This window comes from Magnolia sinica, chromosome 6 (genome assembly GCF_029962835.1).
Source record: "Magnolia sinica isolate HGM2019 chromosome 6, MsV1, whole genome shotgun sequence".
Taxonomy (NCBI): domain Eukaryota; kingdom Viridiplantae; phylum Streptophyta; class Magnoliopsida; order Magnoliales; family Magnoliaceae; genus Magnolia; species Magnolia sinica.
Genome location: NC_080578.1, coordinates 8,019,070 through 8,091,158, shown reverse-complemented (window position 1 = coordinate 8,091,158; position 72,089 = coordinate 8,019,070). Strand labels below are relative to the sequence as shown.

At 39.5% G+C, this 72,089-nt stretch overlaps 1 protein-coding gene and 2 long non-coding RNA genes across 4 annotated transcripts; all 3 read right to left on the bottom strand.

Annotated features, from left to right (window-relative positions):
• Positions 1-24,044: 24,044 nt before the first annotated feature.
• On the bottom strand, positions 24,045-26,588 carry LOC131248158 (uncharacterized). The gene is made up of 2 exons (XR_009172158.1): positions 25,932-26,588; positions 24,045-25,851 (listed from the first exon to the last, which is right to left on the bottom strand). It is a non-coding gene; the product is annotated as an uncharacterized LOC131248158 (long non-coding RNA).
• A 2,824-nt stretch (positions 26,589-29,412) lies between these two features.
• Positions 29,413-35,458, bottom strand: LOC131248157 (uncharacterized). The gene is made up of 2 exons (XR_009172157.1): positions 35,190-35,458; positions 29,413-29,907 (listed from the first exon to the last, which is right to left on the bottom strand). It is a non-coding gene; the product is annotated as an uncharacterized LOC131248157 (long non-coding RNA).
• Positions 35,459-52,489: 17,031 nt separating this feature from the next.
• LOC131248156 (serine/threonine-protein kinase BSK2) lies at positions 52,490-68,118 on the bottom strand. Of its 2 annotated transcripts, none has more exons than XM_058248244.1 (10): positions 67,973-68,118; positions 67,407-67,894; positions 67,178-67,313; positions 65,585-65,718; positions 63,245-63,350; positions 58,669-58,754; positions 55,585-55,773; positions 55,310-55,468; positions 54,371-54,484; positions 52,490-52,972 (listed from the first exon to the last, which is right to left on the bottom strand). In XM_058248244.1, exons 2-10 carry the CDS (start codon positions 67,770-67,772, stop codon positions 52,721-52,723), a joined length of 1,542 nt encoding a protein of 513 aa, XP_058104227.1. In that variant the 5' UTR covers positions 67,773-67,894; positions 67,973-68,118; the 3' UTR covers positions 52,490-52,720. The 2 variants fall into 2 exon arrangements, with proteins under 2 accessions (XP_058104227.1, XP_058104229.1); XM_058248246.1 differs by having other exon boundaries at positions 67,407-67,630; positions 67,694-68,061.
• Positions 68,119-72,089: the final 3,971 nt, after the last annotated feature.

Below are 72,089 nucleotides of genomic sequence, written 5' to 3'. Positions count from 1 at the left end.
AGCATTTGAAGCTAAGATCAAGGTATTGTCTTAATCGGGTAAATCCTAAGGTCAATGTGATTGAATTCTTGCACAATTGGAAAGCTTTGACAATGTTCAAAAAACATACAGTAGTATATGCCTTCAAACCATTTTCAATACCATGCAACTATATGGACATTTTTCATTAGGGGTGTACATCAAGTCGAATCGAGTCGAACTGGCCTCAGCTCACCTCAGCTCGGCCACTAGCTGACCTCAGCTTGAACTCAGCTCGGCTTGGTCCTCGAGCCTGATTGGCCGGCTCGGCCCGGTTTGGTCAGCAGCTCGGGCCAGTTCAAGCCGAGTTCGAGCCAAGATCGAGCCGAGTTCGCCATTGAGTATTTCCACAAACACCTGGACTGTACCTTCGAAATCCCACTATTTATAAAACAGAAGCAATGGTTTTACAAATATTTTATCAAACACCTTCTAAGCAACATAAAAAACAAGAAAAAAAAACAGGGTATTTGTTTCATGTATATACCTACCTTGCCACCAGCCACATTTCGTTGAGTCATTTCATCAAACACTTGGTGAGCAACATCAATAGCAAAGTAACCGAGTCACCGAACTGGTTCGATTCGAGCCGGATTCGATTTGAGTCAAGTCGAGTTGGGGCCAGCTCAAACTCATTTTTGAGCTAAAAAAACCAGCTCAACTCGGCTCGAACTCGGCTACGAACCGAGTCAAATAGAGCTTTTTCAAGTTGAGTCGAGCGAGCTAACCGAGCTAGCTCGGTTCGTGTACACCCCTATTTTTCATATTTTATTTTCTACAAATATGTGGTGGCTTGGCTGACTTAGACCAAGCCATGACTCACTTAAGCTCAAATGGTTTAGTCAGCCACGAGTCTTGAATACCTGGTTGCAACCTTGAGCTAAAGGATTTATTCTTTGGCCAAGGAAGAAGATGAATCCAAAGTGTAGCTAAGGAATGCAAGGGAACTATGATCATTTGATGACTTGGCCCATGATCATGTGGTCTATTGTTGCAGATTTTTATTTTTTTTACCTTCTTTGAATTGACCATCTAGTCACTAAAAGAATTCAATTTACTAGTATTCATGAGCGCTTGACACTTCTAATAAATTAATAGAAAAAGTAGGTAATTATTGAAATAAAAATAAGTCAATATAAAAGCAATTACAAGGACAGCAGACAATAATGCTAATCTACCCTCAAGCAATAAAGAACATGTCATCTTGTACATCCCACAGCTGACTTTTGCAGTAGTAGGTGATTGTTATGGTTGGTCCTTTACCCACACTATATGTTTGGACTAAAGGATTTTGGTTGCATGAAACCCGAAGTTACATGAATCCCTTGTGATCCTTATTTTTGTAGGGCTAGTTGAAATTTCTATGTTATATCCTCTCTATCTATACATTTCACTAACCCATGTTAGTGCCTGATCTAAAAATCAGGAAAATTCAAAACTCAAGTAGGCTTCACCACAAGAAATAGTAGGGATTGAATGCCCACCACTGAAACCTTTTTGGGGCCATATAAGTTTTCGAAGAGGCTGATATTTGTGTTGTCGCTTCACCCTCATGAGATCCACCTTATGAATGGAGTCTATGGCATACAAACATCACAATGGGCTCTGAGAAGGTTTCATTAGTAGGCATTTCCATCCCCACTCATGTCCAAAAATGAACTAACAGAGAGTGGAGTGAAAGTGGGCCCACAAAGCTTACGGTTAAGAGGGAATTCTTAGGGTTACAGGCAAATCAAGCCTGCTCTTTTAGTACCAAGGACACGTTTTAAGAATTATGGTACACTTGTCTCAGGTTGTACAGGCGGGGTGGATGGTGTAGCACTGTAGCCATCCAAGCCATTGACATGATGGGACTGGCTTTGGTCAGATCAGATCATGTCCCCAATAATTTCCTTTAAAGGAACCTGTAAACAGGCAACTAAGAAAGGACATAGGGTTCAAACACGTACATCGAAAGTCGACAGAGTGCATGGCAGTGAGGGTGCGTTTCCACATTGATGTTTAGGTTCGACCCCAGCTTACCTATGATAAAGCAAATACATAAAGAAAAACATACAAGAATGGTTCATATTCAACTAAAAATGGCCAAACATAGTATCAGTAAAATCTTCTGTTCTGGGTCTGTTTTTGGACATGTCCTGTCAATGTTGGGCCTGTCAAATCAACTATTAGGGTCGGCAACTTGGAACTTCCTGCCGTGGGAAGCTCGGTGGGGCCCAAAATTCTGCATAACTGAAAACAATGAGGATCGAACAACTACCCTTGAAATATTCACGGGCCACAAAGTTTCACATCAAGCTAATATTTGTATTTTTCAATTCATCCTTCCTAACGAATATTATGGATGACATATAAACATCTCCTTGGACAAAGGAAGGTTTCAATAGTAGGCATTTTCTATCCACCTTATCCTGTCAGGCTGCCCACCTGAGTTTTGGGTCTTCCTCATTAATTTTATGTAGAACTGTACATGAGTTAAGTTAGCTCGGCCAGCTTACTTGGCTCAACTCAGAAAAGATCGACTTGCCTCAGTTCGAAGTTGGATTCGAACTGAGTCGAGCTGGTTCTTGGAGCTCGAAAAAATTTCAAGCTGAGTTCGAGCTTGCCCAAGCTTGACTCGACTTGGATAGAACCTCAACTCGAATCGACTCGGATCAAATCAGCTCGGTGACTCAGTTATTTTGATATAGATGTTGTTCGCCGGAGTGTTTGATAAAATGACTCAATGAAGTGTTATTTCAGGGTGCATATATTATCCACGGGATCAGTTGGTGGCGAGGAAGAAATGGGTACAAAACAAATCATTACAAAAAAGAAAAAATACATCATAAAACTACCCTCATCTTGATTTTGATTCTGCTCACCTAAGTGTTTGATGAAATACTTGTAAAGAGTTATTATTGTTTTGCACTATGTGAGAAATCGAAGTTGTATTATATGTGTTTGAGAAAATGTCACACAAGCTCGAACTCAACTCGAACTAGCCCAAGCTGCTCACCAAACCAAGCCGAGTTGGAGCTGGGGTTAGCTACTAGCCGGGACGAGCTGAGCTGTGCCAAGCTCAACTCAGTTCAACGCATGCACAGCTTGAATTTTAAGTCCCATTTCCAAACATTACATGGAAAAATGGATGAACGGGTGGATATTTCACAAACATCACGGTGGGCACCACCTAGCTTCCCATCGCAGGAGTCTTTGCCAAAGGCTCTCAGAGGCAATCCACATCCGGTTACCCTAGGTGCCCCACCCAAATTTCTCAATGCTCAACCCTAAACAGATATAACCCAACCCAAATCCATGTGATTATTCCCAATCTGATCTGAACCGACCTGAATTTGTTGAATCCATGGACGGGCTGATTCTTGCACAGGCTAGTTGTCGTAATCGGGTCCTTTAGCCACGCTACCTGTTTGGATTTGTAACAAGCACCCAAAAGGGAATAGTATTTCTTAGGAAATCTTATTTTCAAAAATTGCTAAAAAGTAAATATAGTTTTCCCTGTTTTCACAATAATTTTTTAAAAAAAATTGGACCTATTTTTAAATTTTTTGTTTGGCAAAAGAAATTCCTAATAGTTATTTTAACATGTCACCTTAGTACTTCTAACACTAAGGGAATGCTACAAAAGGAATAGCTACATATATGTCACACCCAACATATGTGGGACACTTGAAAATAAATAATAGCACGTGTTACATGTGAGGTGCTTGAAGTTGTAGGTGATACATTTGACATAAGAGATATATTTGCACATTTGATATGTAGGCACTTAAAGTTAGAGGGTAGTACTTGGAATTTTCGTGTTATATCCTCTTTGTCCATCCGTTTCACCAACCCATGTTAGTGCATGATATAAAAAATTAGGCTAGTTCAAAACTCAAGTGGACCATTTTAAGATGTGGAGCCACATCTGGGACCGTTCTCGACCGGTCGTAGGGTCCGGCTCGATTCAAAGTCCAGCGAGCACTGTTTTTTGATCCCGAGGTATTTGACCGGTCGTGGCCCATTCACGACCGGTCGTGGGGTCCTCTTGACCGGGTTACGCAGATTCATTCCGCAATTTTGCGCCGATTTCGTGTCGCAAGTTCTTTCGCAACTGGGATGCAGAAAGGGGAGTTTCCAAAACTATAAACAGGAATTCCTAGGGTTTTTCATACAGAGAAAAAAGCAAGGAAAAATTATTCTAAGGTGTGGGCAAATGGTTTTTTATGTACTTCTAAGGGAGAGGTTAGTATATTGCTTTATAATTTTCGTTCTTCATAGTGGAAGTTTACATCCATAGTTTTTTATCCTAGTTTGGAGTTTTTCCACGTATATCTTGTTTTGTGGCTTGTTTTGAATGCTTTGATCTATTTCTAGTTTATATTTATTCCTGTTTATTATTTGTGGGTGAGGCCTAAGATTGGATCTAAGCTCATTGCGTTGTTGGCGTGCTGCGCAATAGACCACACCATAAGGTTCAATAGAGATTAAATGGCCACCATTAAAACCTTCTTAAAGCCATATAAGTTTTTGATCTGTCGGATATTTATGTTGTCTCTTCATACCCATGAGAACCATCTTATGAAAGGGACTTTATGGCATACAAACATCATAGTGGCCTAGTGGGCCCTCAGAAGATTGCAATGGTGGGTGTTTCCATCCCCATTATTTCATATGATGTGGTCTACTTGAGTTTTGGATCTGCCTTATGTTGGGGCTCATGTCTTAAAACTAGAGGGAGGAATGGATGGGCAGAGTAGATATGACATAGACATCAAAGTGGGTTCCACAGAGAATAGGGCAGGCAGGTCAGGTCCGCTCTATTTTACCAAGGACAAGTAAGAATATGTTTATAGTACACTTGTGTCCTCAGTTTGTGCAGGGTGTATTGTGTAGAACTGTAGCAATCCAAACCATTGACATGATTAGACCCTTCTTTGGCCAGATCAGATCATGTCCCCAATATAGTCTCCTTGAAAGTAACCTGTAAACAGACAATGAAGAAAGGACAGGGCTCGACCCGTGCCTTAACAGTCGACAGAGTGCATGCCAGTCAGTGTATGTTTCTACCTACCTATAAAAAAACAAATATATAAAGGATGGAAATACAAGAATGGTCCACATTCAACTAAAAATGACCAAATATCAGATAAATAAAATCTTCCAATCGGTGTCAGATTTTGGCCATATGACCTATCAGTGTTGGGCCTGTCAAATCAACCGTTTGGATATTTAAACCATGGCCCCCCCACCCCTAAATAACCAAATACAAACATGTGGAGAATACGAACCCAATTTGGACTCCATGTGCTAGCGGTGCAACTAAGGTGGGTTGGGTTGGGTTCGAGTCCTTACCTCAATGGTAGACTCGGAGGAGTTTCAACACGAAGTCTTGGGTTTTGATACCCATAGGTGGTGAAATCGGACTACGGCGTTCGTGGGTGTGTGTCCAGTGATTGCGTAAAAATAATTTATTTATTTATTTTTAATTTTTTTAAAAGGTGGGTTTGGTTGGGTTGGGTTGAGGATCAATCGAAGCCCAACCCAACCCTCAATTGGACCTGACTCTAATTCCAACCCATGGTGCCTAACTCTAATTCAATTTCAATTCTTCTATACTCAACTTAAAGAGATCCAACTCAACCTAAACCAAATACATGTGAATATTTCCAACCTGACCTAACCTTAACTTGAATTTGCTCAACTTGAGTCTGACTCAATTTCAAACTGGGTTAGAGATTTCCAACCCCAACCCAACTAGATCTGAACTGGGATTGGGTCAGTCAGGTCTAGGTTAACCTGAAACCAAGTTGCAGCCTTAGAAAAAGCCCACTGAGAATGATGTCTTTTACATTTCCAATAAATGAGTAAAGGAAGATACGGTGAGCTTAAAAGTCCTGCTTAAAATAAAATGGAGCACTATGTAGTTTGAGAAGTGGCCCAACTATCTTTGAAGGCCGAGGCACTTTTTTTTTTTTTTTGTCAGCGTCAATGTCTCCACATTAATCAGATAGGATTTTGCTAGCGCATGTCATTGAAATTTAGTGGAATGCTCAAACAAGAGACAGGAATGACAACCCACCAAACTCATGGGACATTTGATTTAATGCCTCCCACATATCTTCTCCTCTTAAAGCCTTCACAACCATACAAAGAATGTTTAATTTTATTTATTTTTTTATTTTTATTTTTATTTTGACATCAGGGTGATTGCCTGCCGAATGCTCGTGGAAAGACTAGATCATGCGCAAATGTGCCAGCTTGGATTCCATGTTGGCTGTAAAATTTTAATGTAGGATGTGGATAGGATCCTACCGTAGATCCAACCTCGATGTATGCATTGTATATCCATGGTGTCCATCTATTTTGCCAAATTATTTTAGGGTGTTGTCCCAAAAATGAAGCACATACAAATTTCAGGTGGACCATATCATAGGAAATTATTAACTATTAAATACCTTTTGTGGGCCATAAAAGTTTTGGATCATGCTGATATTTATTTATTTTTTCCTTACATTGAAGTCTATGTGACCTTACCAACAGGTTATATTGCCAATAAACATTACACATGATGGTCGAACCTAGTAAGTATTTAATGGTAGGCCTTGAATGACCAGTGTATGTTGTGTTGTGTGGTTCACATGACCATTGTCTATCCTGTGGTTCACCTGATAGTGGCATGGATATACAATGCATACATCAAGGTGGGTCCTATAGTCAGGGTCCCACCCACGTAGTTGTTCAGATGGCATCGATATACAATGCATACATCAAGGTGGGTCCTACGATCGGGTCCCACCCACATCACTGTTTCAGATTTCAACAACGTGGCACTCTTTGTTGACACACATATGCCGAATGATCCAATCTAACTATGGATATCCAAAGCTCAAGTGGACCACACCACAAGAAAATTAGGGATAATAATGTGCATTGTTGGAACCTTCCAAGAAGGCATTCAATTCCTTCACGGGCACTCAATCTCTCTGAGACATCACAGAACCTGTCTGCCACTGAGCAATAAAGCGGGAACCACTTTGGTTTTTAAACTGTGGATATGCTTTTATTTTGATACCATGCTCCAAGATGAGCTGAAAAAGTTTATAAACCACGTTGATAAGGCATATATATTACAGTGGGCCCTACAGAATTTGCTCAGGCATGTATTGTGCATGCCCTGCACCTTGATAAGTTATAACTCTTCTAGTTGCATTGGGTCACTTGGAGTAGTCTAAATTCAACCACGCGGGTGTAGTACATATTTCATGGACCACCATGCAAAAATCACAACAATTGAATTATCAATACATCCATAAGTTGTTTTTCTTTTACAACCATCGAAGCCATCCATTATCCAAGTTATGGATGGGATGGTTAAGATTGCATGATAAAAGTGATTCTTGAGAAAAATAAGCAAACGTGAGGGCTATCAATAGAGCTGGGCATCGGTCCGAGTCGGATCGAATTGGGTCGAACTCGATCCGATCCAAAATCTCAATGGCCTGACCCAAACTCTATCCGATCCGGGATCGAGTCTGGGTCACCTAACTTGAACCGATCTGAAATGTACATGGCCTGATCCGATTTGAGTCCGACTCGATCAAGAAAACCGAGTCGGATCAGATTGGGCACGATTCGGATCGGTCCAGATTTAAATTTTTTCCTAGTGATCATTGTTGTGAGACCAATCGTTTCAACGGATTGGATGATGTATATAGATGACATGTTGGCTATTTGTAGTCAATGGAGGGTAGCTTTACCATCCATTGAGATGGATATGAGAAATCCTCAAATCTAATCTACCTCAAAAGGCAAGTAACCTCTACCCAAACTATCCTCACCTTTACATCTCTCCCACATGCATGCACGGGCCATCACATGGAAGGGTAAAAGAGTCATTATATCCAACCGACATGCCACACCAGCGGTCATAAAATTGTCACACCTCCACATGTTAGCGTCTCGCGGACATGTGACTGGCCCTTTATTTAATACTTTGATAGAGCATCGCACATCATACTCATGCCCAGATATAAATGCACCTAAACTCGGTCCAGATCGGATCGGTTCAGATTGGTATGGATCCGAACTCGATCCGAAAAGCTTTCGAATTTGGATTGCCCTATTCGACCCGCATCGATTCAGGCCGTCGGATCAGTTCGGATCTGGTCGGATCGGGTCAGGATTCCCCAGCTCTAGCTACCAACATGGACCAAATTGTTGATTGGACCTACTTTTATATGAATAATCTTAACCACACATCTACTAGCTATTTATTGGTTGGTTATAATCTCCCTTTGATGTCATTTTTTGGTGGTGACATATGAATTAATGTGTGCTAGATCCAATGGATAGAAACTGATTGTTTGATTGGACGGTCCTACTTGTATCTGGACACTTGAATGGTCCAGGTGATGGATGGGGACTGTCCATTGGTTCCAGCTCACATTTCACGGGATGCCATGCAATGATCACATTATATGATGATTGGATCTATCTACACATTTTTCTTCCAATGGTATTTTGTTTTCAAAGGTATGGATGTGATGGTTAGGATTACCTCTTTTTTTTTTCTTCTTTTTTTAAAAAAATGATATTTAAAATCATAAACCAACCATGGTAGAAATGGCTTATATGACGTGGTATACACATGTTTTTAATTTCGAAAAGTGGGGCCCATGATTTAGTGATCCAAACCATTTGTCCTTTGTATCCGAGTGCAGATGAATTAGACCTTGATAATTTGTTTGATAGGATAATCTTAACCGTTCGATTTGTGGCCTAAGATAGTTGTTTGAAAAAGAGAATCACAACCATGGTTCACATTAATCTGAAAAACTTCTCTATATTAGTCATTGGGATCTTCCATTGTTTGGTGATCCAGACAAATGGGCTTGTGGGTCCCATCTTGGATTGACCATGACAAATGGGTCTCATGCAAACAGACATCTGAGAAGAAAAACACCAAAAATGCACATCCAACGAATAAATGCCAAAGATTGGACGCCTAGGATCTTTCAACTTGGAAGAGAATAGGGGCATGAGCCATCAACGACGGGGCCTTCATATCAATGACTTAGACGACTTAACCATGGGCTTCACACGAACAGAAGTTCATGGCAGATGCGAGAGTTCCCAATTAGTTACTAGGAAGCGGATTGCGTGGTGTGCGACACACCACCGACCTGGGTAGTGTGTTGACGACACCAAGTTCTGTGGGCCCAGCATGATGTATGTGCTATATCCACACCATCCATCCATTTCTCAAGGGTATTTTAGATTATGAACGCAAAAATGAGGTACATCTAAATTTCAATTAGACCACACCACATAAAGAAGTGGGGATTGAATGTGTATCATTGAAGCCCACGAAAATTTTGAATCAAGCTGGTATTTGTGTTTTCCTTTCATCCAGGTCTGTGTGACCTTATAAATAGGTTGGAGGGCAAATAAACATTACGGTAGGCCCTAGAAAGGTTTCAACAGTAGGTATCATTGTCCCTGCGGATTCCTGTGTTGTGGTCCACTTGAGCTTTGGATCTGCTTCAATTTTTTGGACCATGCCCTGGAATGATCTCGCGAAATGGATGGACAGTGGATATAACACTTGCATCATGATACAAAACTTGGTTACATCGGCACACCACCGAGGTGGATGGTGCATGTCTCTCTTTTTACACACATACACACATGCGCATGCACATGCATGGTCTTGGTGATGCATCTGTCTCTTTTTCCACACATGCGCACATCCACATGCACATGCGTGTGTTGGGGTTATGCACCTCTGTGCACGTGCACATGCTTATGGTGGGGCCGTGCACCACATATTGGCTAAGAAGAGCCAAAATACTCTCCTCAATTAGAAAATGCCAAATATTCAAGAGTTAGGATCTTCTGATTTAGGAGGAATCAGATAATGGCTTGGATGAAGCATGCATGACCTGACATGCAGAACCTATTTATTAAATGTTAGTTGCACATAGGAAACTGAACATTTTACAAAAAACTACCTACTTAATATAAAAGTTTTATTATGGTAGCTTTTAAAAGAAGATTTACATTAAGCTACATCATTAATCTAAGTAATTATGATTAGAGTAGCTTTTACCTGATTTATTAACCCATTTTGGTGAATGCTAGCAAAGGGGTTGCCAGCTTGTGTGGACCAACTCTAATGCTTGTGTGAAATCCACCTTGACCATCAAGTGAGTCACCCCATGTTAGGCCCAAGGCTCAAAAATCAGCCCTATTCATGATTCAAGTGGATCACATAATTGAAAGTAGTATCAAGAGCAATGATCACTCTCCAATCTTTTTTCCTTTGTGTGGCCCACCTGAGTCACAGATGGACTTGATTTTTTGGCCATGGGCTTAAATTTTGGTGTGGTATCTAATTATTCAATTGGATTATATATAATAATCATGGTGAGCCAGTAAAAGTTACGTGCGCATGTCTCTCTCTACATGTTTTTTCATTTGGTGTGGCCCATCTGAATTATGGGTCAACCTTATTGTTTTAGGCCTATCCTAACTTGGGACTACACATCTAATGGTCGGAGTGGATCTCACAAATACATATGATGGCTCCACCAACAATCAAAGTTGTGCGTACCGTAAGATCCCTTTTTAAAAAATATATATATACTTGGTTTTCTCCTACACCTGGGAGAAAGATGGGGCCCTTATTTTTTACATGGTCCACCATATGCGTATGTGCAATCCACTCCAATCATCAGGTGTTTTATCCCATGTTAGGTACAGGCCCAAAAAAATAACCTGACCCATTATTCAGGTGTACCACACCAAAGGAGACAATTAAGAGAGAGAGATGTGAATGCTTGATTTTTATAGGACCACCATGATTATGATATGAAATCCACTCCAACCATTACATGCCATACCAAAATTTAGTCATAGGGCCCAAAAATTAGGCCCATAATTGATTTGAATGGGCCACAACAAGGGAAATTGTTTGGAGGGTTAGCATTGTTCTGTTCACTATTTTCATTCGCTGTGATCCACCTGAATTATATGTGAAATTTCTCAATTAAGTTATAGTAATTACTAATCAGTAATAATTAGTACTTTTAGTACACAAAACATTGTTAAAAAATAAAAGAAAAAATAATAATATTATGATTGCCCCACAATATTGCGGGAGAAGCTTGTTCTACAAGAGTTTATTTATTTATTTTATTTTATGCACCCACTCACAGACACCCCTCACACCACATGGTAATTGATCCTATTATCTCAGTGTTGATACAGAGTCTATCTCGGATTCTTATCTTGGATGGCATACACTTACAAATACTTCAGCAAAGTATGTTAGGTTGATGGTCGACCCACGACACTAATTCATGATGATGGCCATATCATAATTCTAAAACTGACTGGCTTGAATCAAAACTCAGCCGAGTAACTCAACTCAGGGAGAACGCCTTCGATGGCCACAACCTCATCAAGTGAAATGTGCAAGCCCTCCCCCAGCGACCCACAAACACCAATGTGTTGCTGTTTGTCTATCTAGTCTATAAATTATAATGATTTAACATATTCATTATCATTTAAAAATATTTTGTCATTTATATGAAATAATATTGAGTCAAGTCAACCTAAGACCGGGTTCTTACTCATGCCTTAGTGGTAGACTCTCAAGATTTTCAACACGAGTTCATGGGTTCGAGTACCCATTGTGGTAGAAAAGAAAAAGACCAACTTAATGTATAAGTGCATGGGTTCATGTGTAAAAAAAATAAAAGGTACCATCAACCTTCTACCCCACTGGTACCCCATAAGTTAATGAGTACATGTGTGGATGTGGATACGGAATTTAGGGCCAAGTATAAATAGTAGTGAGGTGCAATATTCATTAGAACAGGGGTTCGATCGATCGATCGATCGACCAACCTGATCGATTAATCAAGCCAACCCTGAATTATACATATTGGTCTCTTGATAATTTTGGGCATCCTTGATCGATCGAACTGTCGATTTGATTGATCGATAGAAATTCAGAAATGCCTCTAAACTTTTTGAACACTTTTGGGCATGTTTGATCGCTCGAACACGCTAGGATGAGTGTTATTAGATATATTAAATATGTACATAAAACAGGGGTTCGATCGATCGACCACACTAATCGATCAATTGAGCGAACCCTGAATTATACATATTAGTCTCTTAACAATTTTGGGCATTCTCGATCGATCGAATTGTCGATTCAATTGATCGATAGAAATTAAGAAATGCTTCTAAACTCTTTGAACACTTTCGAACACGCTGGCTCAAGCAATCAAGGGTTGCTCGGTCAGTTTTAATTGACAGCACACGATTTTGTAGAATTACACAGTTTGTTTCCTATTCCGAGTGTGACACTATATATATGACAGTGTAATGTGAGATTAGGGTATCCTAACATAGGCGAATTAAGGGCTAAACGTTTATTAGGTTTGAAGATGTGAAAACGAGGGTTTTTCGAGCTTTGTAAGTGATTCACACTCTTGTACATTTTCTTTCATAGTGATTTGTTGTTGCTTTGTGCCATGGTTTTTTCCCGTAAGAATTTTTCATGTAAAATTTATATGTGCTTGTGATTGCTTTGTTTACGTTTGCTTAATCTTGTGTAATCTAAATTTGAAGTTTGCTTCCATGGATTCCCAAAAGTGGTATCAGACCGAACGCTGTGATTTGAGTTTGAATTGGCATCATGACGAGGGATCAAACGTGAAGTATGAAATAGAGAAGTTCACTAGAAAAAACAACTTTGAACTTTGGAAGGTGAATATGAGAGGCCTTCTAGTTCAACGATGGTTGTAAGATGCACTCTTTGGTGTTGAGAAGTGTCTAATGTCTATAAGCAACGAAGAATGAGAAGAGTTGGATTCAAGAGTGAAAACCTCAGTCCGACTATGTTTGACGGATAATGTCCTTTACATTGTCCTCAATCAAAAGACCATTGTGAGACTTTGAAAGAAGTTAGATAACTTCTTCATGACGAGATCGTTGTCAAATCGTTTGTACCTGAAAAAGCAATTTTATAATATGAAGATAGTGGAATGGTCAGATCTTAATGAACATATGAACGCATTCAATCAGATTCTTTGCAAATTGACGAGCATGGAAGTGAATATGGGCAACTAAAATCAATCCATAATTCTCTTAAACTCTATTCCAAAGTCTTACAATAGCTTTGTAGACACTATATGGCATGGTAAAGACACCATTAATGTTGAGACCATCATCTCAACCCTTCAGTCGAGGGTATTGAGAAAGAAGGATAGCGATGCAAGTTTCTCTACTGATACATTGGTAGCTAAGGGAAGGAATTCAAAGCGGGAGAATGGATATTCATCCCGTTTACGGTCCAAGTCTAAGGGCAAGGAAAATATAAATTATTGAAATTGTGGAAGACGGGCATATGAAGAATGATTATTGGAATTCAAAAACCTAGAAATTAAAGAAATTAGATGATTCACCTAGGGAAGTAAATTCCATGGAATCTGATGTAGGTACAAGTGGTTGTGATATGTTGACAATGTTCAAGGTTGGTCACTTATACGATGAACATAAGAATGAGCAGATTTTGGACATGGGAACATTATATCACATGTGTCCTCTTTCGAGTTGGTTCACCAATTATAGTAAGTATGATGGTGGCCAGGTGTTTATGGGCAATAACATTGTCTGTAATACTGTTTATGTCGAATCAGTGCGCATCAAGATGTTTGATGAGATGGAGTGTATGTTGAGGGATGTGAGACATGTTTCTTATATGAAGAAAAATCCGATATCCTTGGGAGCTCTTGAGGCAATTGGGTGTAAGTTCACTTGGTTTGATCGTATCTTAAGGGTTTTAAAGGAAGCACTCATAGTAATGAAGGCACAACGGAACGGTAACCTGTATAGGTTAATCAGGAATACCGTATCGGGTAGAGTTGCAACATCTGTAATAGAGTTTACGTCGATGCATTTGTGACATGCACACCTAGGCCATATGAGTGAGCATGGTAAGAATGTACTCATAGATTATGGTTTAATTCTTGTTTACATTTTTTTTTATTTAGATGATGTAAGCATTGTATGTATGATAAACAATTAAAATTGTCACTTAAAACTGAAAAACATAGTTGTAAGGGGCCGTTGGATTATGTGCATTCTGATGTATTAGGGCCGCCGCTCATAGTTTCTGGAGGGGGTCATTATTCTTTGTATGATTCATAAATAACTACTTTATAAAGGTTTTGGTGTGCTTTATGAAATAAAAATCGGATGTTTTTGCCACCTTCAAAGTGTAGAAGGTAATGGTAAAGAAACAGTCAGGGTGAAAGTTGAAATTTTGAGGACAGATAATGGTGGTAAATTCACTTTAAATGAATTTAACCAATTTTATAAAGACAAATGGATCGTACAACATAGCATAATCAAGCATACACCATAGTACAATGGTGTAGTAAAACGGATAAATCAAACTCTCTTCGAGAGAGACTAAAGCATGTTTAATAACGTTGGGTTAGGCAATGAGATATGGATTGAGGCCGTTAATATAGTTTGTTACTTAGTGAACCAATCCCCGTTTACATCGATTGGGTGTTAAATTCTAGAAGAAGTATGGAATGGTCATTATTTTGACTATTTGGGGCTGCGAGTATTTAGTTGTGATAGTTACTCTCATGTATTACTAATCGAGAGAGATAAACTAGACTAAATGACTAAAAAGTATATTTTTGTTGGCTATGGTGATAATGTAAAGAGATGCAGGTTGTATGACTTGGTTATATGGAAGATCGTGATTAGTCGTGACGTCAAGTATAATAAAAATTCTTTATTTCGTAATGAAGAACACAAGGAATCAAAAAAATATGATGAACGTTGAAATTGACAAGGGTGAAACGCACGTTAAAGCTAAGCAACAATAAGAATTACATGAGCAGGTGATGTAGTCACATCTCAAGAGAAATCTAACGCGAGATTGTAGGTTACCAGCGAGATACAGAGATTACTTGAATTGCATTCACCCTTATTACATATTAGAGTGATACGCTTAGCTTCTAGAAAGCACTTAATAACCCAGATACTGATAAGTGGATGATAACAATGTAAGATGAGATGGACTTTCTGTATAAAAATGAGACGTAGAAGCTGGTGGAGCTTCTCGTTAGGCGTAAAGTGATCGGATCTAAGTGAATTTATAAGAATAAATAAGATAGGTATAAGGCAAGATTGGTTGTGAAAGAATATATACAGAAGGATGGTGTCGACTTTAGTGAGACTTTTGCTCCTGTGGTGATCAAGCAGTTATTTATAAGGTTCGTGTTGGCGTTGGTTGCTCAATACAACCTTGAGCTACACCAAATGGATACGAAGGCTGCTTTCCTACATAGGGAGTTGGAAGAGCAGATTTACATGAAGTAACCAGAATGTTTGAAATACAATGGGACAGAGAATAAGGTTTGCATATTAAGGAGTTCATTATACGGCCTAAAACAGTTACCTAGGCAGTGGTATAACAAGTTTGATACTTTCATAATGAGTCAGCAATTTACTAGGCATAAATATGATTATTGTGTTTACATTAAGACATTAAGTGATAAAGGATTCATTGTATTTGTATTATATGTTGATGACATACTTATCGTCAGTTAAAGCATGTCTGAGATCGATATATTGAAGATTCAATTTTCAAGAATATTTGAAAAGAAAGATTTAGGAGATGCAAAGAAGATTCTCGGCATAGACATACACAGAGATAATGGGATGAGTATATTACAGTTATAACAAACAGAATATCTTGAGAATGTGTTAGTGAAGTTTGAAATGGACAAGGCTAAGCCAGTTCACATAACTCATGCTACTCACTTTAAGCTTTCTTCAAAGATATATCACATTACAGATGAAGAAAAGCAGGTTACGTCTCGTGTGCCCTTTTCGAGTGCGGTTGATAGTTTGTTTGATGTATGTAATGGTCTCTACGAGATAGGATATTTCACATGCAGTCAGTGTTGTAAGCAGATATATATATCAAACCTGACAAGAAGTATTGGGAGGCAATAAAATGGCTACTTTGGTATCTACGAGGTATAGCGGACTTCGTCATGACATTTCAGAAATTAGAGAGAAAGTTGGTATATATGCTACATGGATTCATATTACGTAGTGAAGGTGGACGACATGAGGTCGACTTACAAGTACTCGTTTGTATTAGTGGATGGAGTAGTCAGTTGGATGTCGAAATCATAATCTGTAGTTACTTTTTCCATAACCTAAGCTGAATATATAGCTGTGATAGAATTATTCAAGGAATGTGTTTGGTTACGAGGAATTATGAACGAACTCAGGCTTTAGTAAGAAGTCGTACCAATTAATTGTGACAGTGAAGCGCAATTAATTTGGCGAAGAATTCGGTTTACTATTCTGGTACTAAATATATTGATGTTCGTCATCATTTTATCCAACAGGTGCTTGAGGAAGGCGTTGTGACTATTGAGAAGATCCATATGAGCGTGAATCCAGCGGACATGCTGACAAAGGTGGTTCTAGTAGAGAAGTTTCGATTCTTTCGAATTCCTTGGGTCTGACGAAAGGTTAATGAAAATAAAGTGTGGACGAAAAACGACAATGATTATGAAGCTATGATGGAGGCAATTAGAAATGAACGATGAAGCTTGGAGTTGTGCCCTATGAATGAAGATTGAAGCCATGGTAGAGATTATTGTGAGATGTTTTAAATATGTACATCGAACAAGGGTTCGATCGATCAACCTCAATCGAGCCAGCCTTAAATTATATAGATTGGTATCTGGACAATTTTGGACATTTTTTATCAATTGAACTGTCAGGTTGATCAATCAACAGAAATTTGCAAATATCTCTAAACTTTTTGGACACTTTTGGGCATGTTTGATCGCTCGAACATGCTAGCTTAATCGATCGTGGATTGGTCGATCGGTTTCGATCGACGACGTGCATCATTTTGTGAAATTGTATGGTTTGTTTCCTATTCCAGGTGCAACACTATATATATATATATATATATATATATATATATATATATATATATATATATATATATATATATGAATGAAAGTGTAATGTGTGATTAAGGTATCCTAACATAGGATTATCAAGGGCTAAACGTTTCTAAGGTTTGTAGATGTGAAAGTGAGGATTTTTCGAGCTTTGCAAATGATTTCATCTCTCATACTTTTACTTGCATGGTGATTCATTGTCGCTTTATGTGGTGATTTTTTTTCTGTAAAATTTTTCTACATAAAATTCATGTATACTTGTGATTGCTTTGTTTACATTTGTTTAATCTCATGTGATTCGAATTTGGGATTTGCTTCTGCAGATTCCCAATAGGGTAGACCGAGTAAGCCTATGTTAATTTGAAATCCCAAAACTATATGAATGATCAAAACACAAATCTGTGCACCATTGATTGGCCACCAATAAAAAGATTTCTTTTAATGGACCATCCTAACCATCTTATAAATGAGCTTCCACCTACAGGTGACTTATCTTTTAGCATCTATTCCTATGTCACATATTACAGTGAGAGGATCATCCAAATAGTATGATTCTTGGGCTATGGCTCATTTATTATTCTACCTGCTAAATGGACAGTTTCAATAATACTACTATGCCAGGTGTGCAGCAATGACATGCTACCCGTCATGTTCAGAAGAAAAAAAAAAAAAAACCTGAAAGGTGCATACGAGTTGACCTAATTTGTACATCACTTATCTAAGTATCCTGTGGAGAGATGGCTCCACCTTATCACGGATCTTCCAGTTCACTATATTATCTAATTCATTTCCTTGAATTAGAGGGCCTTCCTTGAACCTTTCTTTTAAAGGGTGGGACCCTTCATTTCGGACTATAGGGAATCCGCCGCCGACCTAATTGGTAGAACCAACAATGCACACAGTAAAGAATAATGGCTAGAAAAGGACACCACGCGGAGAAACAATGGGCTTAAAGATGTCCCAAATGGAAGGATTCACTAGAAAATTTAAGGGTTTTAGACCGGTAGAACCATGGAACCGGACCAGAACCATTGGATCGGTCCGGTTTGGTCCGGTTCTAGATAGCACCGGTTCCAGTTCCAAAATTTGGAGAACCATTGAATACGAATCGGTTTTGGTTTAAGGCCCTATAGAACCGAACCAAACCGTAAACCGAACTGTAGACCCGAACCGTATATCTGAACTGTTACCCGAACCGTAGATCCAAACATTTTTCACATTTGCCATTTAAGACATCATGTCTACTTATGCTTTGACTAAGCAGTACAAAATCATGGTGTCTCAGGGAATAGAGACTGAAGCAATTCTATGTCTGTCTTTGTATAGCTTCTTGATGATATAGTTTTAGGTATCTGCCCCCTTTTTTGAGCAATATGGGCTTGAGCACACAATAGTATTGTGACATTTGGACTATAAATGTAGGACATGAAGCTGCATGCTAATGTTGGACTAACCTATATAAACCTTGAATGACATTTATTTTATTTTATTTTATGTTTATTTTTCAGTTTTTGAACAGTGATAAACCTTGAAATGGTTTCATTGTTTCATCTTTTAGACAAACTGATGGCCATTTAGTGTTCTGTTGATAGTTTCATCGGGATTAAACAGTTGGTGTTTGGTGGATCGGAATTTGAGAACTGGAAGGAGAGCTTGAGGTCAGAGGATGCTGGTTACAGTGTTCACAAAATATAAATTTGGCATTGGAGGACTTTTGATGTAAGAAAAGTCATTCTTGTTATTTCTTTAACGGCGGATTCCTGAACATCTGAAAAATTAAAACAACCTGATTTTTAAGCCAGAACTGTAGACCCGATTCAGAACTGAACCGTTTTTCACAGTCCGGTTCCAGTTCGGTTCTAGGGTACTAACGGTCTAGTTCCAGTTCCCAAAATCATGGAACCGTTAGGAACGGTTTGGTTCCGGTTTCACCCCAGAACCAGACCGAACCGACCCGTGTGCGCCCCTACTCACACTCACATTTGCATAGGAGGTTTTTTTTTTTTTTTTTTTTTTAAATAAATCTTATTACTTCTATTAAAAAACAATGCCTGGGGCTCTCTACATGAGCCTATTTATTAGCGCTTATCAAATTTTTTCCTCTTCTTGAAATATAGAGGAGCCCTATTATATGCTCTCTACCAATCAAAATCCTTTTGTACGATCTTAAAGACCAATGAAAAAAGAGATTTAAACCACTAAAATGCTAAGAAATAACTACTAAAAAGTTACGAAAATCATCGAATGGGTATCCATGTATAAGTTGGCGCGATCTATAGATACAAAATTTCAGTCAACATCCACAGTAGAAACATGTTTCGTGGACGTGGAAAAACTATTTTTATGTCCCAAATAAAAATAAGCAAAAATTATTCCACTTTTCAGCAAATTTAATTACCCCACGTGTGCCTGTCCTGCATGTTTCGGTTTAACCACTAGGCACGAAAAATCATTTATGCGTCACAGCAAAGTCTCCAAAAAGTGAGAAAGTACCATTTCTGTGTTCTAGCAATGCGATCATTTCACATCATGAGCCTTCTTCTAGGCTTGTACAATCTTATCCTTCTCTAAATTTGGAGCCATCTTATAGCTTGTAATCATATGTGGGAAGAATTTTCAACCTTCCAAGTCCAATGATGTGGTGGAGGAAGGTAAACCACAGGTTGATCTTATTTTTCAGTTGGCTATTGTTGTTGAATTGGCTACAGTGATGGACCTGTCTTGGATTAGGTCAGTTTCATTGATTGTCGACAACCCAAATGCCCACATCACTCAGAATCCTTGCATGAATCCAATTTTCAAGGGACCAGTCACTTTTTCTCCTTAAATATGTATTATTTACATATGCTTCCCTGATCCATGAAGATTGCAGGAGCATATCCACCATTCCTTTATTTTATATTTGAGAAATGATTCGGTATTGTGTATGAAAACATTTCCATAGGCCTAGTTTCATTTGGACTCACCGGCATCCACATCTTCTACATAAATCGTCCGTTAGATAAGTCGACTCTTCATGGGTTGGCGTTGAAAAATCATACTGATATTGATGATTCAAATCACAAAGTCAGCTGCATGAAAAAAAATGAGTGGACAAGATCATTTGCATAAGATGTGTACAATCATAGATGTTCACGAGTGCAAGTTGTTATGATTTTTGCATGATATTGGATGAAGAGTAGACTGAACCCAGCTGATTGATCTAGATAGGTGATGTGTGTGCCAATGAGTCCAAATGCAACCATTCATTTGCAATTATCAAACATCATTGAATCAATGGCTACGATCATTTGAACAGTATAAGTTTTACTATAGTGCATGCAAGGCAAAGCCCAAAAAAATAAAGGATTTTCGACATATAGTACTCTTTTTTTTATTTTTTTTGCAATGAGTCAAATAATCTATTTCCTTTTCAGCGTCATAAATAATTTCTTCCATTTTTCATACACGGTCCTAAAACATCACGTGCTTTATTAGATTTTATCGTTAAAAGAGATTGTTGTCGATTAAATTTTACTATTCACTACATAAAATAATGCTTTTGCCTTAAACTTTGTATAAATAAGAAAAAAGATTGTTGTCCATTAAATTTTACTATTGACTATATAAAATAATGCTTTTGCCTTTAACTTTGTATAAATAAGAAAAAAAATCATTTACTCCTGTTCAAACATAAAAATGTCATCCGCAAGATTTTGATGATTTTTGATCCACTATTTAGACGGTCTAGATCAAATGCCATGGAGGGACCACAATTGGATAATTTAAATCATAGGGTCATATCTTATGTAACCAAAGCTGTTTGGATTTCATTTAAAATAAAAATTCCTCTCATTTTTATAAAACAAAAATATTATTTTATATGGTCAATAATTAAATTTAATGGTTTTTTTTAAAAAATAAAAATAAAATTGAATGGTAATACATTTTCACCCCATGTGGAAAAATTCGTCTTTGGCATACCCGCATCTTTGCATTCATCCAACGTGGGTACCTTTTAATGGGACGCGGATTAGGTAGTACCCCTCTTCCGAGCTCGGCACAGGTTGAGGATCTGAGAGGCCACTTTGATATATGGCTTTTATCCCTCCATCCATTTTTCCATATCATTTTCGGTTTTTATTACAAAGGACAGATCTGACGATCAAGTGGACACCACCATATTAAGCAGCGGTGCTAATGACATCCACCATTGAAACCTTCTTAAGGCTCGCAATATTGTCTATTTGTGATCCAACCTGTTCATAAGTTCATATAGACCTGGATGAGGAGAAAATATAAATATTAGATTGATCCAAAAACTTATGTAGTTCCTGAAGACTTTTCAAGTGTAGGAATTTAATCTCCACTGTATAGCCCACTTAATCTTTGGATCTTCTTTATTTTTGGGCTCATCATCTAAAATGATGCAGAAAAACTAGTTGGACGGTGTGGATAAAAGCTATACATGACGGAGGCCCGTCAGAGCCCCAGCCTGTCCGGAGCCAGGAAGAGGCGGGGATACTACCGAATCCGTGTACCCTTTAACGGTACTTGAGTCATGCATGGAATCAGCCCACCATGTGTTGCCCTGTCGCCCACAAATCAGTATATTCAAATAATGAAGTTGCACGCATATGCCCAAAAACGAGAAAGGAAGCGGATCGCTGGTGTATTGACGTCAGCAAGTTATGTAGGTCGTTATATCCAAATCATCCGTACATTTAACGAGGTCGTCGTAAGGATTGATCCAAAAAAATAAGAAAGATCCAAAGATCAAGTGAACCACACTGCAAAAAAGCTGTAGGGGATTGGACGTCTACCATTGAAATCCTTTTGAGGGTCACCGAAGTTTTGTATCAATATGATATTTGTTTTACCTTTTCATCTAGATCCCTGTGACCTTACGAACAGATATTGGATGGAAAATAAACGTTATGGTGGGCCTACAAATGTTTTAGTGGTGATAATCATTATCCCACTGCTATATGTGGTGTGGTGTGGTGCACTCATTTTTATGTTAAGGCTGGATTTTCATCTACAACTACTGTAGATTACGCTAACCTCTGGGTTTTTTTTTTTTTTTTTTCACCTAGTGGAGAATTTCACCACCTATGGGTAGTCGAACCCTTGGCCCGGTAGTGAAACTCCTTATAGTCTACCACCCGAGTAAGATTAGGCTAACCTACTTGTTCATATTAATGTGAAACATATTCATGTCTGTAAGACTTGTATGTTTGAATAGTTATAGGATACTTGCGCTTGATACACAGGCACTGAAAAATTGTACACGTGGCATATATTAACTCAAATAAAACCAGGAGCGGATCAGGTGTTACCCGGGCAACCCTGTGGTGGGTGTTTCCCTAACCATGGGCCCACCTTGATGTATGTGTTCTATATCCACACCGTCCATCAGTTTTTCCAGCTCATTTTACAACATGATCCAAAAAATGAAGCAGATCCATATCTAAATTGGGCCACACCACAGGAAACAGTGTTCATCGAGCACCCACCATTAAAAACTTCCTAGGGCCCACCATTATGTTTATTTGCCATACAAGCTGCCAATAAGATCACAAGGACCTGGATGAAGGGAAAACACAAATATCAGCTTGATCCAAGACTTCTGTTGCCCATAAAAAGTTTTTAACAGTCAATGATCATTGTTTCCTGTGGTGTGGCCCACTTGAGATTTGGATCTGCTTCATTTTAGGGATCATGCCCTCATTTGATGAAAGGTGTGGATATGCAACACATATATCAAGGTGGGCCCCACCCCTCCCCCCAAAAAAAAACTGACCAGATTGTGCAGCCGACTTACTCGCACACCGATCCCATGACCTCATGTTGAAACTCTTGTAAGTCTACCATAGGGTCACAGACTCACAGGCCACTTTGGACAAGTTACAATGCCAAGATTATAGTAATTCAACAATCATAAAATCTGATTTGTGTGGAAATAGGACCGTTGGATATATTTCATTTTTAACCGTCCAAAATACATCTGCACCGGGTACCTTAATTTGGATAGTTCAATTTGATTAGAGTTCTATGCCATGTGTGCAATTTCTTAGTGCCTGCGGATCATCCATCACACTCTGCCATAGTATCCAAGTTTTTCTCTATTCATTTTGCCGTTCTGGGTGGTTGCCATTGTTTCCTATGGTGTGGCCCACCTGATTATTGAATAGGGCTGAATTTCGGGCATGCCATTTGCAGGGGCAACCCTGCCGGGTAGATCAGATGCCATGCCATACAAACTTGGACTCGGTAGTGACCCTCGATCTCAGTACTGGTCGGTGTTGTAGGCCCCACCATGATGTATGTGTCTTATCCACTCCATCCATCCATCTTACCAGCTCATTTTAGGTAATGAGCCCAAAAATGAGGCAGATATAAATCTCAGGTGACCACAACACAGAAAACAGTGGTGATTGAATGCTTACCATTATAACTTCCTAGGGCCTACTGTAATGTTTATTTGCCATCCAACCAGTTGATTAGGTCGCACAGACATGGATGAAGGGAAAACACAAATATCGGTTTGATCCAACACTTGTGGCCCCAAGAAGTTTTTAATGGTGGGCGGTGATGATGTTTCCCGTGGTGTGGTCCACCTGAGATTTGGATCTGCCTGATTTCTTTCCCCATGCCCTAAGATGAGCTGGGAAAATGGATGGTACGGAGTGGATAAAACACGTACATCATGGTAGGGCTCACAGAGCTTTTCCAGCACCGGAGGGGTCACTGCCGAATCCGAATCCCATGCATAAACTGTGGTGGGTCCCACACGCTAGGAACCAGCCTATTTTAAATTCTTCCAACTCATCATTTTGATTCACATATTTAAAACCATTGCATTCCAAAACTAGATTAGCCAAAAAAGGTCTCCCGTTCCAAATCAATCCCAGCCCTTGATCTCCCAACCCCATCTCACAAGCATTGCACGTGCCAAACAACAAATAGGTTCTAATGTATCATACAGACCAAGAACACAAGGATTTCCATATCTTGGATTTCCCTACCAAAAAATGAATTGGAAGTGCCTAACTACTTTTTATCAAGAATAGCACTCACCTCCAACAAGAGGAAAAGCCACCACTAGCTCTCCAACCACTATCAAAACCATGCAAGAAAAACTCTGATACTCTGCCAGACTTTGATGGTTGATACACAGCCACTAAAGAATTTCACAAGCACAATAGAATATGTGGGTCCCAACTTAGATGGCCCGTAAACTACATATGACTTGACAGGACGAAATGAAAACCAAGTCCTAATTCCACACACACACACCAAAGGCACATTAATGAAAGGTAATGGTATTTCGATCATTGGGTCCTAAAATTGGACGGTTTGGTTTAAGAAGTCTACAATTTGTGAGCATGTGCATCAACATCAGACTGCCAGAGCATCAAATGTCTCCCTGAAGCCAACATAAGAAACAGAAAAGATGTATAGCACTAGATACATAGCTCCAGTACATGCTGCTCTGTTCTTTGCAAACTTACGCGGAATCTAGAAGGATTTCGATGGGGCCCGAAAGAAGAAGAGCATGAGTTAAATAACTGTGACCAAGAGCCATTGTGATGGGGCCCACAAGCAAGCTAATTATCAGCAAGCATGCCCTTTGGATGAGGTAATCTATGACCATTTGATTGACACTTGGACCTAACACCAAAGAGCAAGACCAAAGAATCTGAGCCGGTGGTGAGATTGAAAGCCAAATCTCGCACATTCAGTATGAGAATCCAATGGATGTGAACCACTAAGTGAACTATTAGGGAGTGGGGGCCAGTCTGTTCATGAGGTGGGCCGCTCATGTCTTAAAAGAAATTAACAGTAGTCGAGATTAACAAACCAATCAAGTTAGATGACTGTCCCGCACCTGATGAGAGGCTTGGATGATCTCACATGTGCTCCAGAAGGTGCAAGTGTTGAACAAACACATTTGTTGACAATGCTCCGAGATCTGCAATGTGCTTTCAACCTTCACGCTGGTAAGGGATGATAATAACCAAGATATACCTGAAAGTTAAGGAGATTGAAGCTTTGTCTGGAGAAATCTGTAATCTAATAGCTCAAACAGAAGGGTGACAAAACAACATTTATATGCATTGGTTGCAAACAGAAAATAAGGTACTGGAAGAATAAAATAGACATGGCCCACCAAAGATCACTCTCCTTTGATAGACCACGCATCAATGAAGTTAAAATTAGCTAATGATGTGGGTCTCTAAAACATTCTGTGATTGAACATAAAAGGCCATCAGCCAATCTCATTATTTTGGCATTAGGAATCAGTCTCTATCCAGTAGATAGTGAAGGTTAGCCAATGCAAGACCTAATTTCAATCTCCCACTTTCTGTACTGTACATATGGCATATATGCATGATGATCCAAACCGTTCATTCATTAGTGACAAACACGAATGGGTCATGTTAAAAAAGACCGCAGTGATAGGAGAATCATAACCATTTAAGAAAAGGGAGTACAAAAATCATGGAAATCAAGTCATTGATATTCGTTCAACATCTTTTTGAAATGGTTATGATTGTGCAATGACCAAGAACATTAATTTATGGTCCACTCGTAGAGTCTAAAGATGAACAAACAGTTTTTGGACTTGATAGTGAGAAATTGATTGATGATGTGATGACATGAGATTTACAAGTTAGTTGTGAGTGGAAGATGACTAAGAGAATTGGAGGCCAAATGCCCATGGCAACAAGTTAGTTCACTTCCACTTCCACTCATATCAAGCGAAACTGGAAGACAGTGGAGATCCAACACCAAAGCTAGAGATCGACGAGTCAGACCCGATTATAAAGTACACACGCTGAAACAAGCCATCTAAAGTCAGCGAAACAAAAACAGCAAGGCCCAGTTCGACACTTGAGATTGTTCTTAGTAACACACCTTTGTTTGTTCCAAAAGTCATACCAAAGAAATGAGAATGATGTGTCATGCACTCAGAACCCAACATGCCTGCCTGAAGGTCCACGCATGTCGCTTTCATATCCTAATTGAATTGCTAAAATGTCATATATTTTCTAGTGCACTTAGAAGTCCACGGATTGCAGGACACAGCTAGATGGACATACAGGAAAAAGGGGGGAAAACACAATCTAGATTGAAACACTCATCACAGACTTCCATTATAGGTGAAAGGTCAGTTGGTTACCACTTGATCTCACTTTCTTCAAGGCGGTACAATTACGTGGGGCCCCAACTTTAAAAACCACCATTGAGTGCAGCTCAATCCCCGTAGCAATTTTATCTTGATAAGATTCCCACAGAAAGTTGTAGTCTTTTGCACCAGTTCATTCCTAGGTAATAAAAAATGTCAATATCAGTTATACCTGGTGTTTAAATAACTCCGCTGCTATGTAGTGTATAGCTTATGCTAAGTAGCTTAGTGTAGCTTAGCCTTAACGCTATGTAGCTCATGAAACTAGTTTAAGTCACATGTAGCCTATGCTACATGAAAATTTGCATACACACACACTACACACACTACATAGACTATGCTATACGCTACATGGCTCACATTATAAGTTTTTTCCACCACAACATTAAAATCAACAAACATTTCCATGATTCGTTATTTTATTTTATTTTATTTTTTCAATAAAAATTAGTTAATCTTTTCAATGCTTTTAGTAAAATAATAGAAGTAATAATATTAATCAGTTTTAGTACTTTTTCTTTATCTTTATACTTAATCATTGACCTTTTCCAGTATTTTAAGTTGCGTTCCATTGCACCAAATATCATGCAATTTTCTTAAATTTCATTATTAATCAATCTAATTTTGTGCAAAATATCATGAATTGGTGCAACCAAGCACAATCTTGGTTAAAAATCTAGGAGTGTGTGGCTTATGCTAGATGTTATATAGCTTACACCTCACACTTCAAAGGATGAACGCAATGCTACATGCTATTCACTATTTAAAACACTCAGTATACCATGTATGACATGGCACATGGTGCACTTTCTTTTATTTAATATTTCTTCACGTCAAAATCTCTCAAAGACCAAACAGATGATGAGAGGTCTGCTATATGTTCTCCAACTATCCAACACATGCATTGAAAGCCCTAGAAATGTTTGTAATACATCCCATAACCCTAACCAGCAAAACCTCAAAGCCAGTATGCCACAAACATCTAGGCACCATGGACTTCATCGCTTCAAACTAGTACTTGAAAAGAAATGCGAAGAAATAATCAGCAGGAGAACAAAACTGAACAAAAACAAACAAAGGGCAGCACTTGAGAGAGCCACCCATAAGAAAATTCCATGATATAGAAGGCCCAACACAAAAATCATAGCTCCATGGATGGGTGAAAGGATGCACCAGTTTTCTCACATCTACAATGGCACACAAAAGACCCAAGAGATGTCATGGGCATAGTTCCAAAACTTGCTGACAAGACTCGAAACCCAGCCAAGTCAACTCAACCCAGTAGATTCCAAACCAAATTACTGGCAAACCCAGTACTGGGCCTGACTTCTGATTTGGCCTGGACTCAGAGAGACTCGTCAAATCAACTTGAAAACAACTTGGAGTAACTCAAACTGAGTCACTCACCTTTGAGGTGAAAGAGAGTAGGGAGTGACATTCAAAACCCCAACCTCAACCAAAAGGAAGGAACTCACTTGACCAATGAGGTACCTGTGCAATTGTTGATTTGAATTACACATTATATTACTTATATAAATTTAACTATTTTAAATATCTATTTACATTCCTAATATTTTTCAATTTACAATGATCAAATATCGAATCAAGTTGGTTCAAGCCTTCAAGTGAACCCAACCGGGCTGAACATCGAGTTGACTAGAGTTTTGGGGTTTTTGAACTATGGTCAAAGTTGATAAGACAAACAAGAGATTACCACATGATAAGTGTTTGATTCCCCCTGCCAAAGCCTGTTTTTCTTAGAATGCATGCATCCAAACATTTAGGCATCTTCCAAGCAAAGCTTATGAAGATTGCTAAATGAAACCATGGGAAAATGGAATTATGCATTAGTTCTAGAATAATGAAAATTGGCTCACTCCATAAGGTAAGTATGAGCAAGCTTACCCTCCCACCACAACCTGTTGCTTATGTAGACTTCCATACATGGTTCTGAATGATGGTATCAGCTGCCGTATTGGCCTAACCGAAAAAAATGATATGATACGGCATCACGTATCGGAATCTAGACTGTATCATTCCATATCGGTCATAAATTTTTTTATTGAAGCAAAAAAAATATGGTGTATGCCAGAGAAGATTGACGTTTTGCTTCCAGCGTGGCACATAGTGCAAATTGGAAAATCCAAGACTAAGCTTTGGAGAATGGCGTTTCTAGCGGTTTGGTGGTTCGTGTGGGAAGAGCGAAAGAATCGCTGCTTTCGGGACATGGCAAATTCTGCTGATTTTATTCGGTCTAAGGCCAAAAATGCAATCATTGAGTGGGCTGCCAATGTTGCCTCCTTACTAGATAGCGATTTTCCATTTCTAGGTTTCTAGCTCCCGATCTGCTATCTCAGCGGATCGTTTTGTTTTTGTATTCTGCTTTTTTCCTTTTTAATGAAATCGTCATCTTTCAAATATATATATATATATATATATATATATATATATATATATATATATATATATATATATATATATATCAGAAAAATAGGAAAAATGAGATATTCACAAATCTCTCTTTTGTGTGTTTTGACCATGCATTCAATGGTGTATCAGACCAATTTTTTTATGAGAATGTTGTCTGTCAATTTGACTTGTTGAAGGTCAACTAAATGGGCCTTAATTGAACACAAATTAAACATGATTTGGTAAAGAATGGCCCATTACATTGGAAATACAACAAAAAGAATATGAAAATATAAAAAAGAAAGTGAATGTTTACCCTTCTTTCCAATTTTTCACATAATGGTCCATTTCACTTCGATTCATCGAATCCCATTCAAATAATTTGTTTTGATCCCAAATAGGTCTAGATCTAGCATAAAATGAGTTTTTAAGATTTTTCTATGGTTTAAATGAAAAAAGAAGAAATGGATACATGAGCGAATTTTTGAAAAAAAAAAAGCAAAAAACAAATTTGAAGTTTTATAGGTGTACCGACCTGTATCAGCACCAGATATAGTCCAACTGATTCTGATATGATTGATACAGCCCCTTATCACGTATCGTATCGAGCCGATACAGACACGATACACCCATATCGGCCGATACGATACCAATTTTCAGAACTATGCTTCTATAGGAAGAGTTTATACACAATCAAGCACGAATATGCAGTTACGGATTCATGTGGTGTACAATGAATTCACACCAGTAACATTCAAGTTCTAAATAACTGTTAAATGGGGAAAAGGGAGAAAAGTAAAATGGCATCTGAAGCGATGGTGGATTAAATTCATTGTTCAAAGATCCTTCCATTGGACCTAAAATATGTACATATCAGGGTATCTTTTATTGGCACATCACACGTATAACAACCCAACAGTATAAAGCATTACCCAAACATGTAGCGTGGCCCATTTACTAGAGTTCCAAAATACAAACCATGAGTGTATTACAACAATCTCCAATGAGCCATAAGCTGCTTTTGTGGCTAATGGTTGAGATTTCCAGGTGAAGCTGGGAAGGTTTCCTTATCTGGGGACTGCGTGTACGAAATGGAGATCAGCTTGGATCTATAATCTTCGGCCCCATCACTATCTTTTGGTTGAGCCACATTCACATTGGTCACGTTGTCGGGCAACAGTTTTGAGGAGAGAAGATTATCTGGAACTGCCTGAGAGATTGCAATAAGTGATTCCCTAGTGAGTTCCTGAGAAACTGCTGTAGCGGGGGCTTCAGTGTCCATAGAATGTCCTTTTCCTGCAGAATGACAACCACCATTAATCGATTGGAGAAATGATCAGCATATGAGAGAGAGAGAGAGAGAGAGAGAGAGAGAGAGATCCCTTCTGAAGAATCTCAATTGTTTTACAGATATGACTGGCATTGTGTTGGGATGTAAATGGACGGGGCAGGGTTGCCCAGCTTAACCAGGCTGGTATCGATGAGCCCAGAATGTGTGATGCCTGACTCAGGCCCAGCCCATCCTATGACCTAAACATATAGGTCCACGCCTGGCAAAAGCATGCTCATCAAGTATCCTGAGTCATGCCAGGCCTGGCCACCTTGTCACACCTGCATGCAATACGACCCCAGGCACAGCCCTACTTATCATCAAACTTCCAAAATTCATGCTAAAGCCAGCCTTAGGCCTCTAGCAAAAAGCCAGATCCAGCCAAAATTGGTACACTGGCCCACATTCACCCAAACTGTGTGTGCATGCAAGTGTGTGTGAGAGAGAAAAGAGTCTTCCTGCAGAATTCCAGTTAAATGTGAGAAGCAGTGCGGCAGAATTCCAGTTCCTTGTGAGAAGCAGTGAGGTAGAGAAGAGGGAGGGAGGGAATACATATATTGGTAATTTAGAATACAGCAAGGATCAATGTGCAAAAGCCAGAGAAATACACCCTCATAACCATTTAACAAAGCAGTGATGTAGAGAAAATTGGGAAGAAAGGATGGGGGAAAGAGAATTCACATTGTCAAACCTGATAAGCACTCCATATATTGGTAATTTAGTATATGGCAAGGTTTAATGCACAAAGGCGAGAGAAATGCACCTTTATAACTGCTTAACACAACTTATTATATTAAAAAATGAAGATTCTTTCACATTTTTTACAACATGTGTGCGTGATTCCAGCTAATTTTACTCTTTCAGCAATTAATTGGCCTAAAGAAACATATTCACATAGGACTGTCATAATGGAAACATGTACTAAATCAAGACTCTGGTTCAGTTATTCCCATTGGCCACTAAACCAAACCAAGTCCCAGTTTTTTATTGACACATCAGCTTCCTAGAAACAGCAACACATGAACTAAGGACACCTAACATGGACACGAACTCTTAACTAAAATTCCTACCATCTAAAGGGTTTTCAAGTTTCAGATAGCATGCATTAATTGCAGTCCACATGTATTCCTCATGGTGTGACTCCTACCATGGTCCTATCTAACAGGTGGATGATCTATTATGGACATGTTTTTCCTATAACTCTCCCAACACTAGGACACAAGTGGCCAATAAATAAATAAATAATGCACACATACACTAAGACACAGGTGGGACTATTTCACACAAATGAACCCTGAACGTCCCATGTTAGAGGTTTTCCCTAAAACCTCTTCACCATAAGAACATTTCAAATAATTGAATGCTATTAGGCTTGCATAACTAATAAACAATAGAAAAGGGGCCTGTGAGGGCATGTGACAACATAAAATATACAGGAGAAGATCCCTATGGTCTCAAATAAGCCTATTATTCAATACTTTAAAGGACTTGAGGCCCACCTAACAGAATTAAAAAGTATCAGTGTGTTGTGGCCCACTTTTGGCAGAGTGAAGCAGATAGCATGCAATGCATGTGCATGACCAAGTGCAGTTGTACCAATAAAAAATAATAGAAGACTCAAGGACCCAAAACATTAGGTCAAGATGACAAAATTAGATACCATCTACAGAGACTCCATCGACCTTTCGTCTTTACCTAAATCACATCCTCAGCAACAAATTTCAAGAGGTAATCCATTTCAGGTTCAAGGACCTTTTTTCTCCTAAAAGAAACATCCATACCCAAACTACAAATTCTATAGCTCTGCTGCACATCTTTGGACAAGTCAATAACAATAACAAACGGAGGGCCAAAAGAAAATTCTACCTACAAGACTACATTGGTTGACAAGGCAATCATAGAAGTTTCTAACAAACCTAAACGACAATGCAAGTGATCACATAAAGATGCATCCAAGGCTGCACTCATATGCGCACATGAAGTGAATTCAGTTTAACCAACAAGAATGACAAAATTGAATGATGTTCCTTATTATTCATAATGGGGAAGTAGTCTTAAAATGATGAATGCTACTTCCAGTGGTGCACTCTTCAAGCACCAAAAACAAAATGAAACACAGGTACCAACATAGCACATGCATGCAGGATATAGGACATTTATATAGTGGCCCCGAACCTATGCTGAATTTTCACAGCTCAAAAATCTGCTGGGTCTGTTAAACAGGTGCATCGACAAAATTACTAAATGACTTTCTAATGTTGGCATGCATGAGTTGTGGACCAGATAAGCAGGCCAGCCAGGATTTTGGTGTAGGTCACACACACTGATGGTATCATTTGATGAGTACCCCAGATCTGTAGACGATTGCTACCTTGGCAAAGGTAGTGTGCACTTGTTCTTAGACACTCTGGAATCAACATCCCAAAAATAGTCCATACATTTCTTTCAAGTCCAACACGAAAGCAACAAAATGAATAGAGAATGCTAATTCCAGACACCTACATATCTTTAAATTCCAAAGGCAAAGCACATGCCACCCAGGGGAAGACCACACAAAAGAGTTGTAAAACTGGAATATGGTGTTACTTAAGTACAGGTGTCAGAGTGATGTAACAGGACATTAGATCTAATGGGCCTATCATGGAGGGCTCATGTTTTGAAAATGAACCAATCACATAATCCAAGCCATAACTTCCCTCCACATTCCGCCATGATGACCATTTGTCAATTTTGTTTTCCACTATGGTTTTGAAAGGCCACTAATTAGGTAAACTTGATGAGCTGACCGACCTATTTTCATGTCATGACAAGCCCCACCTGATAAATGAACTTGATCTCATACACGTAACAACGTTGGCACATGTACAATGATGAAACACAAGATTCCTCACTCAGAATGCAAATGCACCTATTTTTTAGCACTCACCTCACATGTGGAATCAAGGAACATGTGTGAGAGATCGGAGCTACTTATCCTCATGGTATGCCAAAATGGTTATGTAATGGTAACAGTAACGGTGGTAGCTGTCACGTGTTAACGGGCCAAAACAACTGTTAACGGGCATTATAGAAACAAAGGAAAAATAAAAAAGGCCCATAATGGCCCATAACATAGCCGAAACAGATTTTTCAAACCAAAAAAACAAAAGGCCGTTACAGCCTGTATCATAACAATAATGGCGGTAGCCGTTACAGCCATTGTTACGTTATCAAACACCTTGCTTATTCCTTATTGCTTACATGCCTAGCCTGAAAAATCATTCTAATACAGTCTTCGGATGGGTACAGGTCTATATAGAATGTGGCCATTTGTAGATATTTGTCTTTTCTTTTCATAACCATAGTTACGAACATTTTAGCCTACTTGACGATGAGATTGGCCCAATCCCGCATCTGTATGCCTCATTGCTGCATGTGATGCAATTGCTAAAGAAATGCATTTCCTCGAGGGGAAATGCATTTGTCATTTTTTTTCATAACCATTGTTATGGACATATGCGGCCAATCTGATGATGAGATTTGCCCAATCCTGCATAAGTGTGCATTGTTACCACACGTTACACAATTGATGGAGAGATACATTTTCTCAAGGGAGCTTAGGGCCTGTTTGATGGACACCTAAAAATGAGCTCAGCTCATTTCGTTTTTCATAATTATGTAGTTTTAGATCATGAGTGTTGGTTATCAAGATTATTTTTCTACCAAAACAAAAATTCTAATACATAATTAATCGAATTACAATTAACTAAAATGAGATGAATCATTTCTAGGCTTCTACCAAACAGGCCCTTAGCATTCCTATTCCCCTATCTTTCCCCATGAAAGGGTGATGATGTGGCAGCTCCCTTTTCAAAATTTCGAAAACAAGGCTGGAATTGGTTCCAACGGCAAAATGCCAATTGGTTCAATAACCTCAAGAAGGTACAGACCTTTTCCTCAAGGGATGCAGATTGGGTACAACCCCCACAAGGACCAAGCTAGAGATGGACGGTCCTTAGGGGGCTGTGTGAGGCCCACCATGATATATGTGTATCCAAGTTATCCATCCATTTTCACATACCATTTTAAGCCACAAGACCAAAAAGGAGACAGATCAAAGCCCCTCGTGGACAACACCACAGGAAACAGTGGGGATTGAACATCTATCACTGAAAACCTCTTGGGGGCAACAGAAGTTATGGATCAAGCTTATATTTATGTTTTCCCTTCATCCAGGTCTATGTGACCCCATGAACAGGTTGGATGACAAATACACATCACAGTGGGCCCTAGGAAGGTTTCAATGGTGGGGTCTATGTCACCACTGCTTCCTGTGATGTGGTCCACTAGAGCCTTTGATCTGCCTCATTTTTAGGCACATGCCCTAAAATGATCCGTAAAAATGAATGGATGGCTTGGATAAAACACATGTATCACGGTGGCCCCACACAGCCCTTGACTGTCTCTAGCTAGGTCCTGGTGGGGGTAATACCCAATCCGCGTCCTTCCTCATGTAGCTGTCCGCCATGGAAATTCCAGAAAGGCATAACATAATACATGGCCCGCATCTTTGAACAGTTCACACGACTTCACATTTCTGAGAAGTGGAGCCGGCGGTTCGTTAATCCAGACCACCGAACTGGAGACCCCCACCATGGATGCCAGTAATCTCCCAGACTGGAACCTTACCAGCTACCAATATCAGGAGCCTTTTAAGCTCAACATGCACGTTTCTGTAGTTCTCTTCTCAACCATCAATTCATAGACCCAAAATCAAACGGTCAATGTTGTCCTATCAAGGATACTTTCGAGGCATAGTCCATCCACGGTGGGACACAACAGACCAACGGTCTGGATTACTAATCAAAGGACCCCACATGTCCAATAAAAAAGCGCGTGTGTACTGTCTAAAGATACGACCAAGCCACGTAACTTATAATTCTTCTTCCTCGAATCGAAATTTGGAGCCCACGCATCGAATACGGATGCTAAGGAAACATTGACTTTTTTCCCGCTTTCGCAGGTTGAAGAATTCCGATCCAATTCCATTGGGCATCCAAACGAGGCCGTTTCACGGATTCGAATCTAGCGGAGACCGGATCGGAGATACCGGAAACCCTAGGACGGACGAGGTTGGAAGATCCAAATACCAAACAAAAGATAGATATATGGCTGAGAAGTAAACGAATCGGACGGACGGACGGATGAAATTACAGAGAATGAAAGATATTAATTGAAGGAGAAAAGAAAATGGATGGACGGATCTTACCTGTAAGAAATGGTGCGGCGACCGATCTTTGGAATTTCTTCACTCTCCCAAATTCCCTTTTATTTCGAGAACCTTTTTGATGCGTTGGCAGACCATGGTGCGTTGGTAACGCGTCCACGACCGATGTAAATGACGCGGATTCGGTACAACCCCTGCCTGTCCCAGCTCAGCTAAGCTGGGGATCTGAGTGGCCGACGTCATGTATGGGTTTCATCCACACCGTCAATCCATTTTTCATTATTATTTTAGGGTATCAGCCCGAAACTGAGGCAGATCCAAGGTCCAAGTGGGCCACACAATGGGTATTCAATACCTATAGTTGAAAGTTTCTTGAGGGCCAGCGAAGTTTTGTATCCAGCTGATATGTGTGTTTTCCCTTTATCCATGTCGATGTAACGTTATGAACAGGTTGGAAATAAACATACAGTGGACCCCAGTAAGGTTTCAACAGTGGATGTCCTTATCCCCGCTGCTTCTTGTGGTGTGGTCCACTTGAGCCTTGGATCTGCCTCATTTTTTGGGATTATGCTTTAAAATAATATATAATAATAAATGGATGGTGTGGATATAAAACAAGCATCACGGTGGCCCCTTAGAGTCTTAGCCTGTGCCGAGCGGGAGAAGCCCTGATCCCCTTATCCACCGAGGTGGGTGGATCCCTGACTGTGGGACGCATAGTTATGTACGGGCCTTACATCCACGCCGTCCATCCGTTTTAACGGCCCATTTTGGTTCATGATCCTAAAAATGAAGTAGATCCAAATCTCGGGTATACCATACCACAGGAACAGTGTTGATTGATTATAAAAAACTTACAGTGAGCCACAAAATTTTAGGCTTAAATTCAGGACCTTGTGACCTTATCAAGAGGTTGGATGGTAGAAGTTTTTTATGGTGGGTATTCAGTCACCACTGTTTCCTTCGGTGTGGTCCACCAAAGATTTTGATTGCTTCATTTTTTTTGAAATATTCTTTAAAATGATCTTTCAAAACGGATGGAAGGTATGTCAGGTTTGACCTTACACAATCAAGGATCCACCAACCTGGATCTACCGAAGCCACGCCGGACGCTTGCCTACTAACAGCATCATTAGCGATGTGGCTACTGACAGCATTCTGTGGGACCCATCATGATGGATGTGTCCTATCCACGCCATCCATCCATTTATGTAGACCATTTTATGGCATGAGCCCAACAATAAGATAGATTTAAATCTAATGTGGGCTACACTACAGGAAAGAGTGGTGATTGAACACTCATTATTAAAAACTTATAGAGGGTAACAAAAGTTTTGGATTAAGCTGAATTTATTTATTTTTTCTCTTTATCCAGATGTTCGTGATATAATCAACAGGTTGGATGACAAATAAACATTACACTGAACCCTAGTATGCTTTTAATGGTAGGCATTCAATCTGTGCTATTTTCTTGTGGTGTGGTCCACTCAAGACATTAATCTTGGTCATTTTTAGTATTATGTTCTATAATGATATGTAAAAGTATATGAACGGCTTGGATAAAACACATATATATTATATGCGGCCCACAGGGCACTGTCAGTAGCCACCTTGCAACTGATACTGTCAGTACGCAGTCCGCGTCCAGACGCGCCCTTGCCGAGCTCAGGAGACAGGTCGGAGTACTGACGCTGTCGGTACGCAATCCGCATCCAGACGCGCCCATGCCGAGCTCAGGGAAACGGATTGGTTACTCACCCTGCCACCAGCTCAGTGGCTGTGGTCAGTGCTATGTGGGCCCAGTATAACTTATGTGTTTTATCCATTTTAAAAGATTATTCTATTGCTTGATTCCAAAAATGAGAGGAATACAAATCGAGATGGACCAAACTACATGAAAACAATAGTGATTGGATATCCACTATTAAAATCTTCCTAAGGCCCACTATATTGTTTATTTGACATCCAATCTGTTGATTAGGTCATACAGTCCCAGATGAAGAGAAAAAACAAATATCAGCTTGATCTAAAACTTTTATAGCCCCTAAAATGTTTTTAATGGTCAACCCTCATTCAACACTGATTCATGTAATGTGGTCCACTTGAGATTTGGATATACCTAATTTTTGGATTCTTTATGTAAAATGATCTGTAAAAATAGATGGACGGAATGGATGAAACACATACATCATGTTGGAGCCCGCATAGCACCGACCATCAGCCATTTGCTGGTGTAAGGGGGAGTAGCCAATCCGTTTCCGAGCTCAGGACAGGTTGGAGTACTGACGCTGTCAGTACGCAATCCGCGTCCAGCCGCCCATGCGGAGTTGAAATCGGATTCCGTACTGAGTTACTTAGTACGCTCTTGTCGTACGAGTAAACTCAGTTGGTCCCACCTTAAATGTATATGGTCCATCCACGCTGTCCATCCGTTTTTCCATCTAATTTAATAGGTTTAGCCCAAAAATGAAGCATATCCAAAGATCAAGTGAATTATACCACATGAAACAGTAGGGATAATGATTTCCACCGTTGAAACCTTGCTATGCCTCACAGTCATTTTTATTTGTCATCCAACCTGTTCATAACATTTTACAGACATGGATTAAAGGAAAACATAAGTATAAGCTTGATCTAAAACTTGTCTCCAAGAAATATTCAACTGTAGTCGTTCATTTCAACTGTTTCCTGTGGTGTGATTCATTTTAATGAATTTTTCATTTTTTTTAATTATTGTACAAACACACACACACCACCATACACTCACGCCATGGTGGGATTTCATGGGTACTCAAACCCTCAAACCCTCGACCAGGTGTTGAAACTCCTGAGAGTATACCACCTGAGTAAGAGTATTTTTAGGATCAATGCATAAAACCATCCGGTAAAATGGATGTACAGAGCAGATAAAATATATAAATCATGGTGAGCCTCACGGAGTTTACTCAGCGAAATGGAGGCATGTTTGAATCTCGATGATACATGGAAATCATAGTGAATAAGTAATTATTACTTTTTCACCTTGTTTGAAAATACGAGAGTAATTTCACCTCGAAAATTGAAACAAATGTATTGACTTAAATATGTGGACCCCACCGTAATGCATATGATATATCCACACTGTCCATCTATTATTTTATTAGAACATTTTGCAATATGAATTAAATAAAAATAAAAAAAGAGGCAAATCCAACACTCAAATGGCTCTAATGAAAGGAAATAATAGTCTTAATTCGTCCACTATTGAGAGTTTTTTTCTTTACTGGACTTACATTGAAGTTTTTTCATCATCTAACCCATTCATAGGGTCACACAAGTGTGGATAAGGGGAAAACACAAATTAATATCAACTTGATCCAAAACTTTAAGGGGCCCAAGAAGTTTTTAATGGTAGGTGTTCGATTCTCGTTGTTTTCTGTGGTGTGGTCCACTTGACCTTTGGATCTGCCTCATGTTTTTGGTCATGCCATAAATTTGGCTGGCATAACAAATGAGCGGTGTGGATAAGTAACATACATCACGATGGGCCCCACATTGATGTTGTAAATTTCTTAATTTAAGTGTTAAAAAGGTAAGTTGTTACATCTCCACTAGGAAAGAAGTGTTAATTACCCAAGTAAATAATTATTACCTATTTACATGGTAATTACACTTGAGATTTTCAAATAAGCCCAAGCATAGTGAGTTACTACGCGATCCGCTTCCTGCAGAGCTCAGGACACATTGAAGTTGTAACCAATCTGTGTCCGTTACCAGTGCAATTCTGGCCCTGGTATCCAAACGTGAATTTCATACTGTAGGGAGCCCGTGCAACAAAATGCTACTTGGGCTCACCATAATGGCCAGCAAATGCTTGGACTTGAGCCCGAAAATAAGACGGAACCGAGCTAAGTGATCCACACCATGGGAAAAGGCGGGGATAGTGACCCACACCATTGATAACTTCTTTGGCCCACCGATGATTTGGATTAGGGTAATATTTGCTTTAACCCTTGAACGGTGGGTGTCCTACCTTTCTTGTGGTGTGGCCCACATAAGTTTTTAATAAAATTGATTATTAGGGTCACATCCTTAATATAATTTAGAGCAAACAATGGACGGAGTAGATGTTATATACACATTAAGATGGCCCTACTTGTTTGTTACAGGAAAATTTTAGTTAGGTATTCCTATGGCGCCGCTAACCAGGTGATGTTGGGCACCATGCAATTCACGTCTAATGGTTTTGTAGCTCATGCGTAAATAAAGTGGCTTCAATGTTGTCGAGTTTGCCAATCCAGATCCGATCATTTTCGGGTTAGGTTCGGATAGAGGTGTATTCGGACAGAACCGATCCAAAAACTCGAACCGAAATGGTCCGAACTGACCCGACCCGACCCGGATGTAAATATATCTCTAAACAAAAATTTCATCGCCTAGGCTTTTCGTTCAGCGCCAAAAAGTCCCGCCCAACTCTATCTCTATATTTATCTATCTCTCTTTATATTTGCCTCTCTGTCTCTGTTGAAGAAAAAAGTAAGAAGAAGGCTAATTAGATGTTCTTTGATGGATCAAATCCTCTTTTTTTGCTGTTGGGTTTTGTACCTTCATGGTATTTCTCTGTTGGAGAGGAATATATACAGAGAAATGGTGTATAGTTTAATTCGAGAGAGAGAGTCATACTCGTAGCAGGTTGACGGTCACAGAAGCAGATTGGTTGGATCAGCCGGTGTAATGGGTCTGATCACGAGGTATGTGTTATATCCAAACCGTCCATCCATTTGGTCAGCTCATTTTAAGGCTTGAGACAAAAAATAAGACAGATCTAACCATCAACTAGACCACACTTCAAAAATTAGTAGGTGATTGAACGTCTGCCATTGAAACCCTTTTTAGGGTCACATAAATTTTGGATCAATATGAAATTTTTTTTTCCTCTTCATTTGGTACTTAAGATCTTATGAAATTTATTTTTCCTATTCATTTAGTTACTTGTGACCATATAAACAGATTGGATGTAAAATAAACGTTATAGTGGGCCCTACAAATTTTTTAACGATGAAAATCATTATCTCTATTGCTATTTATGGTGTGGTTCAGATGATCTTTGGATATGATTCATTTTTTTGGATAATGCTCTAAAATCATCTCTAAAAATAGATGAACGGTGTAGATATAATAAATACATCACTGTGGGGCCCACGTAAGATGTAACATTGATCTCCTTTGAACCGTTCTCACAACTCGGAGATCGAGGAGTGTCAGTGCAGTCTTCGCACAACACGTAGCCTATAGGCTAGGGAAGCGGACTGCGTACTGAGTAACTTAGTACGGTAAGCGTACTGAGTAAACTCTGTGGGCCACTGTGTCACTCGTGCATTGTATCCACTCCGTCCATTTCTTTTAACACATAATTTTAGGTCTCTATCCCAAAAATGGATTATATCCAAACCTCATATGGACCACACCATCGGAAACTGTGTGAATTGAACATCTACCGTTGAAAAAATCTTAGGGACAACAGAGGTTTTAGATCAAGCTGATAATTGTGTTTTCCATTCATCCATGTCCTTCTCATCTTATGAACAGGTTGGATGACAAATAAACATACTAGGGGCCTTAAAAAATTTTCAACGGTTGAAATCAATAGTTCCACTTTTTACAGTGGTATGGCCCACTTAAACTTTGTGTATACATCAATTTTGGATTGAACCCATAAAATGATCTAGAAAAACGAATGGATGGCGTGGATAAACCACATGCATTCGCAATGGGCCCAACTGAGTTTACTCGACACGATAAGAGCATACTACACGAACCAATTTCATAGGCTAGCTGGTGTTAGCTACAGATAGCAATTATAAAGCTTCTCCAAGAAGCTATATCACCGGTGTAAAGCTTCTTCAAGAAGCTACATACCAGTAGTTTTTATTCAACTGAGTAAATTATGTGAGCCCATTGTGAATTTTTTTGGTTTATCTACACCGTCCATCAGTTTTTTCAGATCATTTGAGTTGATACTAAATTTTAAGTGAATTCAATAATCAAGTAAATCGCACCATATGAAACACTGATATAATGATTTTCATGTCGTTGGAAAAAATGAACGATTCAAGCTTTCCCCAATCTGATCCGACTCGGTTTTCCTGACCGGGTCGGACCCGGATCGATTCAGGTCAACAGACGTTCGAATCTTTTCGAATTAGATGATCCAGACTCGGTACAATGGACGGAGTAGATGTTATATACACATTAAGATGGCCCTACTTGTTTGTTACAGGAAAATTTTAGTTAGGTATTCCTATGGCGCCGCTAACCAGGTGATGTTGGGCACCATGCAATTCACGTCTAATGGTTTTGTAGCTCATGCGTAAATAAAGTGGCTTCAATGTTGTCGTTTGGGTTGTAAGAACTCTATAAGGTGGGCCTTATTGATCAAACAATCTGGATTGTCCTAAGGTTGGACTATGTGATTGGGTAAATCAGTGGGCCCCACTGCAATGTAATCCATATAATATATCTGTGCAGAGGTGCGTAAGGGGTGGAGTGTTATAGCCTGATATGCAGGGCTGATTGAGTTGAACTAGGATTCAACAACGTGGAGTAGTGGGAGAGAGAATTGTGATGGGTTTCAAACTCTCATCTTCATATATTCTACATAAGATAGAGCTGGGTACTTAATCCTACACAATGACAGAAGTCTATGTCTCATCTATCATTCTGCATACGGGTGTGAAGGAGAGAAAGATTCCAGCTACAACATGGGTCACGTGTTGCTGTTAGAAGTAACTAAGTTAAGGAGGTACTTAACTTAGGGTGGTCGATTGACTAGCCAAGGGTTTTTTTACTTTTATTTCTTTTATCTCCACCACATACTCATGCCATGGTGGGATTTCACCACCTATGGGTACTCGAACCCTTCATCGGTGTTGAAACTCCTAAGAGTTTATCATAAAAGTAAGAGTAAGGACTCAATTAATTGGGTAGGTTGGCTTAGGCCCAAATATTGAATTGTTCCCCCCCTTTTAGTTAAAATTGTGATTTTCTCAACCCAGTTTATTGAAAGGTTTAACTCAACTCTAATTTGAACTAACAACTTTCATAGCATGCAGATTGCCTGGGAAAGCCTTTTCACAGTAACTTTTTTCTGATGGGAAGTTAGATGGGACATTATAATGTTTGTGAGAAATTCACTAGGTCAATCAGATGGGCTGCACGAACGAATCAGGGAGGATTAACATTGAAACATTTGTGAGGTCACAAAACTTTTGGATTAGCCTAATATTTTTGTGTTTTCAGTTCATCCCAATCGTAATGAACTTATGATTGCATATAAACATCACTATCAATCCTAAAAGGTTTCAAGGGAAGTCATTTCCCTACCAATTTTTTCCTATCACCCGGCCCACCTGAGTTCCTACAAGAGCTGCCACAAACAATCCACTTTGTGGACTCGAATTACATAGGCAAGCCTTTCGTGGGAACTTCTAGGGACGTGGGCTAAAAAATGAAGAAGACCCAAAAGTCAAGTAAGCTGCATGCATGATAGGAAAAGTAAAGATTGAACAGCTACCAATGAAATATTTGTGGGGCTAAATAAGTTTTGAATCAGGCAAGTTGTACCTCATTATTTGACAAAAATGGAATGAATGGGATATATTTCTCACAAACATCGTAAGAGGCCTCACTTAGCTTCCCCTGGCTAGAAGTTTCTGAGAAAAGCTTTCGTAGGTGATCCACGTGTCTTTGCTTGCCTTTGCCAATAACACGTGGATCAATCAAATCCCTGCATGAAAATAACATGGATAATTTGATAGCCTGATGAATAATGACCCACATAGGCCTTTGACCCAGGGTACATTGCAATAGATATGAGCCTGTGGGGCCCACCTGTGGGCCATCACTAATGAGTGAATACCACAAGGCTAAAGGACACGGATTTCCTCCAAAAGCCTTTCGCCGGGGGTCTACAGTTATGTTTATGAGAAATCCAACCCGCCCATCCATTGTTCGAGCTCATTTTAGGACACTTGAACAAAAATGAGGAGGATCCAAAACTCAAGTGGCCATACTAGATGAAGCAGTGGGGAAAGGAATGCCCACCGTTGAAACCTCCCTAGGCTCCACCTTGATGTTTCTATGCCATCCAAACTGTTTATAAGGTCATTTTCACCGGAGATGAATTGAAAACACTAAAATTTTAGACCAATACAAAACTTTTGTGGCCATATAAATGTTTCAACGGTGGTCACTAAATCCCTACGGTTTGCTCTCGTGTGGCCCATTTGAGTTTTGAATCCATCTTACTTTTGGTCACATTTACTAAAAAAAAGCTCGAAAAACATATAGACGGCTTGGATTTATCAAAAACATCACACTGGGCCCCACCCAGAATCCTTGTGCAGGAACTTCCTCCCAAAGCCTTCGTTGAAAGAATATCCAACCGTCTTAATAAGTGAAGGATTGAATGTGACAGGGATAAGCTTCATTACATCTGAAACCTGCGCAATCCTCTCGATTCATTTATTTGTATAAGAGTAATTCCATCCGAAAAGGCATCCCCATCCAAGAGATTATCCGGAGAGAGATAACGACATCATTTAAGCTGACTTTAAATGATCTAAACTGTTGGAGCCATCCCAAGCCAACAACTCCTCTCCCACTTTAATTAACTTCTCCATACGACATCATTTATTAACATTAATTAGCATTTAATTCAAACAGCTGGTTGGACGGTCCATCTAGTTGTGTGAGCATTTTTCTATATGAGTTATATATATATATATATATATATATATATATGAGGAATGCTCATAGACAACTACTTGGACCATTTAAATTGCCAACCCGTTATGTATTAAATGTTAAAATTTTTTATTTTCATCCCTGTGTAATACACCACGTATGAGTATATGTGATATAGAGTCTTACATAAGTATGATGAGAATTATGTGTTATCGATCCAATCTGTTCATCAAATAAAGCCGACTAATGAAATTTTATATATTACAAATTAGTAAATAGTCATCACTACTAGAGCTACACATGTAAGTTGAATCTGAACTATTAGAATAGATTTCTAACCACTTACTTTTCTTATACATGATATCATACTATTGATTAAAAGAAAAAAGAAAAAAAAAATCATTAACATGCTTATAAGGGACCCTACCTAATTAATGAACTGGATTTTCAAGATATGTAGCGTATCATCGGAATATATCACATGTGCACAGCTTCTTTAGCCATCTAATTTTCTTTGTAAACATTTCTTTTTTTCATTTCTATCACTTTATTCAATGCACTCTTCCTTGTTTAATGCTCTCTCCCTATTTAGTTTGAAATGAATCAAGTCCTTAGCCAAGAGAGGGCTGTATGGAGCACACCATGATCTTTGAATTTTATCTAAGCTAACCATCCATTTTGTTATATTATTTTAGAGTATGAATCCAAAGGAAAGAAATCTAAGGCAAAAGTGGATCACTAGAATTTATGGGCTTTATCTTCTCTCTTTTTTCTTTTTCTTTTTTTATCCTCTAAAATCAAGTCAGTTTTTGTGTTTCCTTTCATCCATGTTTGTGATACCTGATCAAGTTGGATGGAAAATAAACATTATAGTGGGCATTATAAAGGTCTCAATAGTGAGCGTTCTATCAATGTTGTTTCTTATGGTGCAGTCTACTTGGAGTTTGGATTTGCTTCATTTTTAGGATCATGTCCCACTATGATATGGAAAAACGGATGGACCGGGTGGACAAAACACATGCATTATGATGGGCCCTTTAGTGCCAACTTCGGTATTAAAGGACACTGGCAAATATGAGTCCACGTTGGACATCTTTTTTTCTTGTTTTAAGTTTCATGTCCAACGATTTGAACTACATATCAAGGTTCAACCACAAGAAATTTCCAACCTTTCATGTTTATATGACATCTGAACACTCTAACAGGTTGAACATCATACGAAACGCCTTTTTTTCATAATTATTTAATATCTAATTCTATGGTCATCATTTACCAACGTATATTTATTGTTTTATATGGTGTAGACCACTTGATAAGTAAATACTAACAATCATTGTAATGATTGATCGTCTTGTTGGAACTAAATCGGTTGGAAGGGTTGGATTTTATATGCACATAATACTTTAAAAGTTATCATATGGTAAACAGTAGCTTATAGCCCAACCAATTAAACTAAACGGCTATTTCTCTTGGAAAGTGATACGAGAACTTAGGGATGAACTTATGGATGCCTGAAGTACACGTACCCTTGATTTTTTATGGGATATATATTGATATGTATGTGTGATCCACTCTAATCATTACATGTATAATCCCATGATGGTCCAAGAGCTAAAAAATCAAGTTGACTTGTGATTCAAGCGAGCTATGCCAGGTAAAATAATTTAGAGAGGGATGTCCACCCTTAACTTTTATAGGGCCCACCATGATGATTATTTGAAATCCACTCCAACCATTAGAGACCATATCAAACCTTAGTCTTGAAGCCCAAAAATCAAGCCCATACGTGATTCAATTGGGCTATACCAAGGGAAACCGTTTGGAGGGTGAGCTTTCATTGTACACTATTTCCAATTGTGTAGTCCACCTAAACTACGGATGGGGCTTATCTCTAGTATCTAGGTCTAACATGGTATGACTCACCTAATGGTTGGAGTGGATTTCTCATTAATGCTATGATGGGCCCACCCAAGTAACAACTCTTTTTCTCTTCAAAATATATATATATAGAGAGAGAGAGAGAGAGAGAGAGAGAGAGAGATAGATGCCAATGATAAAAATGTAATTTACTACCAGAACTACCAGCTTCTTTGAGGCTGATTTAGCATCTTCTATTCATCTTGATGATTTAAACCCTGATTGACAGGTTTGATGAAAGAAACACACCATGATGGCCATCTACATAAAACCAATAGTTTGCATCCTGTCCCAGTGTGAACCATATCAGTTGCAAATGTAGCTGTTTTATTATTATTATTATTATTATTTTATTTTTATTTTTTTACACCTCAGGGCCTAACATCAATGATTGAACCTATTAGACCAGGTGGATTCTATATATACAACATGGTGGGCCCCATGGACTTGGGGGTTTTACAGACTTGTAAAACAAGAGTTGTACAAGCCCATCAAAATGTGGCCGAAAACCTTGCGCGCTAGTAGACATCACGACTGTCTATAAATACTAAGTTTGATATTTATAGTAAGTCGCGGATTCTAGGAGTTTGAGTTGTAGTTTGATTCTGATTTCTTTCCCATTGCTTGGTACCCCTATTTAAAGGGTTGTGAACTCATTTTTATTCATCAATTAATCAATTTCGAATTTCTTAGAATTTATTTCTATTTTCTACTTTCTTTCCTCGTGAATTCGAGAAGTCTCTGTGAGAAGTCTAGAGAAGCTCCGTGGATTCGGAGTAGTTATCCTCATCACATTCATCCCTGCGTCAATTGGTATCAAAGCGAGGATTCTCCTCGGGCCGATGACAAATAATGAAAGTATGAATCAAAATCTTGTGGACAGTGATTCGTTATCTTTCGAAAAGAATAGAAGCTTTCCACCGGGAGAGTCAATTAACCATGCAAGGGCTGCAGGCAACTCTCGACCGTCTTACGAATGCGCTACATCCGCCCCAAGCCCTAGGCGGTGCTCTACTACCTTTGGTTGCTCCTCCACCCATGGTGGCTCTACCACCCATGATTGTTGTACGACGCAACCCCAATTTTCGTAGAGCACTAGCAGTGGCAAATCCTAAGGCTACACCAGATGATTCAAGTTCTAGCGACGAGGACCTTAATGAGGGTTTTGCCCGATGACCAATCCATGGAGGTGATCATCTCGATCGTGCTGAAAGAGACTATCGAGGTAAGGCTGAACTTCCTAGTTTTAACGGTTTATTACATATAGAAGATTTTCTCGATTGGCTAGCCGAAGTAGAGAGATATTTTGATTACATGGACATGTCAGATCATAAAATGGTAAAATTTGTAGTGTTTACATTAAAATCTGGTGCTTCTGCATGGTGGAAACAATTATAACTCTCACGAGCCCACCAGAACGAGACGCCCATCTCATTATGGCCACGGATGAGACGTCTTCTTCGATCACGATTTCTCCCCAGTGATTATGAGCAGATATTATTCCAGCAATATCAAAATTGCAAATAAAAAAATTGAACAGTCACAGATTGCACTGAAGAATTCCAACAGCTGGCTATACGAAACGATCTGTCAGAATCTGAGTCACAGAATGTGGCACGATTTATAGGTGGGTTACGACCGACAATTCAGGATCGAGTTCAGATGTACCTAGTCAGGACTGTGGATGAAGCAGTTCAATCGACAGGTAGGGCAGAAACACAGCTTGCAAGAGTTCCTGCTCGTCCATATCCTTCAACTCGACCCCCTATGATGGGTCTCACGCAGGATCTAGTGCTGCCACGAGGAAAAGACCCAGTACCTCAACTTCCTACAACCGCAAATCGTGATACGGGAAGCGGCTCATCCAGACCTCAACGTGCAGCACCCACAATAGTGGGTTCGAGTAGGATTCCAAATCCTTATGCTTGGCCAAGGTCGAACAATTATTACTGCTTAGCCAACTGTGCCACTTATCAAACACTTGTCCTCAATATCCCACAGTACACTTGACTATAAACGAAGGGGGCACTGAATATGAGACCGAAAAAGAAGACCATCGCTTTGATGAACATGAACAAACCATTGAAGAAATAGTAGGTGGCGATGAAATGACGGGCGAGGATCGTGGCGAATTTCTAGTTGTGAGGCGATTGCTGTATGTCCCACGAAAGGAATTACATCCACAACGATACAATATATTTCGTACTTGGTGCACCGTCAACGGAAAGGTCTGTGATGTGATCATAGACAGTGGTAGTAGTAAGAACATTGTCTCAAGAGTGATGGTGGACAAGTTGCAGCTAACAACGACGAAGCATCCTTCCCCGTACTCAATTGGTTGGATAAAAAAGGTGAATGAGACTAAGGTAACTAAACAATGCACTATCTCGTTTTCAATTGGTAAAAATTATAAGGATCAAATACTTTGTGACGTAGTCGACATGGAAGCTTATCATATACTACTCGGTCAACCCTGGCAAGGACCGTGATGCGACCCATCGTGGACGAGATAATGTTTACGTATTCGCGAGGATAGTCGAAAAATAATCATTGCTCATATGGCACCCAGAGAACCACCCCGAAGCCTCTAAAGCGGAGGAGAGTTCCCTCTTGACCATTCGGAATTTTATAGAGGAATCCAAGGAAACCGCGAGGTATACGTTGTAGTGATGAAGGACGAGGAAGAGGAACCCTCAAACATCCCTCCAAGTTTAAGACTATTTAAATGAATTCAAAGAAATCCGGCCTGAAGAATTACCTGATAAATTACCCCCATACGGAAACATCTAACATTACATAGACCTCGTCCCTAGGCTAGCTTGCCCAACCGCCCTCACTATCAATTGAGTTTGAAAGAGTGTTAGATACTTCAAGGGCAGGTGGAAGAATTGATCCATAAGGGTCTTTTGAGAGGGATCATGAGCCCATGTGTAGTGCCAACTTTATTAATGTTGAAGAAATATGGAAGTTAGCACATGTGTGTCGACAGCCGAGCAATCAACAAAATTACCATCAAATATCGGTTCCCAATACCACGGTTGGACGACATGCTTGATATGTTAAAATGGGTCAAGGTGTTCTCTAAACTATATCTAAGGAGCGGGTACCATCAGATTCGTATTCGACCAGGTGATGAGTGGAAAACAACATTCAAGACCAAGGAAGGGTTGTATGAGTGGCTGGTCATGCCCTTCGGCCTATCGAATGCATGAAGTACTTTTATGCGTTTGATGAATCAAGTTCTAAAACCGTTCACTGCCCGATTTGTGGTAGTATATTTTGATGACATATTAATATATAGCCAGGATGAGGCGAAGCACAGGAAACATCTCAGGCAGGTGCTGTAGGTCCTACAAATTAACAAGTTGTACCTCAACTTGAAGAAGTGTAATTTTTTAACTGACAGCCTGTTGTTTCTAGAATTTATTGTAACATCCACAGGCATTCGTGTGGATGATGAAAATGTGCGAGCTATTAGGGAATGGTCGATCCTGACAAACATTCATGAGGTGAGGAGTTTTTACGAGTTGACGACTTTTTATCGTCGATTTGTGAGAGATTTTAGCACCATAGTCGCGCCTATAACATATTGCATGAAAAAATGACCGTTCTAGTGGACCGATAAAGCTGACAAGAGCTTTCATGAGATCAAGCATCATTTGTCTACAACACCGGTCTTGGTGCTTCCTAATTTTGACAAATTGTTTGAGGTTGAGTGTGACGCTTCATACGTCGAAATTGGAGGAGTATTATCACAGGAAGGCAGGTCGGTAGCCTCATACAGCAAGAAGCTCAGCGAAGCCCGAAAGAAGTGGTCGACGCATGAGTTTGAGTTGTAAGCAGTTGTATAGGTACTGCGACATTGACGACATTATTTAATTCAAAGAAAGTTTGTTCTGTACACTGACCATCAAGCATTAAGTTTATTAATAGTCAGACTAACATGAATCGTGTGAATGCTAGATGGGTTATGTTTTTACAAAAATTCACGTTCGTTCTGAAGCACAAGTTAAGGTAGCAGAACAAGGTGGCTAATGCACTTAATAGTCGTGCATTATTACTTGTTACGATGAGCAACGAGGTAGTTGGCTTCAACTGTCTCAAGGAGCTGTATGCCGAAGATGAGGACTTCAAAGATTCTTGGATAAAGTGCCAAGAAGGTCACCAATGACCTTCTTATATAAGACGGCTTCCTCTTCAAAGGGAATCGATCGTGCATCCCCCAAAGTTATCTGAGAGAGCAGATTATTTAGGAGCTACATGGAGGTGGCCTCGGTGGATACCTTGGGCGAGACAAGACGCAGGCTCTTGTGAAGCGGTATTACTGGCCGCAATTGGTATGTGATGTGGGAAAAGCAGTATAATGTTATCATGTTTTTCAGACCTCTAAGGGGCAATCTTAGAATACGGGCCTCTACACCCCATTACCTGTGCTTGACAGTCCTTGAGAGGATTTATCTATGGACTTTATGCTTGGTCTCCCACGAATACAACGCAGCATGGATTCAGTGTTCGTAGTGGTATATCGTTTCTCTAAGCTGACACACTTTATCCCATGCAAGAAGACCCTCGATGCAACACACGTGGCGAATCTATTCTTCAGGAAGGTCGTACGGCTACACCGGGTTCCCAAGACCATTACTTTTGATCGTGATACAAAGTTTATTAGCTACTTTTGGCGGACTTTGTGGACTCGATTCGATACACGACTTTAATTTAGTAGTGCCTATCACTCACAGACTGATGGGCAGACCGAGGTTGTGAATCGCACATTGAGAAACCTCCTTTACTGTATTTCATGAGAAAAACTGAAGCAGTGAGATTTGGTCTTGTCTCAAGCAGAGTTTGTATTCAACAACATGGTGAACCGCTCAACAGGGAGATCACCATTCCAGATTATCTACAGACGAGTGCCTCGCCACACACTTGACTTGGTCCCTTTGCCCAAGCACCCAGGCACGAGCATTGTAGCAGAACATATGGTAGATAAGATCATGGGCATCCATGCAGAAGTGCAGACCAAGCTACATGCCTCGAACGAGAAGTACAAGGAACAAGCATCGGCGACAAAAAGTGTTCGAGGTGGGCGACCGACCGCGTTATGGTCCATTTGCGCAAAGAGAGATTTCCGACCGAGACGTACAACAAGTTGAAAAATAAGAAGATTGGACCCATCCCAATCATTCGAAAGATCAATGACAATGCTTATATTGTTAATCTTCCAAATGATATGGCGATCTCACGGATTTTCAACGTCGCGGACCTGACCGAATATCATGAATCAGAGCAGGATGAGAACTCGAGGACGAGTTCTTTTGAAGTGGAGGGGACTGATGTAGAGCGGGTCGCGGACAGTTTCATGGCCAAGATGGATCAGAAAAGGCCCGATTGACAGAAGTGATCCAGACCATCGAACCTTAAATCGGGCGTATCTTGCAATCCGGAATGAGTTATCTGACGTAAAATATATGATTTTGGAGTAGAACGAGCTACTGAAGCCAACCAACCCCACTATGCCGAGTTATGCAGCCCAGAATTGCGAAAAACCCCTAGATCGATGGTCGTTTCCCTGTTTTAATTTCCTTTTTACTATAAATAGTAAGTTTTAGTTTGATTATAACTCTTCATCCGTCAGGCTTTAGGAGTTGCCTCCAACATGAAAAGAGCTTAGAATAATTAGGAGAACGGTTTGGTGAAGCTAAATAGGACACTTACTATTTTTGGCCAAAAACTCACAAGACTAAGTAGACATCACGACCGTCTATAAATAGTAGTAAGTCGCAGATTCTAGGAGTTTGAGTTGTAGTTTGATTCTGATTTCTTTCTCATTGCTTAGTGCCCCTATTTAAAGGGTTGTTAACTCGTTTTATTCATCAATTAATCAATTTTGAATTTCTTAGAATTTATTTCTATTTTCTGCTTTCTTTCCTCGTGGATTCAAGAAGTCTCTGTGAGGAGTCCAGAGAAGCTCTATGGATTCGGAGTAGTTATCCTCATCACGTTCATCCCTGCGTCACAAATTAGATGATATTTCAGCTAAACAATAACAGTCCATTCGGCTGTCCATCCAAGTTCCAATTTTGGCTTCTTAAATCAGTATTGGATGCATTACAGGCTGGACCTGAAATCAATCCAATTAATTGGCATAGAAAAGCATCCCACCCATCCCTATCTCTCTGGCCCACCACACATGTAGGGCCAAACATACAAACATAGCATACCATCAAACATGTGAAATATTCCTGAGCAGTTCCATTTCTCTCCACAGCACTTCATTTTTTTCAGGCAGTTTCCTTACTCAGAGTATCATTTATTTACTGACCAAAGACTAGCACTGTGACACCAAAGCGCCTGCAGAATTCTGAAAATGCCGAATGACTACAATATGTACCATCAAGCACAGAGCAGCGACAGGCCCACAGCTAATAAATCAACACTCGGTTCCACGTAGGTCATGATTAATGCATACAAGACCTAATAATGTCCTCAGACATAGCTTTAAAAAGAGTTCTCTTTTCTTTTAATCCAAGCAAAGGTGGAGACTTCTTTTCAACATCAACTAACAGTTCAGTTCCCATCTTCCAATATACAAAACCTCCCCTTACTTCTAAGGTGTGAATGCCATTTTGAGAGCCAACAACAATTTACCAGGACAAAAGGCAACAGGAGCGGGCAGTAGACAGAAGAAAGAGCCCAAATCATGACCATTGGAAGTGATTCAACACCTACTACTTATTTCTACCCCTTCTTAATACTTTACACATTCATCTTAAACTTGGTATAGGCTTGTAATAACTCTTTAACAGAAAATTTACTCCCACTAATCCGACCATTTCCATTATACCGCATTAATCTATCCACATCGTTGAAGTAGAGCAGCAGAGACTGAGAGGGTATGTATCCTAAAGGAATCCTGCACCTCCATGTGGAGTCTAGCCTCGCAGGTTATTTTGCTTCTTTGCTTCTAATGTAGCTCCATCGTTGAGCATGTCTTGAGCATCGGTCTCCATTCCAAGCTTGGAGAGGGCGAGGGCCTGCAAATAGAAGGCGGTGGGCCACTCAGGTATGCACACCTGGGCCTGCATTGCATCGCGCAGGGCAAGCTCCGGCTGGCCGTTCATCAAGTAGGACAGGCCTCGTCTCGCAAAAACAGTAGCTGAAGGAACAGACATCATCCCCACCAGCTGCATTTTGCAAGAATCAGTACAATTAACTCATCACATGATACTGTTACAATTTTGCAATGAACTAATATAATGATCATTGTATTTAGCTCTTCATGAATCCCTGTTTGGAAGACCGCATGAAAATGAGTTGATCTCATTTTAGTTAACAGTAATCATGTATTAGAGATCTTTATCTCTAATACATAATGAGTTCCTGTTAACTTAATTGTGTATTAGAGATAAAGATCTCTGATACATAATTATTGTTAACTAAAATGAGATCAACTCATTTCTATGCGTCTGCCCCAACAGGACCCAAGGATTCCTGTTAAGGAGCTCAGTGCCCCTTGTTTGTGCAGGGGGGAATTCGCTAAACGTGAACTCTTGGTCCACTCGCAACCGATCAGAACCCTGGAAGATGTCCTTGATTTCGTTGATGAGATTAAGACATTGCCTCAATGATAAATATTTCTTCATCCATATGTATAGACTAAGTGAGGCAAACTTGACATGGGATGCTTTGGCTAAGGGTGTAAACCAGCTCTCTCTTCTAATAGGGGATTCCTTCTCTGTTGTTTGATGTAGGTTTTTCCTTTTCTATCAATAAATTCATTTATCTTTCAAAAAAATAAAAAAAAAATGCTGCAGATGCAGCAAGCATGTTCGACATGGGACAAATCTAGCAGATGACCAAGGGGAAAAACAGCACGTAAGACTTCAGCAGTACGGCGGCAGACCCCAAGGAATGAGATGAACAGAGGGAACACATTAATTCAGACTAAATCAAACAAAACAGGAAGAATGCTGTGGACTCTTTCAAAACCACCCCTCATCTTTCCATGTTGTTTCAGAGTCTCAGTGTTTCCATTACCCATCATAAGAAAGCTTGGGTGCAGATCGAAGGGCCAAAAAAAGGTCTGTAAATGTGATTCCTTGCATGCATCTGATTGGGATTTGTGTTTGCTGAATCCCTTGGTATAATCTTGTCTTTTACACTCACCATCATCATCTAAGCCTATCCCAACTGATTGGGGTCGGCTGCATGAATCCTGTTCCACTATTCCACTCCATCAAGGGCCCTAGCATGAGTTTGGAATGTCATATTGTTTGGATTCATGTCGGAAGTTTTGGCGTAAGTTTGAATCCAGCTGCCAACCTGATGCAACCGTCCTTTATCTGGGCAGGAACTGGCGATGAGAGCATAAAACTCCCACAGGCTCAATGTAATAGACTAATAAATATGTTGATTACAATCAAGCACTATCTATAGTCTATTACATAGGTTGATTGCAATCAACAAGTTGATTTTTTTTTTTTTAAGATATACAAGTACCAAGTTTATAATCTTGTCTTTTACATTACGAAAGAAAAAACAAAAGCAAGAAATCACTTGATTAAGAAACAAAAGAAAAATACCTTTGAATAATAATCAATGGCAGTCTTGAAATCCTTGTCCCTGAATGCAATATCCCCGAATTTTTTGGTATTTAGCATCTCCTGCACCTGTTGTGTCCATTCTTGAAATGACAGCTTCATATTTGCACCACAATTAACACAAGATTACACCATGTTAGATTGCCATGTTCTCAAACAAGTGAAAGCATTGATATTAAAAGAAATCACATCTCAGGTGATTATTGCAGGTGTGATTTCTAAGGTCCAAGGGATATTGGCATGGGTAATGCCTGAGACAATAGAAGAGTTCCTCTTGGCATGGCAAAGGAGGGGTTGGGAAACAAGGTAGACGTGTCCAGCGGTTCGTTTTTATGGTAGGCCTTTGGGCTAGCTAGGGGGAAAGGAATAGTCAATGTTTTTGAAACACGGGTGGGTCAGTGTTGGAGGTGATTAAGAAGGTTAACTTTGAGGTGTTAATGAGGGCCTCTAGCTTAAAGGCACATGATTTGAGCTTGTTGTATAGTGTGTTTGGGTTGTAAGCTTTGCACCAGCTTTTGGCGTGTTTTATAAAAATTTTGGATTATCTTTCAAACAAATTAAGACAAAATAAAGCATTGTGAGAAACCGTTCTTGGTAAATGTGCTCAAGGCGAATGCTGGAAAATAAAAGAGATATCAACTACAAATGTAAAAGCTAAATGTCTTGCCAGCATCATGATAGTGATACTAATTGAAGGCCCTAAGAAGAGAAAGCTTCGATACTGAGAATTAATATGCTTCTTTTCCTCCTTCTTTATTTATTTATTTTTTATTATTATTATTTATTTTATTTTTTTGGTTCTTTGTTATATCAATTTGACGAAGGCAATGGCTTTGAATTTGGTTTCTAACAAACTTATGAAAAACACAGAAGGAACTCAAAGATAGATATAATAGAAAGGAGTCGGTAGCTCCCGCTCACCTCATTTTCTGCACCCTCTTCATCCTTGTAACCAGTTTTAAGCAATATGTCATGTACGGCAGTAAGGTCCATCCTTGCACAAGCCTTTCCAAGAGGAGAGAGCATGGTCGGCAGCACAGTTGTATTTTTTTGTAGACCCATCAAAACGCTTGATGCCACCTACACATTCCAATGAAAACATACTTGGAAAGTCAGCATCCAATTAAAAAGCAGGAAATAGTAAATATAGCAATATTAGTTATATTTTCAACTCAAATATGGATGTTAAAGTTTACCTCTTTCTGCTTTTGAAGAGGTGCTACTGCCTTGAGAAGAAACTTAGAATTAGGTCGATCTCTAGGCTCAGACTGAAGACATCTAGAAGCAAGTTCAACCAACTTTGTAGCATCTTCATTAGCATACTGCCCCTCCAAGGATGAATCCATCAACAACAATACATTGTTTCCCCTTATTAAATCTAACGCCTGCAATGAAATGCTAATCAGCTTATAGGATTGATTGAGCATCTACCAGACAAGCTTCTGTCCATCATGATTTTGATTGGATTCGTTGCATAGATATGAATCCATGAGAGCCTGGTCAGATCAGACATTTCTTGGGCAACAAAATAATAGATACGCCTTGTTAGAAATATCACTGGAATGACACAATCTCTCAAAGTGAAATAAACTCTGGCTGGATGAAACTTGAAATTTTCTGCTGCAAATGTTAGTACTTGCATTTCCATAACTAGGAATCATCATTGACTTAGATGGTTTGGAATATAGGTGGATGAGTGGCAAGACAAGGATAGAATTATAAATGAATGCATTCGAGGGAATTTAAGAGTAGCACCTAGCCACCAATACATAATATGATGAGGGAAGTAGACATAGAAATGTGTCACACATCCAAAGGCTGTGACTCCCTCAGGATATGAAAAGCATTGAAAACACACTGGTAGGAATATCAATCATGCCCTTGAAAAATATGTCACATGTCCAAAGGTAGTGATTCCCAATTAACCTATGTAACTTCGACAGGCCAAGCATGTAGTGTCAGACACATTGGCTTTCAAAAGACCCAGACGTGCAAATATTTTAGATGAGAAACTCACGCAGCTAATTAGGTCTGGGGCCAGCATGGTGTGTGTGTTACATGCAACCCATCTAGTGGGGTCACCCCATCATGACAAAGGGGCACCCTATGGCCAGTCCAATCATTAGGTGGGCCCCATGTGAATTTTTTAGGTTTTAGGGTGGTTGTCCATTGTTTCCTATGGTGTAGCCCACCCGACTATTGGATGGCCTCATTTTTTGGGGCATAGCATTTTCATTGTGGGCGACCTTGCTAGACGAGTTCAATTCTTCATAGTTGCATTATGTTCTCATCTACAGCTAGTTGCATGTGAGAGTCGTGAGACATTCTCATATTTAAATAATAAAATATTATATTCTGATATTATGTTGTATGGATATTTAGCCATTAAAAAATACTGTAATTATGCTTCAAAAGATATTGTAATAATTTACGCAAAATCCCATAAATAAATAACAAGAAACCTAAAAATTAATTAGCTGTAGTAAAAGATATTAGTAATTCATCATTAAAAAAATAGTTTTTTTTTATATGAGCCATGTCTAGGAGTGTTGGACACATGGTTTTGTGACCTGACAACTCAGACCAACTCGTTTGGTCCTGAGTGAAATCCTGCCCCTATTTTCAACCCCCACTTGCAGTGTCAAACTGGATCAGTCCAAGTCTACGTGGACTCAAAAGAAGTCACACTGGACTCGTCCGGGTCTTAAAACCTTGGTTGGATATGCAGGCACGAAAATATCACGGCACAACATTGTCAAGAAAAGAACTGATTACCTACATGCAACAGCTTGTGGTACTGTGTTATTTTCCCATCGCTATGACACTTTTGTAGGAAATCATTACCACGTAGTAGACGATAGATCCCACCATGAGGATCACCCAATGGGCCATCTTGAAAATCAGGTTGATATGTTCACTAGGTGGGCTGCACCTGTACGTTGGTTGTCCATTGATCCCTACTGTGTGGCCCACCTATGAGAGGACCGGCTTGATTTATGTGTTAGTTGATCTTCAGGGTGAGGTCTACCATTTTCATGGTATTTATGTCCCTTATAAGTGGCATGTTTGCAGGAAAAATGGTACAGTAGCAAAAGTTGTGGCACCTTGCCTGTAGGTTATCAGTTCTATTTCAAAAAAAAAAGTGTGGTGCATTTTCACAAGGTTAATCGTGCATTTAAATGGGGAGAAGTACAATGATGCATCCAGAACACAAGGTTGCACTAAGGGAGCATGCATAAATGGATAATGTCCCTCACTACCTGAAGAAAACCATAGACCAAAAAAGGAAGCACATATATGTTGAGAATATAATCCCCATTAAACAAACTGAAGATTTTATCAATGTGACTTGGAGGGAGTCAATCTTGATGAACAAAAGTCTACTTGGAAGGATATCACAAGAGGAGGGTATTGCAAATTGTTGTTTGCAAATTGTTTTATCGATCAAAATATCTTTGTTCAAAAAGGCTATGGGGCTGTTGCATGCCATTTATTTCTCATTTAGTTGTAAATCCACAACATTGTGCTGCATTTGTCTTGAAAACAGACTGCTCCTTGCTTATGAAAAAGCAATTACAGAAAGGCAGCGAGTGACCACCTCCCACACATGCAAATGTGTGTCACCCATGCAAGATCCAAACTGGCCACTGACTCACCACATGAGAAAAGGCCTCCCCTGAAATTTCAGGCACCTTGGGTTAACAGTTAGCCCATGGCTGGCCTTCAATCCTAACCATAGGCATACCTCTGATGGAGGAAAATACATTAAGTATGTTTTGCAGTGGCACCTAAACACACCCTACAAGTGTCCATTAAATATGAACTCCACATCCCCATCCAAACATAGAGGCATAGAGTCAAAGATTGCTGGCATATGAAAATTTATATATTTGTTCTTCACCAGAATCCTCCAGATTCAGCAAGCTTTTCAGTTCTTTTTGTGGATTTCTTCATACAATAATAGACTTTATTGATAGAAGTGCATCTTTTCATGTGATTTACTTAGAGAATCACCTAGATCTGTGTGGGTTGTGACTCATGGTCGAACCGGATCAGGTACTATGGACTCATCCAAGTTTTAAAACCATGGGCAGAATTTGTTCTTTCTGATTATCTTTCCCAATGTTTTTATAAAAATATAACATTTTCACAAACATGGGCAGCTTAATTATAAGGCATTAGGCATGAATGTAACTGAGATGCTTTCTAGAAGGATCATGTCTAAAGAAACCTTAAAAAATAAAGTAAAAAAATAATGCATGGAGCAGAATGCATCATACATGGCTTGGGGGGATGTGCTTCCCACTTAAAAGGTCCAACAGAACTGTCCCATAACTGTAGATCACACTCTCGGGGATGACCCTTCCTGCAACATGAACAATCAAATCCACTAAAGTTGGGTTCTAAAAAATATATATATACATATATGAAACTATAGAAACACACAGCATGAGGGGGGTGGCAATGCATCGGTGCAGGTCAGGTCGGGTCAGCCCAAGCCAAACAGGCCAAGAACTCTGGCCTGACTCTGACCCCCGACCCATTACTTATGGCTCAACCCAACCCAATTAAAATTCATCAAAACAACGCCACACCAGACCAGACCCATCTAATTGTAATCTGGCCGGACCCAACTGACCCAATCTAGCCCTTCAGAACCCAACTCAGATTTAAGAGTGGAATACGGGGCTAAAAGGCATGCCCGACCCAGCCCAATTGCAAGTGTACATACATACATAAATACATCTATACTTCTGTTTCAGGTATTGGGTAGGATAGGGTCAACACATTTTGTGTGGCCCGTTGATAACCATATGGGTGGATCAGGTCATGTGGGGTTCAAACAAGCTCAACCCAGTTACTTAAATGGGCCACATTTCCTAGAGGATACCCATTTAGCTGGGCCCAGACCTGCCTCAGAAGCAAGTCGGCCCAGTTGCCCAACAGGCTGACCCAACCCATTGCCACCCTTAAGCAGGAGTGAAGTAGATAAAATGAATTTGAGACCACAGAGCCTCCTTCCATGGGAATAGGATTCAATTGATGAAATTTTACTTTAAGCCTTTAGGGCAATGTATACAGAAAACAGCTCCAGACATGGGTTCATGAAAAATGGATCAGAAAATGCATTAGGGCCAGAAAATAGAAAATACCATAGATATCATATGAGAAAGGAACCCAGAAAAGCATCCAGGAAACCATACACAAAATTGAGCCTACAACATTACATTAGATGAACATGAGGAAAGTGCAAAATAAGGTAATATATTCATATTCTTCAAAGTGATAGGGGCCATGAAGCAACATGAACAAGGACAGATTCTGCACAAGCAACCTTAGGATTCCTCTTCTCTGTAAAGTTCTAAAAAAGGAAAGCTGACAGTTCAACACTTTCTTTAGGCCTAGGGGAGATAGTGAGTGCTGGTATGGTTAGTGCAATCATGCGAGTGCAATTTCTTTTTTACTTTTCACACGTGATAAGGCATGCATGCAAGGAACCAGAATCACTCATCAGGTGATACAACTGCACACTAGCATCTCAAATAGGCTGATCTGATTGTCGATTTGGAAATAATTGGACAAAATAAATTAATGTTCAAGATCGATTGATCATTTATCCATCTTTGATTTGCAAGAGTACCTGCATAATGGCTGCATTGGCCTAGCTTAAGAGACCAGGCATTTGACAGTTGGACACACCTGTTAAGCAGCTCCGCCTCCGCTCTTGTATGTGTGCCTCATTGCCACATTGGAGGTGGCTCAAAAAAAAAAAAAGGCGAGTGCACTCAGCATTCCACAAGAAAGAACCTCTCATGCTAAGTTCCAATGCATGGTGAGCCGCAAGTGGATGTTGACTATGAACTGCATGTGCACTTTCCTTCCACAAGTCTCCCTTGATGAGTGGACACCTATTTTTAGGCCAGGGCAAGTTCAGTGTGAGCCCTACCTGATGATTGTGTCATGTCTCCCACGTACACGTCAACTCACTTACCAAAAGAGATAAATCAATCAATCAAGACGCTACCTCATCAAACCCTTATATTAGCATTCATCCGAGGTTCAATGTACATGCACATGATTAAAAGTCTGTCCAATTCAATTATCCTATGGGCCAATCCTTTCCTTTTTAAATCTATTGGTTTTTTTCTGAGCCAACTTTTGGATGGTTGCTAAGAAGAAGATTTTGACTATGGATAACTTGGGGAAAAGACGGATGGTTCTTCCTAATATTTGCCTTTGTTGTATGAATAGTGTAGAATCGGTCGACCACTTACTGCTTCATTGCCACTTTATTTCTCATGTTTGGGCTGAATTTGCTAGTCAGTTCCATATCAGCTGGTGCATTTCAGGTTCAGTGGACCTCCATCTCATAGCATGGCATGGCATTAGAATTGGAAAAAAGAAAACTCAGATATGGAGAATGGTTATTCTCGCTATTTGGCGGGCTGTGTGGGTTGAAAGAAATGATAGGTGCTTTAGAAATCGCTCTTCCTCTGCGGAGATTGTAGCTTCCATAGCAAAACGCCAGGTCATCAAATGGGCCACCTACGTAGATATCTTAAGGGAAGCTGATTTTTCTTTCCTAGCTGTTTAATGGTTTCCACTATCTCAGCGAAAACCCTTTTCTGTTTTTTCAGCTTTTCTGTTCTTCTGCTTTTTTGTACTCTTTTTCCTTCTAATACAAAATCGTTGCCTTTCAAAGAAAAAAAAAAAAATTTGGATGGCTAAGTCTGATGACCATTGGACCATCACAGCCCATACCATGATGAGGCTCACCATTCACCCGTCACCTGGTTCAGATTTACCAAAAAGGTGGTCTCAATGAGTTTGGACATTGCCCGTGATTTTATGAAGCTACTTAAAGTTGACATGACTGCCGAATCTGCAAACTCCAAAAGACGGACAAAGTCACATTTCATCAGGTCATAATAAACTTTTTCCTAAAAAATCTAACAGCATCCACCTTAAAAGTAATGGGCATTGACAGCAGAGAGTTATCTGCAAAAACTATGAAAACTCAGGGGTAGCTGACACAAAAGGCAAAAGGTCAGGTAATTACACAATTGTCAGAAAAGCTAAGGGCATATATACAGAAACCCCTTAATTTATGTGTAACCATGACAAAGGCCATCCAGTAACATATTAAATTATTAAATAGTTGTTCTTCCCAAAACTGAATCAAGAGCATGCTTAGGCAAGAAACTACATGTACATGCAAAGAGGAATGTAATTTGGACATCAGACACAGATGTGAATGTAAGACATGGTGCTTTTGAAGGTCAGATTTAAAACACACTGGAAAACTATTTATAGTAGTACTGGTATTAGTAGTAATGATAATAATAACAATAATACCCTTGTCCCAGGTTCCCAGCTAATTGGAGTTGGCTTACAAATTTTGTTTAGCCAATCAATACCATCTACAACCCTATCACTGGTAACTGAAGAACTTTTCACATCCCTTACCATCACCTTCATCCAAGTCCTTTAATAGCTTCCTCTCCACCTTTTCTCCAACCTTTCAACTGTATTAACGTTCCCCTCTCCTCAGCAGAGCCGTCTTTGGTCTTCTTGCACATGGCCAACAATCTCAATCTGCTTCCTGTCATTTTATCTCTTTGGGATTATTCCAAGGCTGCATTAGAAAATCTCATTCTTAAATTTACCCTTCCTGGCCCTCCCATACATCCATCTTGATATCATCATCTTTGCAATACTCCATCTCTGCTCATGTTGCCTTCTAACTGCCCAACATTGCCCTCCCATACATCCATCTTGATATCATCATCTTTGCAATACTCCATCTCTGCTCATGTTGCCTTCTAACTGCCCAACATTGCCCCACACAGCAAAGCCAGTCATATAACTGTCTTATCAAAGTTGTGCCCATGTTTTATAGGAAAGAAGCAATCACACGACGCTCCAAAGAGACATCCCACTCCACTGACCTAACTGTAAGGGGCTGTTCAGATTTAGCCAAAGTTGTGTCATGACAACCTATCCATGGACCGTTATTAGGACTAGTTCATCGACATGCCATTGGGACTAGTTATTCCATTCCTCATTTGTCAAACACCTGGAATATCGAGTATATGGATGGATTGCGGCACATGTGGAGAGCTTGGTATGGATGGCGGCACACTGACACGTGCATGTGCCCATGTGACACGTGCACATTGACACATATGCCACACTCTTTGCGCTTGAAGATTGATGGTAGCATATGTGTGCACATGTGGTGTTCGAACTTGGACAGTCGCATACCTAGCATATTTGGAACATGTGACATATGGGTAAAAATGGGATGTTCCTCGCGTGCACCAACCAATCGGAATAAGTAGATCCACCTCTTCACCATAGAACCAATCCATGCTTTAACTATTGTCTTAACCACTTGTCCAAGGGTGCCTAAATTTCCCATGCCTACATGAGATTGACAAACACTGGACATGTACTTTTGTCCCGACTGCTTGTCAATGACACAAGAATCCAAACAGCACCTAATACATTTTAACACTATTTTTGCAATTATTCATATGGACAAGTTCCCAAGAATAAGTAACAATAGTGTAGTAAATTTATGAATCAACCATTTATGTGCAAAGTATTCCAAAAGCATCAGATTCAAATAAAAATACATTTAAGTGAACCCACAAGACTCTAGAGCGCATGGACATGGTCAAGAGTTGACATGGCATAGTTTCAAGAGGAGTAACATGCCCTTGTCAGATGGTTGCTATTATAAATATCCCCATAATTTCAAGAGGAAAACAGGTCGTGAACAGTTCCATGGCCAGACTTCAGCCATAGCAGGAACTTCAATGGGAAAAAGGATAAGTGCTACTACTAAGGTACCTGTGCGCAAAAATTCTGGAGGAGTGTAAGCCAAGTTGGTACTATAGCTTTTCCCATCCCGACTGTTTTTCATAAGACCGAAACTGGATAGACGAGGGTCACCATCCTGGTGCAAATGCATAAATTATGTTGAAGTTTATTCTGAAAAAGGTAGAGAAAAGTGCATTGATCCAAATAGACACCAAACTGATTCTAAAAGAGTACAGATGCTAATTTAATATAAGAGCAAAGCAGTTACACCGCAATCATGATGAATATGTAATAGCAATCAATGTCTGGAAGACATTCCAATGTCAAAAGATATTAGACAGTTGCACATCTTCTAAGATGGTCTACCAAAAAATGAAGCAAGAGAAAAATATTAGTTTCTCAAAGCTTATTCCATTCTGAACAAGCAAAGAGCAACAGAGTATTATTCTTAGTGACATGGATGACAAGAAGAAACACTCTATTCTAATATAAACAATAATAAAGAAGATTGGTAAGAGATATATTGTTGTTCCTGAAAACATATGCTGGTGTTCACGTGACAGATATGGTCAGCTATGAGGTTGAACTGCTCTACATTGTATTTCCGATACCCCACATGTATCCATGTCATATTTGCATACAATAGCAAAAAGATTGAAATGCCTTACCAGGTTTTTTTTTCAAAAAAAAAAAAAAACTGGCTTCCTGGGAGTAGAAATTCAAGCTCAATTGATAAATTCAAAAAGCATGCTTCTTGGATGTCATTGACGGCTTTACTGAAAGTATGGAAGCATATTTTATAGTAGCAAAGTTTACTTTCCCCAAACATTCATTCAAATGGTTTTAATTCATAAATTATTTCCCATCTATATGGTTTTCACTTATCTTTAATGTAGTAACTTAAGTCCATTACTATCATTAATGGGTCACTGCCTTCATTTATTATATTTTGCATTTCGATCAAGCAGTACCTGGTACCTTCCTTTGGTGTCCTTCTACAGGAGTTTCTTCAAAAAAGAAAAAAAGCTGGTGATTGATGGATTAGTTCTAGATGTCTGTCTATTCCTTGTGGACCTAGTTCATTGGATAAGTGCAGAAGCAGAATTGCATGCTTTCATATGACTCCCTACAAGTTCTAGAAGTCGGTTGTAGTTGGCTTGCTATGCTTTTGTATCATCAATCCTGTATAGCAAAGCTCCATGTTTATGCGCTTGTACTTTATCGTGTTTATTCCATGTATATTTATCTAGATTTGGATAAGCATGCATTTCTACCATCAAATTTTTAAGGATTTAGATATCCAAGACATTTGGAAGTTGCTCATTCATAGTTGTTTAGAACATCTGGAAACAATTCTATAATTTTCCCAAAGAGAATTTATGTAACTGCCAAAATGTAGCTGAATGCAATGAGATTTTGAATCTTTCAATGACAAGGGGTATAAAAACTGTCATGTTTGTGTCGTACAAAATTATCTAGATTTGGATAAGGATACTTTCTACCATCAAAATTTGATGATTTAGATATCCAAGACATTCTGGAATTTGCTCATTCTGAATTATTTAGGACATCTGGAAATAATTCTATAGTTTTCATTTTTTTATAAAAATAAAAAATAAAAATCGAAGGGGTATAATTTTCAAAAAAATAGTTCAGGTAACTGCTAAAATATACCTACGTGAAATGAGATTTTGAATCTTTAGATTAATAGAGCATGGAAATTTATTTGGGAAAATGTTCCAAAATTGAGTAAAACATTTCTCAAATTTGAGTATAAAGAAAACACCAAAGTGAAAGAAGGGAAAAACATATACAGAAATAATTTAAACCCTCATCACATGAAATGGGAAATGAGACGATACAGAAGCAGGAAGAACAAAGATGCAATAACAAAAAAAGAAAAAGGAGATGGAGCACTAGGAAACATCAATTTAAGGTAATAAATAATTCAAAATATACATTTAGATTTAGAAATTAGTACATTCAGAAATTGATTATACTTGGAATATCCAGATTCAGAAAGATCTTAAAAGAACTACAAAAAGTACAAGACAAATATATCTAGCAATGGTCATAGTGAAACAGTGGCAAGGCTCAAAAACAGGAGTGGCACCTGGGGTTGAAGGTTACTGAAACTACGGTTTAAGTTTGGTATGATTGATTAGGCCTGACTAATAGTTGACAGAACAAGAAAACATTAGAGGAACCATTCTGTCACAACAAATTGCAATAGCTGTCGTACCATTCAACTATTTATTCTATAGTGGTAACAGAGGATCTAACAGTTGGTATTTAAACAAAAAGGGATAACAAGATATTCCAAATGAGAGAACTTTTTGAAAACCATTGAATCAAATAAATTTAAGATACCTCATCAAAAAGAACTCTATATGCATTCAAATCATGATAGATTTTTCGATTTTCGGTGTTGCAATGATCGAGTGCCTGTGCTATATAGTATGCAACTCTCAAACGCATTTCCCATGGCAGCGGCTGCTTATCCCCTGTAACAAAGCATAAAATCCACTTAGTTATGCAAACAACATAACACAAGCGACGCAGAGAAGTAAGTGGAATACAGTTAGAATACAATTCACATGGGTTCATGCTTGTTTACAAGATTTCAGATGCAAGCAATACAATCTGTATGGAAATAAGCACTTAGGAGCATCAGTCTTTCCCATCTGAGAACGCAGAATAAACACCCAGATTGATTCAAACCAGATGTTTGAAACCATATAAGACTTGGAAAGCATGCACATGCATCCATGAACGTGTATATCAACTTTCGAACTCGAATAGAAACTATGCATCAGATAATGACACATCAGGGGGAAAAAAAATGATATCACCACATGGACCGTCAATAAAATGAGACCCATTCAACCCATAAGTACATAGATCATGTAAACCACACTAGAAAATGCATCTGAACATACAGAGAAAGAAATCAATTCAGAAGCATTCCTAAACAGTGTGAAGTCATGATGCGAAGGCATCAAAACAGGGAAGTGATTACTGAATAGAATATAAAGAAGGCTTGCCCCAAAGCAAACACCTTCCCTAAACAACAACACGATCATGCATTTGGATGCACTGTGGAAATCAGTGAATGCTAATTTCCTTCCTCATCACTCACATTGAAGGATGGGTTCCCAATAGCAATCATATTACTCTCAAGTTGGACTAGAAAGAAACATAACAGTAATTTGAAGGCCACTCCCTCATTAGAGATGCTAGGACACACCATTGGTTTTTGGCATTTCCCATTTCATTAGCCTGGATGGGTGAAATTTGATTCACTTGACCATCCAAAGACAGCCGCCTAAACTCTCCACAAACTGCCATTTTGGTTCTTGACTCTTTAGGCCTGAAATCACTACCGGTAATCTACAAAGCGCAAACTGTTATATTTGTGTGTAAGGAGGCATTACAGATCCTCCGCCCAAGAAATGGCAAAGTGCACCCAGGTCTTCATTTCTGAGTTGACAAGTGGGGCCCACAAGGGAATCCAGACCAATGGTTTGTTGCATCCCACTGCAGATGGACAACGCCCAAAAAATCTCCCAGAACGGAAGATGCAAGCCACCAATCCTGGCACTTCCCTCAGTTGCTGTATTTCTCGAGGCTACAATTCTAGAGGTTAGGATTCTCCTATCGAGGAGAGTTTTGGGGCATAGGTCATCCACTGTGGGACACAACAGACCAACGGTCCTGGGCCATTGGCCCACTTACCAGTACTGAAACCCAAGTATCTGCCCTCTGATCAAGGATCCTATAGTTCCACCAGTGAGTATCCCAACACCAAGGTTTTCATCTTCAAAAACAGATGCCATGCCAACTCGCCTAAAATCCTAACTAAGACTCCAATGGCTCGTATAGAGAATGAAAGAAGAACACATCCAAATTCCCCCAAAAATATAATAATAAAATAAATAAATAAATAAAAATAAAATACCATACAGTGGAAAAGATGCTTGGAGAGAGTATCGTTCGGCATGAACTCAGCCACCAAAAGACGTTCGTCTCCTTCAGCGCAGCACCCGATCAGATTCACCAATCTCTTGTGCCGCAACTTCCCAACTCCTGCCGCCTCCGCCTACCATCGTAATTGCAAAGAAACAAACCCGCAGTTTACTTCAAGAAGAAAACCTAAAATCACGAGAATCTCAGAAAATCGAGAGAATCGTACGACGAATTGCGGCGCGTCGGGCCACGACTGCTTCGAGAAACGCTTCACGGCAACGAAGCGATTGTTCTCCAGCTTCCCTCTGTAAACGACGTTCGGAGCTTTCTCTCCGCTCTCCGAGACGATCAGATCGCTGCTGAAGCCGTTTGTAGCGGTTCGGAGCTCCGATAGAGCAAATTCCTTGAATGCCGACACTTGAGGATCTTGCTCCGTTGGATCTCCATCACCTTCAAAAAAAAGTATAAAATTAAAAAAGGATCTTAGAAAGAAGAAAAACGAGTGAGAAATACCTAGATCTGGTTTCTCAGCTTGCAATGATTCTTCGTCGGGAGATTGAACGTTGCTGGTTTTCGACTGTAAGCAGCCCATCCCTGGAAACTCTAAACCCTAGAACATATCGGGAAACGATCCGTTCCAAACTGAAAAAATCTGTCCGATACCGATAGATCCCGGCAATGCAAGCTTCGTTTTGGGAGAGATTTTCTACTCTTCTGCACGGAGACAGAGAGAGAGAGAGAGAGAGAGAGCGAGCGCAGAAGGAGAGAGAGAGTAAGTGAGTGAGTCCGTACAGGTGCTGAGCAGAGGAGTCACATGATAAGTCGATGATGGAGCACGTGATCGACGGGAGCGGAGCTTTTGCTACGGCAGCATTTCGAGAATTGCTACTCTAACGAGTGCGTTTGTCGTCATTACTAAACAGTGGCAACTCCTCCATCCAACACGTGGCGTTCATGCCCATAGATCGGTGGCCCATTTCGTTTCATGTCAGCTGCCAACTTGATGGAGTGATCTTATGGTTTCCAAGCTGTGTGTTCGAAGATGCTGCGACAGTATGGATTGACGTATACGCACTTGCCATATGTACGACTTTCGAGTTTCCACCATTTAACCATTAAGCGACAAACAACATAGTCGGGCACTATTTTCGCGGGCAGCAGCCTTACCCTCAACGCGGGGTTGGCAAGTCAGTGTAAGTCTGCACGTCGGGTAACATTTCGTAAATGGTACTAACCTTACGAACCGCTCGTTGATGAAGATAGATATTGGATCTGTACCGTCCAATTAGTGGATAAACTATTGGATGAGCCGTTGAAAAACTTTTCTGAATGAAAATTTACAAACATGCTATCTATTAAAGCTTTTGGACGGCCATGAAACATGAAGAGCACTGTCAAGGAAAATTCCATAAATCAAGAGGATCAAAACATTCAATTGTTGTATATTTTCACGATTTGGGCCATACATAAAGTGGCCCATCAATTAGACGATCTAGATGGATCGAATGTCCACCTATCGTTCAAGTGAAGGAGCTGTACCATTTACTGAAAAGTACGTCCCATTGACAAGGGGTGCGGGCTTTCTCTTGAAGCGGACTGAAACCCTAGTGAGAGCAAAGCGCGCTGAGAAAGCGCGTTGAGAAGAAAAGAGCGTTGAGAAAGCGATGATTAGATAGAAGGTTAAAAGTCACTGGAGTGCTATTCGCTAAAGGCAGGGGTTAACACCAAGTTCGGTCAGACCGTGACCGTACGGCCTACCTTGATGTATATGTTGTATATCCACGCCGTCCATCCATTTTTCTCAATCATTTTAGGGCGGACTGACAAAAATGAATTAGATCCAAGACTTAAGTGGACCACGCTACAGAAACAGTTATTATTAAACGCCTACCTTTAAAAAATCCATGGGGTCCACTGTAATGTTCACTTGCCATCCAACCTGTTGATTAGATCACCTAGACCGGAATGAAGGGAAAATACAAATATCAGCTTGATCCACATTTTTTTGTGGCCCACAATCATTCAATCACCATTATTTTTTTCTAGAATGGTCCAACTGAGATCTGGATTGCTTCATTTTTTGGGGAATGGCCTCAGATCATCCTAAAAAAAGGATGAACGGTGTGGATATACGGAAAATACATCAAGGTGGGTCCCACGGTCAGGGCCTAACCGAACTATGTGGCACCCTTGCCTGACGGAATCGGCTCCCGAAAGTCACTGCAGGACTTTTCAGGTAAAACTCTTAATGTTAGTTCGGCACCATTTAAAACGCAGTCGACTCATACTAGGCGCATGTGGTACCGGTAATACAGCTATCCGTACCATCCAATTGGTGGGTCCCATCATAGGCGGATAGTATATTTGCAACCACACTGATCAAGAAATTCTAACCTTTGTAGAAAAGGCCGTTATGTGGGAAGCGGATTGCGTAGAGAGAAGACTTCGTGGGGCCACCATAAATGTATGTCATATCCATGCTATTGATCTGTTTTACCAACTCGTTGTACGGCACAATACCACAATTTTATATATATAAAGTGAACCACACAACCCTGATCCTTAGCTCAAGTGGCAGATTGGGCAGAAGATACCTCGTTTCAAAGTGAAATCTTGGTATCGTTTCCTTGTGGGGGTGTTTGGCACATGGTACTGAGAGTATTAGGTGGGATGGAATTAAAAAAAATATACTCATTACCAATTGTCCCTATTACTTATGGAAGAAGCCTAATTCCATATTATGTTTATAATATGGCATTATTCGAAACTATTGATAATAACACGTGTTATATTCAAACTGTTCATTTGTTTTGTAACCAGACATAAAGATAAGGTAAATTCAAAACTTACCTAGTCCCAAAAAAGCATTCAACAATGGGTGTACAATCCCCACTGCTTTCTATGATGGGGTACGCTTGAGCTTTAGATTTATTTAATTTTTTGGTCCATGATTTAAAATGATTTCAAAAAATGGGTGGATGGTGTGGATATAGCCCACACATCATGGTGGAACCTGCACAACTTTGCTAACATTGATTGGAATGGGCATGGGACGAAATGCAATTCCATCTTATTTATAGATTTGGTATGAGACCAAATGCAATTCCATCCCACCTTATCTCACCTAATCCCATCTAACACCATGGGCCAAGCACTCCCTAGTGGAGGTAGCTAACAGTGAAGTGTGACCTAAAAGTGGGTGTACTAACAAGTTAACAAAAATAAAATAAAAAGTAATACTGTGAATTTAATGACTACCATTGAAAACTTCCATATAGCTGGAAGGGGATTGGCTGGTGTACCAAACACCAGCTAATATATAAATCGTGTATTGGCATCATGTTCCATAGGTCCCATCATGAGTTATGTGTTATATTCAAACGGTTCACTCATCTTACTAGCTTGTCATATGGCTTGAGAAAGAAATCAAAACAAGTCTAATGATCAAGTGGACTACACTGAAAAAAGTAGCGGGGGATTGTGGCATTTATGAAATTAGGATCAATATGAAATTTGTTTTTACTCTTCATTCATGTCTCTGCGACATTATTAACAAATTGGAAGGAAAATAAACATTGTGGTAGAGCCTATGAAAATTTTAAAAGTAAAAATCATTATCTAGCTATTATTTTTGGTGTGGTCCATTTGACCTTTGGATATAATTTATTTTTTAGATAGTATTTTAAAATGATCTAAAAAATTAGTCAAATAATGTGGATATAATAGATAAATCATTATGAGGCCATGCAACTTTGATCTCCTTTGAACTGTTCAGTGTTCCACGACACCTATATATATAGTTGGTGTTTGCTTTCCCTTCAGCCCTCTCTATGCGAGCTTGTAATAAGTTACGTGACAAATCAACGTGCCGTAGGCTTGATAAGATTTAAAGGTGGATATCACTACCTTGTAACAGGTACAAGATGGCACATATTCCCTCGAAGTTTTGAATCCAGCTGATGTTGGTGTTTTCCATTCGTCCGGTCCATGTCACCTTATAAGTTATAATAAATGAGATGACAAATAAACATCACCTTAGGATCTGGTCAGATTTAAAAGTGGACATCATTATCCCTGATTTTCGACATCATTATCCCTGAGTTTCCTATGGTATATTCCGCATGAGCTGTGGATATGCTTCAATTATAAGGTCTAAAATGATCTTAAAAAATAGATGGACCGTGATGGATAAGGTGTATACATCCAAGGTGGGCCCCACAATTTTTAACTCAATACCCTATTAGCTTCCTATTAAATGGATGTTAAAATAAAGTAGCCAATGGTCTGGGAAGGGAAAAGTCAGATGATTTAAACTAAAATCTAACTGGATCAGATTTTGGACGGTCTGGATTGACGCCTAACTATGGCAACTTCATGATTGAAGAGTCACCACCAGTTTTGAAATAGTACAAAGCTAACATGGGATTCTTGCCAGACCTTTTGGGACAGGGAGCGTAAAATAGGGAGTATGGACGACTGTACCGATCTACGCTCAAGCAGCCAAAAAGGTTAACGAGCTTTTCGGAAAATGCTATTTACACCCCATTTTTGAACTCATATACTCCCTTTGTCTGTATCGAAAGTAAGAGAAGCGCAGAAAATGGGTTGTTGATATTAAAAATAAAGGGTCTAAATGTCAATTTCGACCTTTAATGTCATGATTTTAAGAAAGATTATGTCCAAGTGCATCCAGGGTAGAAAGGGTCAGTGTCTCGACTAGTGGGTTATGTGGGGCCCACCAAAAAGGGTAGTCTGTGGCTGATGTATATCTGAAATCTTTCCGCATTTACCCATGCTTGCATAGACCTCCACCCGTGCACCTTAGATGGTACTCCACCTGAGGATGTGTACACTTCAATTTGTACAAGTGGGGCCCATGGATTGATGATCCAGGCTGTTGATCTAATGG

Bases quoted from the DNA above. Each gene is read 5' to 3' on its own strand.
- LOC131248156 (XM_058248244.1), bottom strand. From the start codon at position 67,772: ATGGGCTGCTTACAGTCGAAAACCAGCAACGTTCAATCTCCCGACGAA. The intron at 67,314-67,406 runs GTACGATTCTCT...TTACGATGGTAG, and splicing joins CCGACGCGCCGCAATTCGTC to GCGGAGGCGGCAGGAGTTGG. The intron at 63,351-65,584 runs GTATCTTAAATT...CATTTGCACCAG, and splicing joins ATAGAGTTCTTTTTGATGAG to GATGGTGACCCTCGTCTATC.